The following is a 72,089-nucleotide window of genomic DNA, read 5'->3' as shown; positions in this document are numbered from 1 at the left end:
ATGTGCTGACCCGTTTTCGGGCTGCAACGTTTCATGTTGCAGACTTTTCAGACGATGAGTAAGGTGCCTTAGGTCGTGGTCTTATACTCATTGATGCCGCTGGAGTTGATGGACTCACTTATCTTCCAAGTCTTCCGCTGTTATCGTTTTTAGATGGCCTTAAGCCATATTTATCATACTTATTCTCTTTGGAGATATTCGTTGTAATAAGTGTGTGATTGCTACTCTGTTATAAATCCTCCATTTGTACTGTGCGTGTCAGCATTACTGATCCAGGGATGACACTGGTGCACAGCAGCACAGACTATTTGAGGTCTGGTCGCTACAAAGATGGTATCAGAGCACACGCTGACTATAGGACACGACCACTAAGCTTAAGCCCTAGAACACTTCTCTCTTCTCATTTCTGACCCCTCTCCACTTTCTACTCTTCTAGGAATGGCGGATACAAGGAGCAAGTTCATGCAACCAGATGAAGACACGCCTTTTGGTCGACACTTGAAGGAAGTCACCAAGTACTTGAACATAGGAATACCAAGCATCACCGGAACCTACAACGCCACATTACCCGAAGAGGAGAGCTGGAAGATTCAAGTTCACATTCCAGGAAGGACGTTTGTGCCAGTTACTGAACCCATAAGATTGGTTTTCGAAGCACCAACCTGGAGTTTAGGGAAGAGCATGGCAGCCCACATCGCTATGGGACGCATTGGAGAAGTCTACCACAGGGAGCTTAAAGATACAATTTATCATATTTGTGGACGCCGAGACGCGCAATGGGAGATGATCAGAACCAAGAAGGATGGATCAATTGCAGCTTTCATCCAGGAGCAAAACCAACATATCCGTCGCCAGGAGAACCGGATGTGCACGGACAAGGAAGAACTGAAGAAGGCATTGACGAAGATCAAGGAACTGGAGGAAGAACTCAAGGCTACACGCGAGGATTATTTGGAGGAAATTGTCGCACTAGTAGGGAAGAATGACGACCTGGAGAAGAAGATTGGAGTATTCATGGGAAATCCAGTGCCAAAAGCAAAGGATGACGAATGCACTTGTCCGGATAACTACATCATCATCGACGACACCGACTCGGAACCAAGAGAAGATGACTTTGTTGATGAAGCTGGAGCAGACATCATGGAGTCTTCAACTGATCAGAATTTCTAAGTAGACCACCATATCAGTAGTAGTTTTCCCCCATTTAATAGTATAGTTCAAGCACTTTGTAACGCTAGTTAGATTGATTGTTATGCCTTGTTTGAATTGATTGAGTGATATTGATTGTATTTGTCTCATGAGCATATGGGTAGTGTTTTCCTCTAGACCTCATTCTATTCTTAACTCTCATCTTTTCTAACCCATCAGATGCCTCCGAGACGCGACCCCGGATTTGTTTTCCCACCAGAGATCACCCAGTTGATTCAGCAACAGAATGCCCTGATGCAAGTGTTAGTGCAGAACCAAGGCAACAACAACAACAACAACCCACCGCCACCACCACCTGTTGATCACTTAGCCCGTTTCTTAAGGCTAAACCCGTCGGTGTTTTCCAGTAGCACCGAGCCGATTGTTGCAGATGATTGGCTCCGCAAAGTTGGAAGGGAGTTGACCACTGCAGGATGCACAGATGCTGAAAGAGTGCGTTTTGCCGCACATCAGCTTGATGGACCCGCAGCATCATGGTGGGAGAATTATACCGCCACACACCCTATTGACACTGTCACATGGGACCAGTTTCAGCAAGCTTTCCGTATCGCTCATGTTTCAGCAGGAGCTATGGCTATGAAGAAGCGTGAGTTTCGCAACCTACGCCAAGGAGGACGCACCGTAGGCCAGTATGTGGAGGATTTCAGTAAGTTAGCACGTTATGCACCAGATGACGTTGCTACAGATGCAGCCAAGCAGGAGAAATTTTTGGAAGGACTGAATGATGAACTGAGTATGCAGTTGATGGTAGCAACCTTCAACAACTACCAGGAGTTGGTAGATAGAGCTCTCATGATTGAAGGGAAGCAACAGCAGATTGAAAACCGTAAGAGGAAGTATGGACAAGGGAAGTATAACTCTGGAGCTCAACAGAAACCACGTTTTGCCCCGAAGCCGAGAGGACAGTTTCAGCATACCCATGGAGGAGGTAGTTCGCACAACCATAATGGCTCTAAAAATGGTAATGGGAATGGAGGAAGCAACGGACAGAACCACACCAACCCATCTACCCCAGCCAAGAGGGACCTGAGCCAAGTCACTTGCTTTAAGTGCCAGAAGACTGGACATTATGCCAATGAATGTCCTGAAGCCCAAAATGGAAATGGCAATGGAACCTCTGGGACGAAGCCGAACCCGTTCAACAAAGGACACGTGAACCACGTGAGCGTGGAGGAGGTTGAAGCACAGCCTGATGCAGTAATAGGTAAGTTTTTGGTGAAGTCATTTACTGCAACCGTTCTTTTAGATACTGGTGCATCACATTCATACATATCAAGGGGATTTGTGAATAAGTTTAAGCTGTCCACCAAAGTTCTCAGAACCCCTATGTTAGTAACCTCGCCAGGAGCAGAGTATATGGCAAGCCAAGGATGTTTTCAGATGCCATTGGCCATTGGTAGGCATGTTTTCCCCTCAGACCTAATAGTTTTGGAGTCGCAAGGTTTGGATGTGATTTTGGGAATGGATTGGCTATTGTTGTATGGAGGAAACATCGATTGTGCCAGCAAGACGATTTTGCTTACCACCCCAGAAGGAAAAAGGATCAAGTATGTATCCTGGCATATGCCGAAGAGGACTCAAGTGAATTACTTATCAGGAGTTGTACAGGAGGAAGTACCAGTGGTGAAGGATTATCAGGATGTATTTCCAGAAGAGTTGCCAGGCATGCCACCGGATAGAGACATTGAGTTCTTGATTGAACTTTTGCCAGGCACAGGGCCAATATCTAAGAGACCGTACAGGATGCCCGCAAAAGATTTGGAGGAAATTAAGAAGCAGATCAAGGAGTTACTGGATAAAGGCTATATTCGCCCAAGTTCGTCACCTTGGGGATCACCAGTACTTCTAGTGGAGAAGAAAGATGGATCGCTGAGGATGGTTGTTGATTACCGTGGATTGAATGAAGTGACCATCAAAAACAAGTACCCACTGCCGAAGATCAATGATTTGTTTGACCGCCTACAAGGAGCTAAAGTATTTTCCAAGATCGATCTACGATCAGGATACCATCAGTTAAAGATTCGAGAGCAGGATATACCTAAGACGGCTTTTACCACCAGATATGGATTATATGAGTATACCGTTATGTCATTTGGTCTGACTAACGCACCTGCCTATTTTATGAACCTGATGAACAAAGTGTTTATGGAGTTTTTGGATAAGTTCGTCGTGGTGTTCATTGACGATATTTTAGTCTTTTCCAAGAATGAGGAAGAGCATGAGGAGCATTTGCGATTGGTACTTGAGAAGCTTAGAGAACATCAGTTATATGCCAAGTTCAGCAAATGTGAATTTTGGCTGAAGGAAGTTGGATTCCTTGGACATGTTATTTCTGGAGAAGGAATAGCAGTAGACCCTGCCAAGGTTGACACAGTGACAAGTTGGAAATCACCCACGACAGTTGGAGAAATCCGGAGTTTTCTTGGACTTGCAGGATACTACCGGAGATTCATCGAGAATTTCTCGAAGATTGCTAAGCCCATGACTGAGCTATTGAAAAAGGACACCAAATTCAATTGGACTGAGGATTGTGAAGCTAGTTTCCAAGAGTTGAAGAAACGATTGGTTACATCACCAGTGTTGATTCTGCCAGATCAACGCAAGGATTATGAAGTTTATTGCGACGCTTCTCGTCGAGGACTTGGAGCAGTGCTTATGCAGGAAGGAAGAGTTGTGTCATATGCTTCACGACAACTTAAACCCCATGAGAGGAATTATGCGACACATGATTTGGAGTTAGCAGCCGTGGTGCATGCGTTGAAGACATGGAGACATTTTCTCATCGGAAACCATTGTGAGGTATATACGGATCACAAGAGTTTGAAGTATATTTTCACACAGAAGGAGTTAAATCTCAGACAGAGGAGATGGTTGGAGCTCATTAAGGATTATGATATGAGATTGCATTATCACCCAGGAAAGGCTAACGTAGTAGCAGACGCGTTGAGCCGCAAGAGTCATGTCAACACCCTCATGACAGGAGAGTTACCTCAGGAGTTAGCCGAGGACCTTCGCGAACTATGTTTGGAGATAGTCCCAAGAGGCTATTTAGCGACACTGGAGATTCGGTCTACCTTGATGGAAAGGATCAGAGAAGCTTAGAAGACAGACAAGGAGATTGAAGAGATAAAGGAGAAGATGAGCAAAGGAAAATCCAAGGGATTTCGTGAGGATGAGCACGATACCTTATGGTTTGAGGACCGCGTTTATGTGCCAAAAGATCCGGAGATCAAGAAGTTGATTTTGCAAGAAGCCCATGATTCACCGTACTCGATTCACCCAGGAAATACCAAGATGTATTTGGATCTGAAGAATACTTTCTGGTGGACCGGAATGAAGAAGGATATTCCAGAGTATGTAGCAGTTTGTGATGTATGTCAGAGAGTGAAGGCAGAGCATCAGAAGCCAGCAGGATTGCTACAACCATTGCCGATACCCGAATGGAAGTGGGATAAAATAGGCATGGATTTTATCACGGGATTACCCAGGACTCGTTCAGGCTATGACTCAATATGGGTTGTAGTCGACCGTTTGACGAAAGTGGCTCATTTCATTCCAGTGAAGACCACTTACACCAGTGCTAAGTTGGTAAAGATATACATGACCAGGATCGTATGTTTGCATGGTGTTCCGAGGACCGTTGTATCAGACAGAGGAACCCAATTTACCTCGAAGTTTTGGAAGCAGTTACATGAAACTTTGGGAACCAGGCTAGAATTTAGTACAGCTTTTCACCCACAGACAGATGGACAGACCGAGAGAGTCAACCAGATTTTGGAGGACATGTTGAGAGCTTGTGCACTAGATTATGGATCTAGTTGGGACGACAATTTACCATATGCAGAGTTTTCGTATAACAACAGTTATCAAACCAGTTTGAAGATGGCCCCTTTCGAAGCTTTGTACGGAAGGAGGTGTAGAACACCGTTGTTATGGGACGAAGTTGGAGACCGTCAGTTGTTTGGACCAGATTTAATTAAGGAGTCTGAACAGAAAGTGAGGTTGATTCACGATAGGCTCAAGGTAGCCCAGTCCAGGCAGAAGAGTTATGCTGATTCTAAACGAAAGGAGACAGTTCATGAAGTTGGAGACAGAGTTTATCTTCGAGTATCACCACTTCGAGGAGTGAAGCGCTTTGGAGTTAAGGGAAAGTTAGCGCCCCGTTTTATCGGACCATATAGAGTTTTGGAACGTATGGGAGAAGTTGCCTACAAGCTGGAATTGCCCGAAGGATTGTCTGGAGTTCATGATGTATTTCACGTTTCCCAGTTGAAGAAGTGCCACGCAGAGATGGCTGAGATACCACTGAGAGATACTGTGCCGCTGGAAGCGATTCAGCTGGAAAGTGATTTGACCTATGAGGAGAAACCAGTTAAGATTCTTGAGTATGCCAGCCGAGTTACCCGCAGTAAGGTTATCAAGTTTTGCAAAGTCCAGTGGAGTCACCACACGGAAGATGAAGCCACCTGGGAGCGAGAGGAAGATCTACGGAAGGACCACTCCCACCTGTTTTCTAGCCAACCCGAATCTCGAGGGCGAGATTCATCTTAAGGGGGGTAGGTTTGTAACATCCCAAATTTTCAATTTGGTATGTTATACATAGATCATCATTGCATATCATATTTTATTGCATTTCGACAAATCCTCGATAAATCCTAAGCAACTCAAGGACCCTCGGAGAGAGTTGGGGATTTTCTCGAATTTTCATATTTGATTTTCATCAAATAATAAAACGAGGATTTTAGTTTTAATTATTTTTCTCTCCGGAAAAATATTTCATTAAATATAAATGAGAGGAGAAAATATGACTTCTCCAAAACAATTGAAATATTGGAGGAAAAATGTTAAAATCATTTATTGGATTTTATTCGGATTTTATTTGCAATTTTAATTGCATTAAAAAAATATTGCATGTTTTCATAAATTTATTTTTGTGTCAAAAAATGTTCACCCTGTTCTAAATATTCTAACTAGACGGGGGAAATTTGTTTTATCTTTTTTGGATTTTTATTTATTTTTCTACGAATTTTTCGGCGGAACGTTTAAAAAAAATCACGCCGCGCCCGACCGGGCCGAGGCCCAGCCGAGCCGCCGGCCCATCTCCGCGTTCTCCTCCGCGAGCACGCCGGGCGCCGCCGCCGTGTCTGCCACGGACACCCCGCCGCCGCGCCTTGCCCCCTCCTCCAAGCACCCCTCCCCCCCTCTTTATAAACCCCGCCGCCGCCCCTCCCTCTCACCCCGCCGCCGCCCCGCACCCGACCCGCACCCCGCCGCCTGAGCCGGAGCCCGAAGGCCGCCGCCGCTCGCCGAACCCCGCCGCCGGAGCCGCCCCTCGCCACCCCCCGAGCCCCCTGAGCCCCGCCGCACCCCGCCGCACCCCGCCGCCCTCGCCGGAGCCAGCCGGAGCCCCGCCGGAGCCCTGCCCCGACGAGGTATACCTCGCCGTCGTTGCCGGTTTTGTTTAAAAAAACCGTTTGTTTAAAAAAAACCCCTAGATCGGTTTATTTCTTTGGTTTTGTTATTTTGTGAACGTTCACCGACCCGTTCGTTTTAACGAACGCGTTCATCGGATTTTCTCTGTTAACGAAGGTCCGTTCTTTAACCGTTCGTCCGTTTTTCTTTTTCATCGGATTTTTCCGCGATTATCTCAGATCTCGATTTCATATCGAATCTTCGTTTCTGCTTAACTTTTCGCTCGTTTATCGGAATCAGGCAATTCAAGCGCCTAGAGTTTCGTCTCGAAATTCTCTTTCCGGTTAACGTACTCAAACAAGTTTTTGCTACTGTAAAATTTGACCTAGATCCAGATTAGTAAACGAAGTTTGTTTCTTTCGCCGTTTGACTTTCGTTGCTTCGTTCGAGTTGATTCTTTTTGGCAAACCGAAGTTCTTAAGTTGAACTTTCTGGTTGGATCTTTCATTCGAGTTTTACCTGTGCATTAGATGAGTACTTATTGTTTGCTTGTTTGTTTGCGATAGAGTACCCGGAGTGTGCCGCTTGTTATTTCGAATCGCTAGGTTTCGCGGATCATCAGCAAGGCAAGTAACACTTTGATCATATACCTTCCATACCCAGTTTTTATTGCATTAGATCTATTCCTCAAACATTGCATGATTAGGATCTAATTAAATTGTGGGTATTGGGAAGTAGTTGAGGTAGTACCTATTACCTGTTCTTTTATCAAACCCTTGGGAGTTACTTCTACGTTTGCTATTATATTGCCATGCTATGCTCGTAGACGTGGATTGGGTTTGAGTGATATTCGTGACAGATGTGAGATTGCTAATAATGGTTTACTTAAGGTGGCAACTAAAACTCACATCTGGTGGATTGAGGTACCTGGGTATTCCAGGATTGCCTGTTTTTCTTTTGGACCGCCACCCAGGTTCAAAGGGATCATGAGATTATTCATGCTAGAAACTTCCGTGTGCAGCCACAAGCTATTATGGGCTCTAGCATAGTTGACTAAGTTGTGTGAACTCTTAGAGTGGTAGCCTAGTAGATGTAGGGGAAAGTAGGTGTAACTGTCTACCCATACGTAAGGTGCAAACACTTCTGAAAGACTGTGTCTCGGTCATCCGTTACTCAAACACGAGGTAGTGCGAGTAATCCAACGGAGGAGATCGAGTCTTGTGGGGAAAAGTGCGCAAACCTCTGCAGAGTGTACAAACTAATCATGGTTAGCCGTGTCCCCGGTTATGGACATCTTGAGTATCTAGTACTTGGATTATCATGTGAATCTCATCACCATGTTACTTTTAATTAATTTTGTTGGGTTATTGATGACACTTAATTGGGATTGAGATGCTGTCAACCATCTCAATGTTCAACAACCACCATGATAGTTAAATAAAATTTATTCCTTTGCATTAGGGAAAAATTGGCTTTCCGCAAAAACTTTAACCATAGAGCTTTCCACCAGCCATATATGCATGTAGTATAGTATTATTACTGTTCATTATTCTCTATGTGTTACATTGCCAGCATATTCCATGTGCTGACCCGTTTTCGGGCTGCAACGTTTCATGTTGCAGACTTTTCAGGCGACGAGTAAGGTGCCTTAGGTCGTGGTCTTATACTCAGTGATGCCGCTGGAGTTGATGGACTCACTTATCTTCCAAGTCTTCCGCTGTTATCGTTTTTAGATGGCCTTAAGCCATATTTATCATACTTATTCTCTTTGGAGATATTCGTTGTAATAAGTGTGTGATTGCTACTCTGTTATAAATCCTCCATTTGTACTGTGCGTGTCAGCATTACTGATCCAGAGATGACACTGGTGCACAGCAGCACAGACTATTTGAGGTCTGGTCGCTACACAAGGGATTTGGAAAGTTGCTGGTAATGATAAAGAATATGCTTCCAAAGGACAACGAATTGCCCGAGAGTACGTACGAAGCAAAGAAGGCTGTCTGCCCTCTAGGGTTAGAGGTGCAGAAGATACATGCATGCCCTAATGACTGCATCCTCTACCGCGGTGAGTACGAGGATTTGAACGCTTGCCCGGTATGGGGTGCATTGCGCTAGAAGATCAGGCGTGATGTCCCTGGTGATGTCGAGGGTGAGCGCCCCAGGAAGAAGATTCCTGCCAAGGTGATGTGGTATGCTCCTATAATACCATGGTTGAAACGTTTGTTCCAAAACAAAGAGCATGCCAAGGCGATGCGATGGCACAGAGAAGACCGTAAGAAAGACGAAAAGTTGAGAGTACCCGCTGACGGGTCGTAGTGGAGAAAAATCAAGAGAAAGTACGGGAAGGAGTTTGCAGATGACGCAAGGAACGTATGGTTTGGTCTAAGTGCAGATGGCATTAATCCTTTTGGGGAGCAGAGCAGCAACCATAGCACCTAGCCTGTGACTCTATGTTTGTATAACCTTCCTCCTTGGTTGTGCGTGAAGCGGAAGTTCATTATGATGGCAGTGCTCATCCATGGCCCTAAGCAACCCGGCAACGACATTGATGTGTACCTAAGGCCATTAGTTGAAGAACTCTTACAGCTGTGGAATGGAACAGGTGTACGTGCGTGGGATGAGCACATGGGGGAAGAATTTGACCTAAAGGCCTTGCTGTTCGTGACCATCAATGATTGGCCTGCTCTCAGTAACCTTTCAGGACAGACAAACAAGGGATACGGCACATGCACGCACTGTTTGGATGATACGACAGTATATATTTGGACAATTGTAGGAAGAATGTGTACCTGGGACATCGTCGATTTCTTCCAAGCAGGCATCCCGTAAGAAAGAAAGGCAAGCATTTCAAAGGTGAGGCGGATCACCGGACGAAGCCTCGCCACCGTACTGGTGCTGATGTACATGATACGGTCAAGGATTTGATGGTAGTCTTTGGAAAGGGTCCTGGCGGACAACCTGTTCCGAATGACGCTGACGGACACGCACCCATGTGGAAGAAGAAATCTATATTTTGGGACCTGCCCTATTGGAAAGACCTAGAGGTCCGCTCTGCAATCGACGTGATGCACGTGACGAAGAATCTTTGTGTGACCCTGCTTGGCTTCTTGGGCGTGTATGGGAAGACAAAAGATACACCTGAGGCACGGGAGGACCAGCAACGTATGCATGGAAAATACGGCATACATCAGGGTCATGCCAGCTACGCTCTTACCAAAGAAGAGAAGGAAATCTTCTTTGAATGGCTGCTCAGTATTAAGGTACCGTCTGGCTTCTCGTCGAATATAAAGGGAATAATAAACATGGCAGAGAAAAAGTTCCAGAACCTAAAGTCTCATGACTGCGACGTGATTATGACGCAACTGCTTCCGGTTGCATTAAGGGGGCTTCTACCGGATAACGTTCGATTAGTCATTGTGAAGCTATTTGCATTCCTCAATGCAATCTCTCAGAAGGTAATCGATCCAGAAATCATACCAAGGTTAGAGAATGATTTGGTGCAATGTCTTGTCAGTTTCGAGTTGGTGTTCCCACCATCCTTCTTCAACATCATGATGCACGTCCTAGTTCACCTATGCGAAGAGATTAATGTTTTGGGTCCTGTATTTCTACACAATATGTTCCCCTTTGAGAGGTTCATGGGAGTCTTAAAGAAATATGTTCATAACCGTGCTAGGCCAGAAGGAAGCATCTCCAAGGGCCATGAAAATGAGGAGGTCATTGAGTTTTGTATTGACTTTATTCCTGACCTTAAGCCGATTGGTGTTCCTGAATCGCGGCATAAGGGCAGACTGGATGGAAAAGGCACGCTAGGAGGGAATCCAAAAATACGTATGGACGGATATTCTCTCAGTGAAGCACACTACACAGTTCTACATAATTCCGCCTTGGTGGCTCCGTATATGGACGAACACAAGAATTTTCGACGCTCCAAACACCCGGAGCGGTCTGATGACTGGATTACACGTGAACAAACCAGGAGTTTCGCCGGCTGGTTGCAGACACGTACCATGCATGACGCCTCTATTGAAGATGACATGTACTCGCTGTCCCAGTTACCATCTTTGAATATAATGACTTTCAAAGGGTACGAGATAAATGGTAATACATTTTACACGATCGCCCAAGATAAGAAGAGGACCAACCAAAACAGTGGTGTCCGCTTTGATGCACAACCAAGACGGGAAAGGAAACATATTATAGTTACATAGAGGAGATATGGGAACTTGACTATGGACGTGGTTTGAAGTCCCTTTGTTTCGGTGCAAATGGATCAATATGACACGAGACGGGGTAACGGAAGACCCACAGTATGGAATGACAACAGTGGATCTCAACAATCTTGCGTATGCAGACGAACCATTCGTCCTAGCTAATGATGTGGCACAGGTTTTCTATGTGAAGGATATGTCTACCAAGCCGAGAAAATGAAAAGATAAGGAAGCGAATGCATCATACGATGAGCCAAAGCGCCACATAGTTCTTTCTGGGAAGAGAAACATCATGGGAGTGGATGACAAGACAGACATGTCAGAAGATTATGAAAAGTTTGATGAAATTGCTCCATTCACAGTGAATATTGACCCGAGCATCTAGTTAAATGATGAAGATTTTCCATGGCTACGGCGCAAAGGGACACACGCAAGAAAAAGTTTCACACCCAAAGATCTGGGATGTGATCGGCTTCACTATCATCACTTTCTTCTGTGTTTCACACCCAGGAGGGAATCTCTGTAATAGTTAGGGGAGTTATGTGTTTTGGCATTTGAAACGCGAAGAAATTTTATGTGCAAAACAAATTCTTTCATGCATTTACTGATTTTTTCAGCTAAATGACCCTGAATTGAAAAGCATTTCAAATGAACTCAGAAAAGGTTGAAAGTTGGCATGGTATCATAATTTCACCCACATAGCATGTGCAAAAAAGTAGAGAGGGTTATCGCAAAAACTGGATGCACTTTGTGTACAAAATGGACAATCTCTTTCGAAGTATCAGGATTTCGGATGAAAACTCATCCGTTACAAAGGCATTTCATTTTTTAAATAACCTAAGCATTACCAAATTGAATATAATGATAAAACACACTAATATTAAAACATAAGAAAAAAGAATCATTGAAAAATCTATTTTCAATGTTAAGTTATTCACAAACTAGTGATTCACACAAATTTCAAATAATTCAAAATGTAAACTATTCAAATTCGTAAACTACCGACACTAATAGAAAGTTTGTAATTTTTTGTACCTAAAGCAAAAATATTCACAAAGAAACTCTAAATACATCAAAAAACAACTCAAAAATAAATAAAGCAAAAATAATAAGAAAATAAAACCTGTTGTTGGGCCAGGATGCAGGCCCGCAAAGGCCCAGTAGGCCCACAGGACAGCACAGAACATTTAGGCCCAGTAGGCCTGCTTTGGAGAGGAGCTCGAGAGAGCTACCGCACTGGGGCTTATAAACCAATGCGGATGCCCCTCGGCTAGCGAGGTGGGACTAAACATGACGCACCGCACCTGCGCTAGCGCACCACCTTTAGTACCGGGTGGTGGCTCAAACCGGTATTAAAGGGAGGGTCTTTAGTACCGGTTGGAGCCACCACCCGGTACTAAAGGTGGGCACTTCCCGCCGCTTGGCCTGGCCAAAATTGACCTTTAGGCCCATCCTATAAAAGAAAACACTTCAAAAAATTCAGTTTCTCATCTGCTTCTTCTCCTCTGCCCCGTCGCCCGCCGCCCCCCGTCGCCGCCCCCGTCGCCACCCCTCGTCGACGCCCCCATCGCCGCCCCGTCCTCGTCGTCGCCGCCCCGGCCGTCCCCGTCGCCGCCCGCCCCGTCCCCGTCGTCGCCGCGCCCCGCCCCGTCGTCCCGTCGTCCCGGCCCGTCCCCGTCCCCGTCGTCACCGCCCCGTCCCCATCCCTGTCGTCGCCGCCCGTCGCCGCCCCTCGTCGCCTCGCCTCGCCGGTGAGCTCCTGCCCCGGCCGCCATGTCCACACACACACACACATATAGTTTTTTAGGTTTTTAGTTATAGAATTTTTTCTGTTTTTTAGTTATAGAAATATTAGAAATGTTAGTTATATAGAAATGTTATAAATTTTTCTGTTTTTAAGTTATAGAAATATTTATAGAAATGTTAGCAATTTTTCTGTTTTTTAGTTATAGAAATATTAGAAATGTTATAGAAATGTTAGTTATATATATAGAAATGTTAGAAATTTTAGAATTAGTTTTAGTTAGATGAATTAGATTAGTGTCAAATTGTTAGAATTTGCATATAGAATTTTAGTTATCACAATCCAATCATTTAAAAGATGTTACTTTTTGCGGGCATATAGTATTTGTTCTCGACGATGCCCGGCCCGCATCCTCGCCGTCGACCCGTTCGCGACGACGTCCGGCTGACCCATGTCCGGGATTGGGCTCCGCCGGGCTGGCAGTGGGAGGTGCTACCTGGAGGGGGGCGCCGCTTGGTGTGGAACCCGGCCTCGGGTCCCGTCGTCGACCCTGATCTCCTTTGGTGGCGTTCGCGAGGGCCACATTCGGTGCAGAGGGAGCCGGCCGCGCCGGAGGTGGTGCGTCGTCGTGTCAAGGAGGAGGACGAGCACGCCCATCGCTACATGGCTGCTATGGACGTCAGGTTCTTCAATACCTGGCAGGTTCTTTGGGTAGATGATCGGAGATATGATCCTGTGATGGTTCCTTGTCTTTGGGTGTCCACCGCCCGCGCCCCAGGAACCGCGAGTGGCCTAGATTCTTCTATAGTATTCGATCTTTATTAGCTACCTAGCCAATGATGTATTCAAGATTATATATTATTCGAGACGATGTATTCGAGATTATATATTATTCGAGACGATGCATATTATGTACTATATGATTTAGTTTTTCCTTATTGATTGCATCCATGCATTTTAATTTGAATACTAAATTGTTTTATATTTCTTCTGTATTAGTTAAATAAAAGCTATGGCGGACAATACCGGCAGAGAGGGAGAAGAGGCCCTGTTCGAGATCATACGCAGCCCTAACAGGCGAGATGATCTGAATGAAGCAAATGACGGCTCCCAATATCTGAACAATACCGGGGAGGGTGATGATAAGATATTCGATCTCGACGACCGAGCTGATGAAGTCATGAACTATGATTATGATTATGATGACACGGACAATGATTATAATGACGAATATAATGTTGATCTTGAAATAACAAAGACTACCGGCGAGGTATATTTATATAAGCAGGCATCTAGTGATCATCACATGTTTTTTTATTTGAAGATATATTAACGAATCGATCTTTCTTCTTTAAGCCCTCCGGATCGAGCAAATCTGCTTCTACAGCCAGCAGGACAAAGCGCGGCCCGGGAAAAAAGCTGAAGGAGGGTGTAAAGTACAACATCGATTCCATCAAAGCTAGTGGCGAACCCCTCACGCCTAAGAACATTGCGAACAAGTTCGTTCGTCAGTGTGGAGTTCTTGTGAAGGACCAACTCCCTATCTCCATTCAAGAATGGAAAGAGCCAAAAACTAAACGCCCAGATGTTACTTGGGTCGAGGATAGAGCAAAACAAAAGCTTTGGGAATCTCTGATGGAACATTTCACCCTACCAGATTATTTCACTGATGCGGATGTGCAGAAAGTCAAGGACGCTGCTCTTAAGAAGATGGCAATTGCATTCAACACCCACAAGAAAACTGTGTGGGCCAACTACCTCGCTGCAGAAAGGAAGACTCCAGAATTCAAGAGAACACTGGAGAAGCAAAGAGAACACTGGCCCGCTTTCGTGAAATTCAAGGAATCAGAATTATCTAAGGAACGGTCGAGAAAAAACAAGGCCAATGCCGCAAAAAAGACGCAGTTCCATAGGCTGGGTCCAGGTGGCTACGCGGTGACAATGCCTAAGTGGGATAAGTCTGAGCAAGAGAAGGAGGATGCAGGGGTCACTCCGGTTACTAGGAGCTGGCCTCCCAGGTGCAGAACTTGGTTCTATCCGCATGGGGGGCGTTGGACCCGAAGACAGGCCTGGTTTCGAAGAAGGCAAGTCTAAAAGGAGCAGAACAAAAGTTACTTGACGCAATAGAAGATGCTCGAAAGGGGGTGTTCACGCCCAACAGAGAGAACGACGAGCTTACGCGCGCCCTGGGAAATCCTGAACACCCGGGAAGAACACGAGGCAAGGGACGTTATTCCCTGGTATGAGGGCTTTTCAGAATGGAACGACGACTACAGGACCCGTGCAAGAAAGAAGATGGAGGAGGAGAAGAAGAGGAAGCTGGAGGAGGAGCAGAGGAAGCAGGACGCAGAACGCCTTCAAGGCCTAGAAGCAAGGCACACGGACTTGGCACTCAAATTCCAGAAGCAGCAGCAGCAGATCGACTCACTTAGCCAGGAAAGGGGGTCTCAGCAGCGGCAGCAGCAAGCGGATGATCATCCAGCATTGGATAGCACCGTCCCATCCATGCCGAGAAGCAGTGTTGGTTCCGCCCCGGGCGACGCACTGCTGGATACATACCCTGTGGATGACATCATAGAGAACACTAACTGTGAGCTACACTTCAAAATGAAGAACATATCCATGAAGGTGGCGGACGTCGTTGCTTTTACAATTACCCCCGAAGCAACCTTCCATTGTGCCCCGATTCCAGCGGGCTATGCTCGTGTCTTGGTTGATGAGGTGGTGGACCCATATTCGGGGCTAGAGCTTGACATTCCTGGAGGTGACGATGAGCACACACTGGGAGAGACCATACATCGTATCATCCTATGGAGAAAGGATTGCATCATCTTTCGAAGTCCACCGACACCGCGTCTGCCAACTCCTCCTCGAAGTCCGCCACCGTGTCAGCAGACTCCCGCTCCTCCAAGTCCACGAACGTGTGAGCAGACTCCTGCTTCAAGTCCGGCACAGCGTCAGGCCACTCCTCCTGTTTCAAGTCCGACACCGTGTCAGGCCACACCTCCTGCTTCAAGTCCGGAACAGCGTCAGGCCACACCTCCTGCTTCAAGTCCGACACCGTGTCAGGCCACACCTCCTGCTTCAAGTCCGAGACAGCGTCAGGCCACTCCTCCTGCTCCAACTAAGCCACGTCAGTTGTCTCCGGCGCCTAAGTAATCGCAGAAGAGACACGCCGTAGCTATGGTGCGTAGCGGTACGAGTCGAGGTAGTACATTAAGTACAGGCAGAGAAAGCGATATAAATATGGTCCAAGCAGCCTCGCTCCTCTTCCTCAGAGGCCTTACGACAGGACCGGGGAGCAAAACGATGCAATAGTGCAGGCCGAAGTGGACGCTCATTTTGGACCGAAACCGGCAACGCCGCCGAGGGAGAAAGTGCCTGAGGAAAAGATTGACCACTTCATTCGTGTGGCTAGACCACCAGCTCCCAAGCCTGTTGACTCAGACTATGAGCGCCAAATCAGGAAGGCACATCAAGCACGACTACAGAAAGAAGCGAGCTCGAGCTCGAGCCAACAAGCAGCTGTCAAAAAATGCGGGAAAACCGTTCCCAGCTGGGAAAACAGGCGGCGCAGTCGACCCCCCCCCCCCCTCGCTTGTTGTGCCAACAACACATGAGAATACACGCGCCCAATATTATTGTGGGCAAACCGTTTACGTCCCGAGCTGGGCGATGTGGTAATAACCGAGGAGCATATAATGCAGGCTGAAATGCTCAAGATCACTGTTGGACAACTCCTCGATATCGAGCCCATGTCGCCGCTTAGAGAGGAGGAAATAAAACGGAAATATGTCCGGGGCCAACCTTTGGTCGAGCCCGAGGAGGTCAAGAACCTCCCAACGAGAATGTATGAATTGCATGATTAGTACATGAAAATTACCAAGATTTCCAATCGAGAGTCCCTCATGGTGCAAGTCGAGGAAGATCATTACTTCAATAAGAAAGCTCTGTCCGTTGAGTATTCAGAACTATTTCAGTTATTCAATCAAGATGCACTCGACAAATCTATCGTCAGTTGCTACTGTCTGTAAGTGATTTCTTTCTGTAATTTAAGTCTCAAGCTAGCTCTAGTGCTCATTGATTGATCATTAATTACCTGTAATTATATATCCTCACTATATATTCTTTTCTGTGGTATTATGCAGGATGAAGATGTATGAAATAAAAAAAGCTGGACGCTATGGCATTGGGTTCATTGACCCAAATACCGTTAATGAATACACATGGAAATTGGAATGGTGTAGACAAGATGTAGAGAAAAACATGATAGAGTTCTTGAAGCGCCTCAATAGCAATGAAGATATACTACTTCCTTACAACTTCGAGTGAGTCACACTGTCTTGTACTACAAATTCTGTTTTTGCTTACTAGCTAGATGTTAATAAGTGTATATGGTTTAGGGTTATAGTTGATTAGTGTTATGCACATGCCCGCTTAATTTATACATGCAAACGTATGCGCATGCAGCTTCCACCGGATCTTTTTAGACATTAAAGTTGACGAAGGAAAAGTTGAAGTATTGGACTCACTACTTAAAAAAGATAGTGACTACAGCATCGTGAAGGGGATAGTCGACAGGTTATTTCAATCATTATTAACTATATCTCGGCCTATTTAGTTCGTCATTTCCTGATATGAACTATTTTTAATAACCCCTTTATTAATTTTCTTTGCCGGCGGGCAGGGCTTGGGCAAAGTATATCAAGGTGACTCCAAGAAAATGGCGACAAAAGCTATGTTGGTATTGACCCAAGGTAAGTAATTAAGTAGTACTAGCTAGCTAGCTACCATCTCTTTAATTCTTGTTTCAATACCATTAATTAATTAACATGCTTGATTAATTATTATCTGATTAAATTCTATTCTCGTAAAGGCCCTGAAGCAGGCGCCGGGGACTGAAGTGTGTGCATACTATGTTTGCGAGAACATTCGCATGATGGCGTCCGAAAGAAGCAGATCTGATAGACAGGACTGGGTACGTTTGCCAGAACACTATTCACAAATCTTACATGATTGTCGATATCTAGTCACACAACTAATACACATGCATATTGATCTCCTTCTTAACGGTTCAAAGAGGTGCGGGACCAGCTCCTACCAGAGGAGCGCATACGAGCACTTCAAGAGAAAATAGCGGGATTTTTGCTCGACCAGGTCATAGATCCCAAAGGAGAATACTATTACCCGCTACCGCCCCCATGAACCACTTGTCATCGTGCTCCGAAGGCACAAGGCAACATGTAGGAGAAATTGTATATATATACATGTGTGTGTGTGAATAATTAATGGTGGTTGTGAGACATTCGATTATATATATATATATATGATCGGTTCTACGAGAAAATCTATTTATATATATGCATAACGTGTACAATATGTAGTATCGTAAAATACCAGCAAACAAAAAAGAATTAAATGGAAAACACAAAATTAATGGAAAAATAAAAATTAAAACCAAACCCCCCCAAACATTTAGTACCGGTTGGTGCTACCAACCGGTACTAATGGTCTACCAGCACCCGAGCCTGGCTCGTGCCACGTGGTGTCACTTTAGCGCCGGTTCGTTCCAAACCGGTAGTAAAGGGGGGGCTTTAGTCTCCACTCTTTAGTGCCGGTTGCAGAACCGGCACTAAAGGCCCTTACGAACCGGCGCTAAAGCCCGGTTTTGCACCAGTGCTTCCTCCTCTCGCTGGCGCTCATGGTCGCCGTGTCTAGGTGAGGAGGCTGGGGGCGGCGCGAGGGGGAGTAGCAGCGACGGGAGAGGATGAGGGAGGCGGCGCGAGGGGGAGCAGCAGCGACGGGAGAGAATGGGGGAGGCGGCGCGAGGGGGGGAAGGGAGGGGGTGGAGGCTAGGGTTCTCACCCAATCGGCGCCTTCCTTGCCTCATCCGACCACGGGCCAACCAGCGCCCAACACGCACGAAGAGGCAGGACGTGAAAAGACGAGATTGCCCTCGGCGGGGCGCGTGATTTACGTGCGGTGGCACGAGATCTTTTACAACGGGAGGTAACTATATATTCATTCCTACAGGAGCTCATGTTCGATCCGACGGCCCAGCTCCTTCTACTCTCGATCCAACGTCCAGAATCGCATCAAGCAAACCGATCCGATGGCCGAGAGTCCCTAATCGCTGTGAGAGCTCGGTGAGACACTCTTCTCTTATTTCTGGATGTGAGGTTCCTGAGGGTCAAGGACAGTGCTCCAGTGAGTGAGCGCCCTATCATTCAATCTCATTGCCACCACCCGTGCGACCTTTCAATGGCTGTATTTCACTATTTATGCCCCTTCACTATCATTTCCCTGAAATAATTTAGGCTCTGTCCTCTTTTGACAACTTGAAAATGACTAGATCTTTCCTGCAAAAGAAGAAAAGGAAATGACTAGTTCTGAAATCTTTAGGGTTTTGCAAAGAGCCGGAAATGGCTGCTAAACAGAGTCATGGGCACTTATATGAAAACCGATTTATTTTTAATAATGACCTTCGGTAGTTTTGAGTATTTCCAATATTGTTTTGCAACTTGCAAAGTAATTTGAGTGGTAAATTTATTTTCCAGGTTTCTAGACACATATAGTATTTATTTGCTTTGTATCTGTACAAGCGCACGAACTCTCTTTCTAGTTGGTACAAAGTAGCAACAATATCAAAATGCAAAAACAAGCAAAACACAAGTCGGGATAAACATTTCAACAGCTAGTACTATTTTTAGGTAGAAGGCTGAAAAGGTCTTGCTTTCCATAGAAAACAAGCCGAACAGCTGGGAACGGCGGCCAACATTTCCTTACATGATCCCAAAGAAGTTCACAGAAGTTACAATAGCATATGATAACTGGAAAAGGAAAAGAGAAGCGCTGCCAAGAAAGATATTATTGGGAGTAGAGTACGTAGTAATACAATACACGGTAAAGTAATGAAAGGAGATCATCGAATCTGTGTGTACGTATGCTCAATCATTCATTCTTAGCTCCATTGGATGTGCTGGCCTGGATCTTGAAGAAGTCAAGCACGGCCTCCCTGTTGCCCAAAGTGGCCTCGTACGCCTCCGTGAACTCACTGTATGTGAAGTCCCTGTACTTGGGAGGGTTCGTCTCCTCGTCGACCATCACCGGTACTTGACCGATCCTGCAGTCCACCCTGGGCCTGACGAGTGACGACACCGACATCCTCGCCTTAGCAGAGTTGGTCACCACCCGGTGCTCCACACTTGCAAGCAGCCCGTTGGTTATAATCTACATCAAACATCAAAACATATTTTGTTAGTTAGTTGCCCCACGCATACTATCCATAATCCATAGGATTAATATAATTGGTGCGATATGACCTCCATCTGGAGCCCAAAGTTGATAACGAAGGCGTTGTGTATCGATTTGACACCGATCCAGCACCCCCCTATTTTGGCCTGTAAGCCGCCGACGTCGATCGCCTTGTGACAGGACGGTGATGATATAGCGGTCGGAATGTGGACGAGCGCCCATTGTCAGGCTCGGGTCAGGGCAGGGTGGGTAGTAGTGCACATTCATCAGTGTCTCGCCACCGGCGAGGTCGCCCTTGAAGAAATTGCGGTCATCCAGGCCGAGCTCCTCGGCGATCAGCCCGAGGAGCCTCCACGCCAGCTCCTGCACCGCTACCGAGTAGTTGGTAAGACGCTCCCTGCATGCATGCGTATGCATTCTAACAAATTAACCCATAATAAAGTAGAGACAAACCAATGGTTGCCAAATAGATTTTTTTTTTCGTTTTCTTCTGGTACGTACGATGGTGATATTGTTTTTGTGAGGGTTACATGGTCATATTTTAGGAGCACACAAACATTATTTCATAGTGATAACTAGAAGTGATAATCCATTGTATAATATATTTATTTGCCTCATGAATGCCATGAAATATTCTATAGAAAGAGACTATTTTATCAATCGTTGTATATATATGCCCTCAGAGCGTTAGACCATCATGTACGTAATTGTACTGACTGGACCATCCTCTTGACTTTCTTTTCTTCAAATCGGGAACAAAGAACACCCTAGACTGTTAAAAATTCCTCGCAAAAAATAAATAATATGTGGCTCTTATTTTTGAGTTGTTTCTTCCCATCTCGTGGATTTGCATCAAAGGGCCTTCGTTTTTTGACAAATCAAAGTGCCTTCGCTTTGTGTCATGATGTGTTGCAAATATGTGGTTCTTAAATAAACAAGGGTCCTGATAACGCCCGCACGTGTGGCATACTAGACATCCGTTCACATACCGTGTGTGGCGTGAGCAGGAGGCAGCCCATATGGATTGTGTATGGGCGAGCATTACAATTGCACACACGTGTTGGCGCAGCTACTTCGTGCCACACGCCCAACAAGTATTACTCATCCTCACCTCGCGCGTGTGGCACGAAGCAAATATGCCCACACGTCCTGGCGCATCTACGTTAGGTACCCGCGGGATGACGATTTAGTTGCCATTCGGGATGGCAGATGTAGTTATCCCGGATGGCAAATGTAGCTGTAAAAGCATGACAACTCTCTCTGTTTTGGTAACTATAGTTGTCATGTCTAATTTATGGTAGTTGCCGCGTGTAATCAAACCATAGTTGCCGTGTGTGATTAACTATTTGCCACATATGGTCAAACAATAGTTGCCATATGTGTTTACCTAGTTGCTACGTGTGGTCCAACATAGTTGCCATTATGGTTAATCACAGTTGTCATGTGTGTTTATCTAGTTGTCACGTACGCGCAACTGCAGTTGTCGTCTAGCAACGAATCATAGTTGCCATGTGTGTTTACCTAGTTGCCACGTACGCGCAACTGCAGTTGCCATCCAACAACGTACGAGTGTCGTGTGGGCGAAAAGCATTTTGCCCACACGCGCGTGGACTAGGTGATGGCTATGTGGGCAGAAACTAGTTCGCCCACACAGCGCAGCTGGCAAAACGCGTGCTGGGGGCGTGTGGGCAAACTCTCCAACGCCCACACACACATATGATGCCCACGCGGCACTCAGATCCTAACATATTTCGCCAATTTTTTTTAAATAATACATTTTTTATTAAATTACACAAATATTACGCCGAAAAAATATTTTTCACAAATAATACACCGTCGGCCCTCAGCCGGCCGACTGGACCTAATCGGCCCACAGCAGGCCGATCGGCTTGCTGCTGGCCGACTGCTGGCCCGCCTGGCACGCGTCGGCCTCGGATTGGGCTGGCCACGTCGCGAGGGGGAGGGAGGGAGCTGTCGGCGCGGGCGTGCCCCTGTCGGCCTACCGCGGGCCGATCGGCCAGCTGCTGGCCGACAGGGTGCGGCCCCACCTCGCACGCGGCTGGCCGGCTGCTCCCTGCGGCCTTATCCTTCCCTTCCTCCCTTCTTCTTCTGTTCTTCTTTCTTCTGTTCTTACCTTCTCCTCTCTCTACACAAAAATGCCACCAATTTATACACCTAAATGAGCAAGTTTTTCGCGATTTTGGCACCGTGAATGGATTCAACTCAGTTAGGGCAGCCAACAGAGGTCTCGATCTACTGATGGGGTAGCTCGTGGTGGTCGTGGTGAGCATTTTGGTGGAGGTGGTGGTGGTGAAGTTGGGGCAGTGTGGTGGTGGTGAAGTTGGGGCAGTGTGGTGGAGGTGAAGCTGTCGTTCGTCGTTCTTCGTTGGAGACGGAGCACCGGCAGTTTGGTGGCCGCCGTTCGTCGTTCTTCGTTCGCACGCACGCTTCAAGGGTATATTTCAGCAAACATTTTATTTTTCGTAGGTGCTCCGGTAGTATTTGTTAATATGTTTCAATGTGAAATAAATTAGGTGTGCGATTATTGTTATTTGCCCCGGTAGTATACGTAAATATATTTAGATGTCAACTAATTAGTTGTGTAAAAATGTGTAGTTGCTCCGGTAATATTCCGTACTATATGTGGATGTCAAGTATTTAGGAGTGTCAGTATTTGTAGTAGTTCTGAAAAAAGGTCCGTAATATAGGCAGTCCAGTCAAATATATTAATCTGTCAATATTTGTAGTTGCTACGGCAAATATTCGTAATATACTTGTAGGTGTGTGAATTGTATTAGTTGCTCCGAAAATATTCTGTAATATATAGCTAGGTAATATATAGACATGTCTAATATTTGTTAGTGGGGATATTAAGTTGTTGCTTAATACTTGTATTTCGTTGTTGAAAAAAAAAAGGTGAGTCGAGATGTCCGATGTAGTGAAGTTCAGATTTTACTACGGTCCTGGTACTGTCCAAACAACTGAGATGGGAGCAGATCTGAGAGAATTTACTCACATAGAGGTGCCAATGAGCGCACCACAAACATGGTCTGTCAGTCAGTTGAAAGAATGGATTGCGGCAAGTTTAGGTCTTGATACTGAAACACACACCGTCGGTGTTCATGCATTGTGGACACGGTCAAGTTCAATAATTTACTTTTATTTGAGGCCAATAGAGGGAGACTCCGATTGGGTGCGGTGGTTACAAGGTTGTGAACGAAGGGGATGCAATCATGTTGCTTTAGTGCTTCCCGTCGTTAAGGAGGTCACTGCACATGAAGGCGAGGGTGGCTACGAAGGACAGAGCAGTCAGGTAGAAGGAGGAAATGCTTATGGTTACGAACAAGGACAGAGCAGTCAGGTAGAAGGAGGAAATGCTTATGGTTATGAACCAGGGCAGAGTAGTCAGGTAGAAGGAGGAAATGCCGATGGTGATTACAATGGCGAGGTGGACGCTGACGAGGTAGATGGGCACATGCAGAACCAGATGGAAGAAGACACCGATGTTGAAAGGGGCCATGCCGATGATTCTGACGAGTCAGATGAAGAAGAAAATGCAGAGGAGGTCCCGAATCCTGCATGGTGGAATCATGACTTCACATCTGCAATGACCGTGACTGATGGACATGATTCAGCCTGGCAATATCACCAGAACAATATTGCGATGGGTGCTATGTATCCGAACAAGCAAGCCCTGAAGGATGCAATAATTAATTGGGCAATGTCCACGCAAAGGGTTTTCACAGCTCAGGTGTCCAGTCAGAAATTCCTGACAATGGTATGCAAGAACGCAGATTGTCCCGCCAGGGTGCACGGATTTCTCCCTAAGTATGGCACAAGTTGGGTGATAAGTGACTTAGTTAATCACACTTGTCTTATTCCCTGCATCCCTCAAGATCATGCCAACCTTTCATCCATGCTTATTGCTCGATTGTTTTACGATGAGATAGTGCAGGGCAAAGCTATGGAAGTGAAGGCAGTCCAGACAAAAGTCTTCGCCAGGTTCAAGTACAAAATTTCTTATGGCAAGGCTTGGAGGGCTAAGCATGCGGCGCTTGAGAGGAGATTTGGTTCTTATTTTGATGCATATGACTCTATTGTCCACCTCCTCCACACCCTGCAGCAGCGGAATCCAGGCATCTATATCGATATCCAAGACATGTTCATGCCAGAGTTCCCAACTGTGAGGGTGTTGCATCGTCTCTTCTTCTCTTTCGGTGTATGCATCGAAGCTTTCAAGCATTGCCGACCGGTGATATGTGTTGACGGTACTTTTCTCACAGGCAAGTACAAGGGTCAGATCCTGACATCCATAGGTCAAGACGGCCAAAATCAAGTCGTCCCACTGGCATTTGCTTTTGTGGAGAGTGAGAACATTGAAAGTTGGACATGGTTCTTCAGGCAGTTGAAAATATCAGTTGTGAAGGAGAAGCCCAATGTGTGCATCCTTCATGACAGGCATGTAGGTATACTCAGTGCGATAAGGACACTGACAAACCCAGGCCCTGAGGAACAAGTTCCATGGCAGGACTTGCAGAGCCGTTGGTGCATGCGCCATCTGGGGGCTAATTTCTTCTCGCAGTTTAGAAATAAGAACCTGATGAATCTGTTCAAAAAACTCTGCAAGTAGAACCAGTTATGGAAGTACAATTTGATACGCGACAGACTTAATGTGTGCACGCAGAGACACGTGAGGGACAGGAAAGCTGCAAGAGATGCAGCGGTGAGGGCACATGTTGAAGCAGTAGCTGCACAGTTGGCAACAGGAACAACGGCCGTGGAGGAGGAGCCTGTTGGGCTATGTGACCTGCCAGGCTTTGACCCACCTGGTACTAGGAGAAGGCTCGGGAGGTTGATTAAAACCTTCGAGCAGTGGATAGAGCATGAGCCTCTGGAGAGGTGGTCTTTGCTACATGACACACATGGAGCAAGGTGGAACCATTGAAGAAGACATCAAGAAGATTTATTGATTGATAATATGTCTTACAATAGTTGCCGGATGTGATACACGATCACAAGGTGTGGCTAACTAGGATGACTACAATGATGGTGGTGGAGATGGCTATGGTGATGGAGATGGAAAATGGTGGTGGCTAGCGTTGCTGTTGATGACAAAGAGGAAGGTCCCGACGATATTCTGTCGTCGTTCTAGTCCTAGCCCATTTATAAAACTTGTTGGGGTGGATGAAAAGGCACCGCTGGCACTTCATATGAGCGCTCATACCAGATCGTGCACTCGTATGAGACGCCGTCTTGCGCTCTGGTGGCTTCCCGCACCTCCCACTTTGGCTCTCCTTATCTCATCTTTAGTCCTTTCCATATATGTTCTTGATTTTGTCCATGTTTAGTCCCATTTTCAATGGAAACGAATTAAAGATAGGATTTTGTAATCTTTTGTATTCATTAGTCATTAGCAGCAATATCGGAGCGGATATCTCGGTTTTTATAAAATAATCAGGCTTAAACTCAGGTGTGATGAGGGACAAAATAACACTCAACTCTCCCAAGCTTAATCTTGATCGTCCTTGAGCAACATAGACAGAAATCCAAACCGTAAGGAACTTAGTTGTTTAAACCGAAATAACAAGAAGGTTTTAGTTCACTTACGATCAGTATGCCTAGATAGCCCTCCGCCTCTTGACCTGAAAACTTGGTATAGCTGTAGCGGTGGCATGGTTATTTTGCAAGTGTAAGTGAAGCAAAGATAATCAACATAAAGCTCTTTCTCAACTAGACAAAATAACAAACTAGCTCTTGTTCTATTTACTCTAGTTAGCACTTGCTTGCCAGGAACGCACGGAAGAGATTTTCATTCTTGAGCAATGAAAACATTGATTAGGGAGTGAAAGGTATGTAAAGACAACATGATTCTAGAGTAACTCGCTAATAGACCCTTGAGTGTCTCATCATCAAGGCTCTCAAGCACTTTATTTCAATCATTGCTTGCTGAAACTTTTGTTTTCTGGTGACGGAGTTATGCGAAAGAAATGATTATGCATAAGGTTTCCCGGTGGCTTAAGTTTGAGTGCTATGGACCAATATGTCGTCTCTTTCGAGCTCTTCTGGTCAGTACTCAGTTATTACCACATACACACCTATTCAAGAGAAAGCTGTATAATATTCGATTTAGTGTTCTCACTACGTACGGTAACAAACACATAGCCGAAATCCGAGCTAAAAATCTAGTGGATCGTTCATTGGCCAGTGGAATTTACAGCATAACATCCAGAAAGGTGACGAAGCCATATTTACACACGTGAACACATATAGAGTTACAAGGCCATGACACCAGCGAGAAGCTGGAGCACCATGTAAAAATGCAACACAAATTTTGGCATAATCTCATCACCTATCAACTAAGTTCCTCTGGACAACTTTATCCACAAGGGCTATTGAGTGTATTAAGATTAACACTATGGGGTTGAGTATCTTTAACATCATCTTCTCTACAATTTTTCTCAACACCCAAGTCTTTTGATAATTCTATTATGCACGATTATTCTTTGTTAACATCACTTTTAAGAAAAAAAACTGTCTCACGGCAAGTCTTGCTTATCTAGATTAAATTGAACAAAGGTTACTAAAGTATTTTAGCTACTAGAACGAAATCTTTGTTTTAACTATCAAGACTTACTCCCACCTGAATACATCACACATACTACTGCTACAACTCTTCTAGGTAATTCAAGTGCAAAAGATGGAAGTTGTAGGACATACTTTCACGATCATGAATTCCCACACTTCTCTTCCTTAAGATTGCATTCCACATTGTCCGGCATCGATAAACTCCTCTGAAATATAAACAAGAATGCAAATGAGATCCAAGGGCAAAAAAAAGGAGCAAAGCAAAACTTATTCTATTTTTGGTTTTTGCGTTTTGAAAGCTAACCTTGCAAACAAAAGATTGCAACCGGCGAGAAGAAAAATGAAAAACAAAGGCGAACCAAATGAAAAGCAAAGTGTTGGAACAAACAAACACGAGTGTTTGAAGTTCAGCGAGCTAAAGTACAACCTCTTTACAACTTACTTAAAATAACACCACCACATCTTGATGGAGACATGGTAGTGACCTCCCCCAAGCTTTCACTTTTGCAAGCCCAAACCGGTGAGATCATTGTGGTGGCGTGATACATATCCAACGTACCTATAATTTTGATTGTTCCATGTTGTATTATCAATCTTGGATGTTTTATATTCATTTACAAGCCATTTTATATCATTTTTGGGACTAACCTATTAACTCAGAGCCCGGTGCCAGTTGATGTTTTCTGCTTGTTTTTTACTATGCAGAAAATCAATATCAAATGAAGTCCAAATGCGCCGAAACTTTTCGTAGATTTTTTTTCTGCTGGAAAGAGACCCTGGAAGCTCCTGAGAGGTCCGAGGAGATGCTCATGGGGCCCACTAGGCACTAGGGCGCGCCAGAGGCCCCTGGCGCGCCCTGGTGGGTAGTGGGGCCCACGGGAACCGCCATAGCCTCCCCCTGCCTCTATAAATACTCTAAAATCCCAAAAACCCTTGGGGAGTCGAGAAACACTTTTCGAGCAGCCGCAAGTTACAAAACCATGTGATCCAATCTATAGGCCTTTTTCGGCACTCTTCTGGAGGGGGAAACGATCATGGAGGGGTTCTTGATCATCCTTCCTGCCCCTCCGATGATGCGTGAGTAGTTTACCACAGACCTGCGGGTCCATAGCTAGTAGCTAGATGGCTTGTTCTCTCTCTTTGATCTTCAATACAATGTTCTCCTTGATGTTCTTGGAGATCTATTCAAAGTAATGAATTTTTGCGGTGTGCTTCTTGGGATTCGATGAATTGTGAGTTAGTGATTAGATCTATCCATGGAAGTATTTGAGTTTCTTTGATATCCTTTATGCATGATTATTATAGCATCATATTTCTTCTTTGATTTATTGGTTTAGTTTGGCCAACTAGATTGATTTATCTTGCAACGGGAAGGGGTGCTTTGTAATGGGTTCGATCTTGCGGTGCTCAATCTCAGTGACAGAAGGAGATAAAACACGCTTGTATCGTTGCTATTAAGGGTAACAAGATGGGATTTATTCATATGTGAGTTTATCTAGTCTACATCATGTCATCGTTCTTAAGGCATTACTCCGTTCTTTTATGAACTCAATACACTAGATGCATGCTGGATAGCGGTCGATGTGTGGATTAATAGTATTAGATGCAGGCAGGAGTCGGTCTACTAATCTTGGACGTGATGCCTATATACATGATCATTGTCTTGGATATAATCATATTTATTTGCTTTCCTATCAATTGCCTAACAGTGATTTGTTTACCCACCGTATGTTATCTTCAAGAGAGAAGCCTCTAGTGAAAACTATGGCCCCCGGGTCTATTTTTAAGATATTGCTTTCAGATCTACCTTATCATTTTCTTTTCCAATCAAGATTACTTTTTTTGCATTAGATCTATACATCCAAAACCCCAAAAATATTTTATCTTTATTTTGCATCTACCGATCTATCTTTTATCTGTCACCATACCATTTAATCTCGCACGTAAACGTCGAGGGATTGACAACCCCTTGTAGCGTTGGGTTGCGAGGATTTGTTATTTGTGTGCAGGTGTTATTTACATAGTGTTGCTTGGTTCTCCTACTGTATTGATAACCTTGGTTCCATAACTAAGGGAATTACTTACCTCGTGTGTACTGCATCATCCTCTCCTCTTCGGGGAAATAAGCAACGCAGATCACAAGTAGCATGGCGGTTGGTACAGAGCCCATCCTTGGCTCCACTCGGAGAAGCTGCTATTCATGTACATTGACGTGTGTCGAAGGGACTCGGTGAGGTTGCTGATGTCTACTACGCAACTTTATTCTTGTAGACTCGTGTTAGGCCTCCAAGCGTAGAGTTTTGTAGGACAGTAGCAATTTTCCCTCAAGTGGATGACCTAAGGTTTATCAATCCGTGGGAGGTGTAGGATGAAGATGGTCTCTCTCAAACAACCCTGCAACCAAATAATACAAGAAATCTCTTGTGTCCCCAACACACCCAATACAATGGCAAATTGTATAGGTGCACTAGTTCGGCGAAGAGATGGTGATAAAAGTGTAATATGGATGGTAGAAATATATTTTTATAATCTGAATAAATAAAAATGGCAAGGTAGCGAACGATAAAAGTGAGCACAAACGGTATTTCAATGCTTGAAAATGAGGCCTAGGGTCCGTACTTTTGCTAGTGCAATCTCTCAACAATGCTAATATAATTGGATCATATAACCATCCCTCAAAGTGCGATGAAGAAATCACTCCAAAGTTCCTATCTAGCGGAGAACATAAGACGGATTTGTTTGTAGGGTACGAAACCACCTCAAAGCTATTCTTTCCGATCAATCTATCCTAGAGTTCGTACTAAAATAACACCAAGCTATTCTTTCCGATCGATCTAACCAAGAGTTCATACTAAAATAACACCAAAGCAAATTCAGATTCGTAATATTCAATCCAACACAAAGAACTTCAAAGAGTGCCCCAAGATTTCTACCGGAGAAACAAAGACAAGAACGTGCATCAACCCCTATGCATAGATTACCCCAATGTCACCTTGGGAATCCGCGAGTTGAGTGCCAAAACATATATCAAGTTAATCAATATGATACCCCATTGTCACCACGAGTATTCATATGCAAGACATATATCAAGTGCTCTCAAATCCATAAAAGTATCCAATCCGATAAAACGAAATCTCAAAGGGAAAACTCAATTCATCACAACAACATAGAGAGGGAAAAACACCATATGATCCAACTATATTAACAAAGCCCGTCATACATCAAGATCGTGACATCTCAAGAACACGAGAGAGAGAGAGAGAGAGACTAAACACATTGCTACTGGTACAAACCCTCAGCCCCGAGGGTGGACTACTCCCTCCTCATCATGGTGGCCACCGGGATGATGAAGATGGCCACCGGTGATGATCTCCCCCTCTGGCAGGGTGCCGGAACAGGGTCTAGATTGGTTTTCGTGGATACAGAGGCTTACGTCGGTGGAACCTCTGATCTAGGGTTACCCCGAGGGTTTTTGGAATATTTGGGGATTTATAGGGCGAAGAGGCGGTGCGGGAGGCCACCGAGGTGGGCACAACCCACCTGGGCGCGCCTGGGTCCCCAGGCGCGCCCTGGTGGGTTGTGCCCCCCTCGGGGCACCCCCAGGTCCTTCTCTGGCCCACTGGATGTCTTCTGGTTCACAAAAAGTTTCGCGGTGTTTGGATTCCGTTTGATATTGATTTCCTGCGATGTAATAAACAAGCAAAAGACAACAACTGGCATTGGGTCAATAGGTTAGTCCCAAAAGAATGATATAAAGCTGCTATTGAATGATTGTAAAACATCCAAGAATGATAATATAACAACATGAATACTTCATAAATTATAGATACATTGGAGACGTATCAGTTGCTCATGTCATTGATGGAGCCCTGAAGACTGTAGATGTTTGGGTAGGTGATGTAGGCCTATTCTGCTGGTGCTTCTTCTTGGGGCTGCTCCTCTTCCTCGTCGATGTTGAATTCTTCTTCATCAACTTGTTTAGGTTGAGGGGCCTCTCGGTCGAACGCTGCATCTCCTTCCTGTGGCACATAATGCAAAATTATTTCCTCTAATGAGAAATGGTTAGGCATAGGAGTGGGTAGGAAGTGATCCACTCCAGGAATACGAATGCAATGATTTCCATGGCGAACCACTACCATTCAACACTAGTAAGAACACTTGTATTGACAAGGGTGTTACTGGTAATTGGAGGAAGATGGTTAAAGTTGAGGCCAAGGGAGTTGGCCAACATGGTGATTACTTTGCGACGCACGATGTCTCCTTGTGCACAATTTTATTGGTGTGCAAGGTGGAACAAAAGTATTGCCCCTAAGTTGGGTGAATTACCGATGTCAAGGTTTGCTGCTTTCCCTAGAATTAGCATATTCTCTTCATTCACCTTTGAAACATTTCCTTGTACCTGCAATGAGTTAGTGATAACATAATAGAAATATCGAATAGCGGTACAATCAATGGAACTGGCTCTATGCTTGTAGCAATGGTAACTCATTTGGTTAAACGAATGCCTCAGATGCGGTTTAATAAATTCATAGAAATATTGAATATCATCATCATTGTTGGTGAAGCCAAAGTACACTATAAAAAAAAGACACATCTGTGACATTTTGGGCCGAACGAAAATCTTTTCTGTCATACTTATGACACTTCTATGACGATAATTGTGACAAAACCCGGTATCATCATAGATGTGGTGGGGTCCTACTTCTATGACAAAAAAACATGACAGAAAATGGGCTTTTCGTTCTGGGCGGGCCGGAGACGCAGCTGCATGACATTCTTTGGGTCATCCATGACGGAAAAAACCGTGGTAGAAGCGACGACGCGGAAAATATCGGGGAGTCCCCGGTTACGGTGGGTGGTCGGGGCCGAGCGATGCGCGTTTCTCTCGTACGTACGCGCGTGTGTGCAAGGCGTTTGGCTCTAACTGAACCCGAGCGATGCGTTGGGCTCTAACTGAACCCGAGCGATTGCACTGCAGGCTACGCGTTACTGAACCCGAGCGATCGATCGATGGCTGTTAACTGAACCCGATCGAGCGATTCCTTCGCTACTACTGCTAACTGAAGCCGATCGATGCTGCCTCTGGATGAACAGTGAGTGTTGCGGGGGGGTTTGGATGAACAGTTCCCTGTGGGGGTGGATGAACAGGACCCCATGGCGTTGCCTCTGGATGAACAGTGAGCATTGTTGTGGGGTTTGGATGAACAGTTCTCGGTGGGGGTGGATGAACAGGACCCTGATCGTTTGAGCCGGTTGGGGCTGGATGAACAGGACCCCATGGAGGGCAGGATGAACAGGACCACCCCGTGGACGGCAGGATGAACAGTAGACGGTGGAGGGCTGGATGAACAGTAGCCCGTGGAGGGGTGGTTGAACAGGAGCCCGTGGAGAGGGCTGGTTGAACAGTAGCCCGTGGAGTAGCGCACGGTGGAGGCTGGATGAACAGGAGCCCGTGGATGAATAGTCGCAGGTGGAGGCTGGAGGAGGTCGATGGTGGATGAACAGTAGCCCGTGGAGGCTGGAGGGGATCGATGGTGGAGATGAACAGTATCCCGTGGAGTCCCGTTTTGCGGTACGCTACACCCCTCCCGATGAACAGGACCCCCGTTTCGACCGTAGCGCTCCAACACAAGTCTGTTTCCTACGTTTTGCGGTACGCCACACCCCTCCCGATCAACAGGACCCCCGTTTCGACCGTAGGAGGTCTGTTTCCTCCGTTTTGTGGTACGACAGACCCCTCCCGATGAACAGGATCCCATTTCGAACATGGTCGGTCGAACACAAGGCCGTTTCCTCCGTTCTGCGGTACGCCAGGCCTCATTTCCATCGGCTGTTCCGTCCAAGCCCTCCCGATGAACACGACGACGCATTCCGTTCCGACCCAGCCGGTTGGCTCCCCATGAACACGGCGACGACGCTGTTTCTCCGTTCCGACCCAGCCATGTACACGAGCCCTGGCCGTACATACGCGTGAGTAGGCGTTCGAGACCCCGCCCGTATATACGTACGTGGCCGTATTTACTTTCTTGCACCCTGGCCGCTGTATGTACGTGTACATGCTATGTGCGCGCCTCTACTACGACACGTGCGCGCCTCTACATCGACTAGTATGTATGTACATGTTCGCGACCAGAATGACAACCCTACGTACGCTTCGACCAGGTGGGTCCCGACTGTCAGGCACTTCCTTGCGTGCGAAGCTGTAGCTGGTGGGTCCCAGCAGTCACGGGGCGAATCGTTTTTTTTGCCCGGACGCACTTCCTTGCGTGCGAAGTGTAGCTGGTGGGTCCCAACAGCCAGGGGAAACGTTTTTTTCGCGAAATACGGTGGTCTGTCCGGTGGGTCCCAGCTGTCAGGTGGAGGAATAATTATTTTGCGTGTAATAAGGAGGCACTTCCTTGTTGTGGCTGTGGACCCAGCTGTCAGCCTCTCCACGTACAGTCCATGTCCGATGGAAGCCGTTCCTTGACCATGTTGACCACGCCGCGCCGAGAGCACCAGGGCGGTGGACGACGGCGAGGCCGTGGAAGGGGACGACGCAGAGCCGGGGAAGACGCGGCAGTGGAAGCCCGCGCGGAGAGGAGTACGAGGGTTCACTGGTTCGGCTGCGCTGTGAGGCTGCCGTCGCCGCAGGGCCTGGCCAGCGGTGGGAATACTAGGGGCGGTGAGGCCTCCGCGGCAGCACAGCCGGCCACGGGAGGCAGGAGCATGCGGCACGACCGGCGCTGCTTTGGGCGGCTAGAGCAACAAGACCAGAGGTTGAAGAAGCACTACGGCCGTTGGATGGACATCGTACGGTCACTGGAGCTACAATCGTGCATATTGACTAAGTTGACAAAGCCCTCCATCCCCGTCAACTTAGTAGGCCCACAAGTCAGCCTCCCACCATGGTGGGTCCCAACTAGCTGGGGAGTATTCATTTTTTTGTGCGTAATAAGGAGGCACCTCCGGTGGGTCCGAGCTGACAGCGGGGAGAACGTTTTTTTTCTGCGAAATACGTTGGCCCGTCCGGTGGGTCCCAGCAGTCAGGGGGGCAACTTTTTTTTGGCAAATACGGTGGCCCGTCCGGTGGGTCCCTGCTGTCAGGTGGAGGAATAATTATTTTCCGCGTAATAAGGAGGCACTTCCTTGCGGCTGCCGTGGACCCAGCTGTCAGCCTCTCCACGTACAGTACTCTTCCGATGGAAGTCGTTCCTTGACCACGTTGACCACGCCGCGCCGAGAGCACCAGGGCGGTGGACGACGGCGAGGCGTTGGAAGGGAACGACATGGAGGCAGGGAAGACTCGGCAGTTGTTTCCCACGCGGAGGGGAGTACGACTGTATGAGGGTTTACTGGTTCGTCTGCCGTCGCCGGAGAATAACAGCAGGTGTGGGTGAGTAGAGGGATGGCTAGGCCAGCGATGGGAGTACGGTGGGGCGGTCCTGCGCGGCAGCACAGCCGGCCGCGGGGAGGAGGGAGCAGGCAGTCCCGCCGACGTTTGTTTGAGCGGCTGGAGCAGGAAGAGCAGAGATTGAAGAAGCACGACGGCCGTTGGATGGACATGCAACGGTCATTGCTTGTGCGTCAACCTTTTTTTTAGAAAAGCCTCAAATATGTGGAAAACAGCATACAGCCCATCTGCCATTATTTCTAATAATGTACAGCCCATTTGCTAATTCTTAAGGTTTTTTTTGGAGCCCATATTCTTTTTGTTAGCATTACAGCTATTGTGGCCACGGTTAAAAAATTATACAAAATTTTGCATATTTCGGTGCGGTCCGAACTGTTTTTAATCCCGAAATTTCGAGTCACATTCAAACTGATTTTAAAAATAAATGTATATCAATATAAAAATCCAACAAATTGTCCACACATAAAAATTAATGCAATTTAAAATCTCGAAATAAAAAAAGAAATTTGAAACTAATTGCCAGTTTGATGTGTTTTAAAAATGTACAGCCCATTTCTCATTACTGATAGGCCATTTTCTCGGCCAGCCGAATGAAGCTTTCCTCGTCTTGAAAGATTTGCAGCCCAACAGGCCTGACAAAGCGACTTACTTGGCAAATCACAAAAAGACTGGGCTGTGGCCGTGGACCCAGCTGTCAGCCTCTCCACGTACAGTACTCTTCCGATAGAAGTCGGTCATTGACCACATTGACCACGCCGCACCGAGAGCACCAAGGCGGTGGACGACGGCGAGGCCTAGGAAGGGGACGACGCAGAGCCGGGGAAGACGCGGCAGTGGATGCCCAGGCGGAGAGGAGTACGAGGGTTCACTAGTTCGGCTGCGGTGTGAGGCTGTCGTCGCCGCAGAATAACAGGGGGTGTGGGTGAGTAGAGGGATGGCCTGTTGAGCGGTGGGAGTATTAGGGGCGGTGTGGCCTCCGCGGCATCACAGCCGGCCACGGGAGGCAGGAGCACGCGGCACGACCGGCGCTGGTTTGGGCGGCTGGAGCAAGAAGACCAGAGGTTGAAGAAGCACTACTGCCGTTGGATGAACATCGTACGGTAACTGGAGCTAGAATCGTTCATATTGACTAAGTTGACAAAGCCCTCCGTCCCCGTCAACTTGGTAGGCCCACAAGTCAGCCTCCCACGATGCTGGGTTCCAGCTGGCAGGGGGGTATTCATTTTTTTGTGCGTAATAAGGAGGCACTTCCTTGCGTGCGAAGATACCTGGTGGGTCCGACCTGTCAGCGGGGGGCATGTTTTTTTCGCGAAATACAAAGACCCTTCCGGTGGGTCCCAGATGTCAGGTGGAGGAATCAAAGACTTGAGAAGGCGTACAGAAGAAGCTAGTGTACCAGTAAAGAGACGTTGCTGAGTTTTAGAAAAAAGAGAGACCTGCTCCTGTAGCTGGTTCGAATCCAAACCTAGACTATGACTATATATGGTGCTATGCTACTCTGCAAGTAATGAATCTGACATATCCAACGTTCGCTTCTCCTCTTCTCTACTTACTCTGCCTAGCATCAGAAGCTCTGGCCGCAGCAACCATGTCCGCTGGCTGCTCGTCCACCTGGTCTTCAGCAGGCAACAACCAAATATGTGCCAGGTCGCCACCCGTACCATTGCCTGTGGTTCTCATCACACCCCCACCGGCACGCGCACCGCAGCCGGTTGCTCATCGCAACCCGCTGCCGTTGGTGTGGTGCCACTGCTGCAAATCACGCAGAGTCATCCGTCGCGTCTCAACCACAATCCTCAACCCTGGCCGAGTCTTCTACAAATGCCCGAATCATGGGGTAATAATATGTTTAAGTGTTGTTCTGCTGCTTTCAGTTGCTGATTTTTTTAATAGTTTGGTTGATGATCTTCCAATTTGATTCGTGCAGAAAAGGGAAGATTCGTGTGATTTGTATTTCTGGGAAGTTGCTGATGTGGGGGAGTGCAACTACGCTGATTATTTGGTTAGCCGAGGAATCCCAATACCAGCAGGTTGGGGTGTTGGACAAGTAACTGAAGGAACGGCAGAAGAGGAAGATGCAGAGCAGAAGGTTAAAGATGCAGTTCCTCTGATCATGGCCAAGCAACAACTACTGAACGGCCTTGACAGCAATGAGGAGATGAAAGAGCTTGTGAAGATAATGGACAAAATCGATGTGCTCTGTAGGATGATTGTCTCTTTATTTGCAGTGTATGTAGCACTCGTGATGTATTCAGTGCCTATGACATGCTGAAACTAGTAATGAATGAAACCTGTGTAGCAGGTTGGGCGTAGTGTTGTGAACATCTAATGATTTCTATTAACCGAAATCAGGGGGTATCCCCTTTTGCTCATAAATAAATAAATAGCACAGGCCCTTTTGGTAGTAAATAAATAAATTAGCAGAGGACCTGTGGGTTCAGCTTTGTTCTCATTCGAAGACGTCGAGCAAATTGCAGTCCAACAACAAACTATGTCATTAAATTCAAGTTTCACAGCCAAATATGAGTACAACTAAACAACAATGTCATCATGTTTTAGTCATCATACAATCACCAAACACAAATCAGCATACATAACAAGTGATGTTCTCACAGGAAAATACTAAACAACATGTTCATCAGGTTTCAGTTGTCATAGCAAACACAATTTCACATAGTAGATAAAAAACGTCTTCTGACAGGCAAATACGAAAAAAGCAATGTAATCATCATCCGCAACAGCAGCGTCAACATCTTCGCCATGTGTATCAGTCTGAATCATAATTCCCCATGGTGTCATCTTCTTCTTCGTCCTCAATGTCCTCGAACGTTGGCTTCTTCTTGATCAACTCTTGTATGTCCACAGCACGACAGGCAATCTTTTCGCCGGCGTCATTGACGTGATGGTTCTCAAAGATATTAGGGACATATGTGTTATCTTGTACATCAGGAGCAGTGTAAGCATCATCTTGTTGTGCAACCTCATTAAACGAATTCCTCTGCTCAAACCTTTGCACTACTCTCCAGTCATCGCTATGTGCAAATGTGTCTTCCAAGAAAAATATCTGTGTTGCTTGATTTGCCAAAATAAAAGGCTTGTTGGTCTGGTACACCGCCTTGACATTGATGGATTTGAAAGAATCATCAGCTCTGGGTTTTGCGCTCCTGGAAAACAAGTTATACCAACGAGAGCACAACAGAACCACACACCGATGATCCTCGAAACTGGAGACATACTACAACTGAACAATGTCTGTTATGTTAGCATACATTTCAGTTGTCTCTTTGTCATACGTATCCGTGCTCATGATGGCACTGTTTTGTGTCTTCCTGCCTTCGTCTCGTGCAAGGGTGTTGTAGCGCACATCTCCAACAACGCAAGATTCATAATGTCTTACCCGAGTATCAGGACCCATTGCTAGTGCGTAAAGGGCATCATCAACTGCCTGCCCATCCTCCCGCATCTTCTTAACCTATGGTTAGAAAATAGACAAGCTGATCATCTTATGTACTCAATATATTTTAAAAATTGACAGTGCAATTCAAAAGCTTACATGGCTCTTGAACCATTTCGCAAATCCTGCCATAACCAGTTTGTCAATGTTTCTTGGATTTTGCAGCAGTAACTCCTTTTTTTAGATGCTGCACAACATAGTGATCGCGTCAAACATCTAAATATATAAGAATGTGCTGCAAGTTTAGTAGATTACGATGTATAAGCTGCAGTACTTAGCACTTACTTGATATAAGGTAGTATTTTAGGATAGTTATTCAACACATACCAAACCATTTTGTCCAAATCTTTAGGTTTGTCCTCTTGTCGACTCTTCCCTGTAACTCGAACAGAATAATCGAAAACATTGAGCCCGGGATTGTCTTCATCCACGTCTTTGCTAAGCTGATCAGCTGTTTCAATGTATTTTGAGCAGAATGTCAACACTTCTGTAGCAATGTAGGCCTCTGCAATGGAACCCTCGGGTATAGCTCTGTTCCTAACATAGCCCTTGAAAGTGCCTAGCCGCCTTTCAATAGGGTACATCCAGCCATACTGTACTGGACCTCTAAGTAGTCCTCATCAGGTAGATGAACAGCCAAATGCACCATCACATCAAAGAAGGTTGGAGGATATATCTTCTCAATGTCGCATAGGATAGTTGGTATCTTGTCTCTAAGACGCTCCAAAGCATCTATCCTGATATTTCTACTGCAGAGTTCCCTGAAGAATTGTCCCAACTCTGCAACTGCTCTGTATAAGTCAGGGCGGCCCAATCCTCTAAGGATAACAGGTAAAACCCTTTGAAGTAGGACGTGGCAGTCATGAGTTTTCAACCCTTGTACCTTGTCTCCATCTGCACTGACTCTCCTTTTAGGGTTGGAAGCAAATCCATGTGGGAATCTCACACGTGACAGGACCTTCCAGAATTCTTTTCTTTTTACCTTGTCCAAGACGTACACAGCTGGTGCCATATCTCGTGGTTTACCTTCATCTTGCACCTGCAAATCCTTTCTGATACCCAGGTGTGTCAAATCAATCCTAGATTTTAAGGTATCTTTCGTCTTTCCTTCAATATTAAGAAGTGTGCCGATAATGTTGTCACATATATTTTTCTCGATGTGCATCACATTAAGATTATGCCGCAGATCCAAATCTTTCCAATACTCCAAGTCCCACAAAGTGGGCCTGCGGGTAAACAATAATCTCTCTTCTGCCCTGCCATGCTTCCTTTTCCCGCTACCATTATCAGGATGGTTTCCTGGTGTAATATGCCTAACCTTCTCTAATTCCACTTGCAACTCATCGGTGGCAGAGATGTCTGACCAGAGTGATAGTCAGAACAGGTCTGAGCAACAAGTGCAGATGAGTGAGGGTTCAGATCCCTCTAGCAGCTATGATGAAGGCAGCAGGAGCACACCAAGCAATTTGCCAAAGGCTGCCACAAGGACAAGGAAGAAGAGGAATTCTGACTCTGAAGATGAAGATTATGTGGCTGTTGAAGATGAAGCCACTTCGAAGAAGAAAGTGCTGAAGAAAGAGTATGGCTCAGCTGCTGCAACTAAGCAAGGTCTAAAAACAAAGATGCCAGCAAGAAGACAGCCCATGTCTAAGCCAAGAAAAGTTGCCACAGGAGAGACAATGGAGTTCACTCTTGAACCCAAGGAAACTGGAGATGGCAAGAAGAGAAAAGAAAGGGTCAAGAAGACCATTGCCAGAGTTATTGGGAAGCCATCAATGATGAGAGATTCAGAAGAAGAGGAAGAGGAAGAGGATGTTGCACCAGCACCCAAAGCACAAAAGCTTATGGGAGATGCAATCAAATCAGGGGCTGCTCCATCAAAGCCCAAAGCTGCTCCCAAGTCTGCTGCTCCAGCTCCAAAGCCAAAAGCCAAAAGGAGCACTAGGAACATACCTGCTGAAGAGAAGAACAAGGCCCAAGTGCCTCAAGCTGTTGAAGAAGAAGATGATGATTCTGTTGTGTTGAGGAAGCTGAAGCCCAAGATCCCTGACCACACTGATGCACACCCAGTTGCAGAGAATATGAAAATCAGGAAGGATGCAGGATTGAGACTATGGAGAGAGTCTGATCCCTATGCTATCAGGAGAAGGACTGATGTGGACTACAGATTCCACACTAAGGAACAGCAGGACTTCTATGAGACTGTTTTGCTTGACAAGAAGCCCATTGTGTGTGATATGAGATGGGTTGACTGGGAATTCATCAAGGAGAATGAGGATCACTTCCCTGGAGTGCTTGACAGCTTTAAGGCATGTGGAGTCGATACTTTTGTTGCCCAGAAGCTCACCAAGTGGAATGATGAGCTCATCATGCAGTTTTACTCCACTGCCCACTTCTATCCAGATGGAAGGATTGTATGGATGTCTGAGGGTACTAGGTACCAATCTACAGTTGATGAGTGGGCCAAGCTTAGAAATGCTCCTGAGGAACATGAGGATGACTTGGACATTTATGCAGAGAAGAAGAAGGACCACAACAGTATGGCCAACATGTACAAGGAGATCCCAGATGCTGCTTTGAATACACATAAGTTTGGATCAGTTCACTACCTGTTGTCTGGTCTACCAACTATTAACTGGATCTTAAGGCACACACTGCTACCCAAGTCAGGTGACCATAAGATGATCAGAGGACATGCTAAACTTGCTGCACATATTTGATGTCCCATAGAAGTTCAAAGTCATGAGCCTGATTGTTGAAACAATCAAGAGGAATGCAGTTGATCAGAAGAGAAGTTGTGGGTATGCCCCACACATTCAGGAGCTAATCAACTCAAAGATGGGCAAAGGCAAGTACATCTTGGATAAGGAGCACCTGCCCATCTATCCTAAATTTGAAGATAACACAGTTGTGATGAATGAGGATGAACCATCTTCAGCTCAAGCACATGAAAAGAGAGAGAAGGCTGCAAAGATGCCAACAGCAGAGGAGGCATCTCAGGTATTCTTGAAGATCAAGCAAGATCAGCTTGGATATCTGATCCAATCACCCTGAGGATTGAAAAGGGCTTGGCCACCCTGACCAAGAACCAGGAGAGCTTGGAAAGGATTATTGAGACAAAATTCTATGACCTTGATGTCAAGGTGACAGAGATCCAAACTGCAGTTGAGCAACTTCAGGAGGAAGCAGAGGAGAAGAAGGGAAAGTCTACCACAGATGCTTTTGCCAGAGTGCCCAGAGGACAGAGATCTGCTGCAGTGCCAGTGACAGACACTAGAGCCACAGCATCAGCACCAGCAGCTACAGCTCCAGTTCCACCTCCAGCAGCTACTCCACCAGCTCCAGCTACTTCATCAGAAGCCTTCATCCTTGGAGTTCTCTCAACACCACCTCCCGAAGATCAAGCCTGAGAGTCGTTTAGCATTATGCATTTTCAAACTTTTTGGTAACTTGTTGCCAAAGGGGGAGAAAAATGTATAGATCATAGGCTTCGAGAGAGAGAGTGTTGGTTTTTATCTCTCTTTGCACTTATTTGGTTTGATTTGAAACTTTATTGCGTGCTTGTGTGAGATACTTGTTTGATCTTGTGTTTGATCATATGCTACCCTTAATGCTTGTTGGATGATATATCTCTTATATCCTAGATGATCATTCACTTGTTTTGGTGATGAGTTCTTGCTTTAACTTCTATCATTTTGAGCGCTCCACCAAGATGTATGTGACATGGAAGAGTAACCCATGATCCTAATCGATTGTGCATTTGCATTCAAAAGCAAATTTTAAATAATGCACAAATTTAGGGGGAGCTCTTGCTTATCACATACTTCTCAAAGAGACGATATTTTTCAATACTATTTATCATTTGTCGAAGCTTTGATCTATATGTTGTCATCAGTTACCAAAAAGGGGGAGATTGAAGGTGCAACAATCCCTGGGTGGTTTTGGTAATTCCTAACAACATATAGCTCATTGAGCTAATGCTATCTCAAGATAAATATTTCAGGAAAGCTCAATGATTGGCATGGCATGGATTAGAAAGTGGACCCTTCAAAATGCTAAGGACAAAAGATTGGCTTAAGCTCAAAGCACAAGACTCTACATTTTCTATTTTAGTGATCCAAGATCACATTGAGTCTATAGGAAAAGCCAATACTATTAAGAAGGGATGAGGTGTTGCTTAATGAGGTGCTTGCTCAAAATGCTTAGTGATATGCTCCAAAACCCTCCACTACTTTCTCATATCCACATATGTCCCAAACCAAAAGTCAATCTCGGCCCCACCGATTCTTTCTATCCAGCGCCACCGAGTTCAGTTGACATAGCCACTGCCAGAAACCCTAGTCTTTTCGGTCTCATCGATAGGGATATCGGTCTCACCGAGATGGGATTGTAATCTCTCTATTTCCCTTCGTAACGTTTCGGTCCAACCGAGATGAGCGATCGGTCCCACCGAGATTGCAATGCAAACACTCTGTTTCCTTTCGTAACGTTTCGGTCCAACCGAGATGAGCGAATCGGTCCCACCGAGTTTGCCTGACCAACTCTCTGTTTGACTATTACCGAAATCGGTCCCACCGAGTTTGTGTAATCGGTCTCACCGAGATTACGTTATGCCCTAACCCTAATGATATCGGTCCCACTGAGTTGACGTATCGGTCCCACCGAAACACCTAACGGTCACATTATGAACCAAATTGGTCTGACCGAGTTCTCTGAATCGGTCTCACCGAGTTTGGTGATTTGTGTGTAACGGTTAGATTTTGTGTGGAGGCTATATATACCCCTCCACCCACTCTTCATTCGTGGAGAGAGCCATCAGAACATGCCTACACTTCCAATACATATTTTCTGAGAGAGAACCACCTACACTCGTGTTGAGGTCAAGATATTCCATTCCAACCACATAAATCTTGATCTCTAGCCTTCCCCAAGTTGCTTTCCACTCAAATCTTCTTTCTACCAAATCCAATCCTATGAGAGAGAGTTGAGTGTTGGGGAGACTATCATTTGAAGCACAAGAGCAAGGAGTTCATCATCAACACACCATTTGTTGCTTCTTGGAGAGTGGTGTCTCCTAGATTGGCTAGGTGTCACTTGGGAGCCTCCAACAAGATTGTGGAGTTGAACCAAGGAGTTTATAAGGGCAAGGAGATCGCCTACTTCGTGAAGATCTACCCTAGTGAGGCAAATCCTTCGTGGGCGACGGCCATGGTGGGATAGACAAGGTTGCTTCTTCGTGGACCCTTCGTGGGTGGAGCCCTCCGTAGACTCGCGCAACCGTTACCCTTCGTGGGTTGAAGTCTCCATCAACGTGGATGTACGATAGCACCACCTATCGGAACCACGGATAAAAAATCTACGTGTCAACATTGTGTTTGCTCCCTCAAACTCCTCCCTTTACCTTCATATGCAATTGTTTTACATTCCGCTGCTATACTCTTAGAATTGCATGTGTAGGTTGATTGCTTGACTTGTGCTAAGTTGTTAAAATCTGCCAAGAACTAAAATTGGGAAAAGGCTAGATTTTTATTTGGTCAAGTAGTCTAATCACCCCCCCTCTAGACATACTTTTGATCCTACACTTGCAATGGGAGAAGTGCTTAGCTTTGGGTTCAATCATGCGGTGCTCGATCCCAGTGACAGTAGGGGAAACGACACGTATTGTATTGTTGCCATCGAGGATAAAAAGATGGGGTTTATATCATATTGCATGAGTTTATCCCTCTACATCATGTCATCCTGCTTAAAGCGTTACTCCGTTCTTATGAACTTAATACTCTAGATGCATGCTGGATAGCGGTCGATGTGTGGAGTAATATTAGTAGATGCAGGCAGGAGTTGGTCTACTTGTCACGGACGTGATGCCTATATACACGATCATACCTAGATATTCTCATAACTATGCTCAATTCTATCAATTGCTCGACAGTAATTTTTATGTTGGGTCATGTGACCCATGCTTGTAATATCATGTTATGTAAAGCTCTCTAGAGCCACTTAAATAAGTACTTTGAGTTGTAGAGTTATATTGTGATGCCATGTTGTATCTACACATATCGTGCATATTGTGTGTGTGTTTTAAATGCATTGGTTTGTGTGGGATTCGACACCTATTCATGTGCCTTTGGTAGCCTCTCCTACTGTGAAATGCCTCCTAGTTCTTCCACTGAGCCTTGGTAGTTCGCTACTGCTCCGAAACAAATGGATTGACCGGCATGTATCCTTCTTTGCTCCTGTGTCTGTCCCTACGAGGAAATGTCACGTGGTGTTTACCGAAGTCCTTGTAGCATGCTACGACTTGGTTACACTCGCTGCTGGCCGACACGTGCATTGCTGGGTTATGTATGCATGTCGCTGTACATTTGTGCCACCTTGGTTTATGACTAGTCATGTCGACCCGGGTTCTCTGTCATGTGGATGCTAGCGACATAATTATATACGTGAGACAATAAACGCAAACGGTCTCGGCCACGGTAAGGCTACAGTCGTGTGTTACCTTGCGTGAGGCCGCAAAGTGATATGATGTGTTACATGCTAGATCTGTGTGACTTAGGATCGGGGTCCTGACAAGAACATTCCTTTTTCTTGTTGTTTTCATCAGTGAACTTCGTAATTATATATAATGAACTTCAAAATTTGTGAGATTTCACTTTGGGAAAAAATTCTCAACCTTTTCGGCAGTTGGATCTCACACGTAGAATCTTCGTCCCAATAAAACAAAGCACTTGAACTGCTTTGAACATGGTTGCGAACTTCTACAAACATGTTACTGAACTTCCAGGCGTCGCCCATGGTTTCGTCAGGGAGGGACTTCCACGCCAGCCGTATCCGGTCCGCTGGGCCGGTGATCTCCCACACCGGGTGGGAGAGCTTCTGCAATGGTGCGATGCGGCGGCAGAGGAACTCCTCGACGACTATGCCCGCCGTAAGCTTAGCCTTGCGCAGCTTCTTCTGCCTCATCAGGATTGGCTTTAGCGCGGCGTTGTCGGTGTCAAAACCAGCGGATCTCGGGTAGGGGGTCCCGAACTGTGTGTCTAAGGTCAATGGTAGCAGGAGACGGGGGACACGATGTTTACCCAGGTTCGGGCCCTCTCTATGGAGGTAATACCCTACTTCCTGCTTGATTGATCGTGATGAATATGAGTATTACAAGAGTTGATCTACCACGAAATCGTAATGGCTAAACCCTAGAGGCCTAGCCTGTATGCCTAGGGTAATGAGTATATGCTTTCCGGACTAACTTCTCCGGTTTATATAGACACCGGGAGGATCTAGGGTTTACATAGAGTCGGTTACATAAGAAGGAATCTTCATAGTCGGTCGCCAAGCTTGCCTTCCACGCCAAGGAGAGTCCAATCCGGACACGGGTACAGTCTTCGGCCTTCATGTCTTCACAGCCCATCAGTCCGGCCCATGGATAACAGGTCGGACGCCCGAGGACCCCTTACTCCAGGACTCCCTCAGTAGCCCCCGAACCAGTCTTCAATAGTGAGGTGTTCGGCACACAAATTGTCTTCGGCATTGCAAGGCGGGTTCCTCCTTTAGTTATCTCCAAGTAATGTATTCGACCATTGATCCAATGTCGCTCCCCTCGGCTTCTGCGCGTTAAATAACTTCGTCTTCCACGTGTCGAGCGAAGGTGGAAAGTCAGGGTATTTTTGCAGATAACACCCCATCCATGCAAGGAAGAGCGCCTATTAAAGAGATTGGATCCTAGATCCATTCGGCGCCACGTAGAGAAAAATCCCCGAAGACTGCTTACGAGAAACCATTCCAGCATGGCTAGCGTCCCCAGCTCCTCCACCCGTTCCAGCCCAGAGAAAGGCGAGTGGGAGAGGTGTTCAGTGTCCCACTGTCAACTGACGAAGTTGCAGACGCAGGGATTTCTTCCCCCTGCAGATCTAGTCCATGTTCGAGCGGGGCTAGAATCCTTCAATGGTGAGACTCGGGCAGAGGACTTTCCCAATCCATCCGGGGGAGAGCGAGTATGTTTCATCCCCTACCTGCTAAGAGGCGTTGGATTTCCCATCCATCCGTTCCTCAGAGGGCTTCTGGAATACTATTGACTCCAGCTGCATAACTTCACCCCTGCCTCCATTCTACACATTGCGGGTTATGTTGCTTTATGTGAATTATTCCTGGGCATCGAGGCCCATTTTGAGCTGTGGAGGAAGTTGTTCTGCCTTGTCCCGCGTAATCATGAGGGGTCAATATTTGAAGTGGGTGGAGCCGAAGTATGGCGCATTGCCGATACCGGATATCTGTCCGGCACACCAAGGAAGGTGTCTGACGAATGGCCATCCGAATGGTTCTATATTGAGGACGTCGCACTTCCTGACCCAGTTCGAAAGGGTCTTCCTGAATTCGCGAGTGTTCCGCTGAAGAAACGCCACAGTTGGCGTCCCTGGAGTCATGAAGAGGATGACAGTGCAGAAGTTCGTCAGCTCATTGAGCAAGATAAAGACGCTCGCTCAGTCCGGACTCACAATAATCGAGGTAATGGCGACCTCCATAGTGCGAGGGGTTCAGCTGCTACAATACAGAGGGCTGCCAATGTGGCACTATAATGGAGAGGATGACGCCTCCCGCTGTGGCCGGAAAGGTCCGGATACCCCCGCCGCTATGGCCAAGATATTGGCCGAGCTGTTTAAAGGGGAGGAAGAGGAATTTCTTCGCATTAAGCGCAGAGATGGGTATTCTATGTATGATCCTCCCAGTTGGGTAAGCCTCCACCCCTCTGTTTCACTCCTTCCCTTGCCGGATTACTTTTGATAAATTTCAAATCCGTTTGTTATGACAGCACTGGCGAAAGGTCACCGAATGTAACAGCCTGGATTTTGGCCCTTTTCTTTTTCTTTTGATTTAATTGGTTTTTGCTCTGTTTTTCTTTTTTGGAGTGGTTCTGTGGCCTTGTCACCTGGGAAATCATCTTCATTTCCTCTCCCAAGTGACTCATGATTCTCAAAACCTTGCCAAGATCATTTCACTCCACTCCTTGACCAAACCCTAATTTCTTTTTCTCAGGAATATTCCTTTTTCTATTAAAGGAATAATCCTATCTGCCCTAGGTTGTGAAGCAACCTATATTTCTGTCACTCCCAAAAATCTCAATTAATTCTCATAATTCCTTTGGGTCATATATTGCTCAAATATGCCCAAACTTTCCGGTCCTAGACCAAGAATAATCCCCCAATAATTAATCTTCATTTCTGTCTAGTGTGCCTTTCTGTGAAGGAAGTGCCACCTATCCAATCTTGTTTGCTCCCAAACTTGTTGGGAATTCTTTTATGTCCAAATAATTGCCTCATGCCAAAATTCAACTTTATTTGCCTAGCCAATCTTCCTCAGCAATTTTTCAAATTTTCTGTCAGTCAGAAGGCATTGTGAATGAAGTGCTAGCTAGGGTTATCAAAATGAGTTGAAATTTTGCATGCCTCTTCATGTGCTCATATAATTAGCCTCCTCCAAATTTCAGCTCCATCCCTTGATCTATGTGAGCACAGGACCAAATCTTTTATTCTGGCAATATTTTCAGGTTGTGAAGCAAGTGCATTTTATATTGCTTCATTAATTCTGAGAAAATACCAGATTGTTCTACTACCCAAATAACATCTCTCCACCAAATTTGGCACCATTTCATTGAGCCATTATTTCTCTAGAATTCTTGCAAGTTTCTGGTCAGTGAAGATAGCTGTGAAGGAAGTACCATTTTGGTGAATCTAATTGGTATGAAATTTTTACAGCTTCTTACTATGACCAAATAACTAAGCCTTGCCAAATTTGAGCTCAAGTTGATGCTTCATGTGAGTGCATCATCCAAATCTCTAATTCTGGCCATTATAGTGGTTTCTACAGCAACCCTCATCTAAACTCCTCCTCTTAGTCTGAGTTTTTGTGATCAAAATCACCTTAGTGTGTGATCATCTCGAGACAAACTATTTACCACGTTACCAAGCTGGTTTAACCCCAGCAATTTACAAACACCTTCTTACTGATTTACTTTGGAGCTAAGTGCAAATCTCTTCTTTGCCCCTGGACCGATTTATTTCCTTGTTTTGACTGAGTACATGACGGTCTATCTACTGGACATGGTCGGCCACGCCAAAGCGCGCCTCTTGCACCAGTGGGCGTGGTGATCATGCTTGCGTTATAGCTGAACGCGTGCTCTGGCTTGTTCCGGCCACTGTGCTCGTCTCCTCCCTCCTTGTCCCGAGCTCAAACGCTGTCCAGGAGCTCGCCCGTGCTTGACTTCTTCTCCCTGCATCGATGCCTCGTCGTGGTTCGCCATCAATGCGCCGCTAGAACAGAAGTGGCCATCACCGCCGACTACCCTGGCCTTCTTCCCGTTTCGCGCTAAGTAATCAAGAGACACCTCCTTTTAAAAGAGTGCTCTTATTCTACCTTACCCATCGTACTGTCTTGTGCTCCAAAGAGGAGGCGTTCGGCGATTCTGAGGAGATCGGCTCCCACACCGGGCCAGCCTTCAAAGAGGAAGGCCGGCGAGGACACAGCCAGGCTTTCATCGAAGAGGTATGGATCCATAAATATGTTTTTCAGCGGCCGCACTCGACTGTGACTTTGTGCGTTTGTCTAGTTCCAGGAAAAGGGTCCATCAGACTATGTCCGGGGGCCCGGCCGGCCGTGTTCCTGACAACCGGGGTTCAGGTCCTGCCGGAGAGGCGGGGGCCGGTATGAGAACAACACCAGAATGTCCTTCAACCGAGGGTTCGGAAGACATGTCCGTCACCAACTCGGAAGTAGAGAGCGCCATGAATCATAGGCGCTGCAGGGCTGTCTTGCGAGACCCCAAGTTCTCGGAAGAGGCATTCAATGCCTTCAGCTCGAGTGATGCATACATCCGAGCTGCTCGAGATGGACTTAGAGAAGCCACGAAGCAATATTTGACAGATGTGCAGGTAAGTATTTTTGTCCAAAAGAGATTGACCGTATGCCCGTAGCCCCCGAGACTGAAAGTAGTTGGTAAACCTGATTTAAGGATCGTTGTATGACTAGGCCTTTACCGAGAAGAATGGCCTGCTAGCCCAAGAGCTGGAGCAGTGTCAGGCGCAGCTAAATGCTGCTACCGCCGAACTGGAAAACTTCAAGAAGGCGTCTTCCGGTAACGTTCCCCTCCATCGAGGAACAACAATTTTATATCAACTGTGCTAATACTGTTGCTGATCGCATAATAGGATCGCCTGATCAACTTGAAGAGAAGTTGAAGATCACCCAAGAGGGAGAAAGAGAGGCAAAAAGGCTACACGCCACAGGCGAGCGTGTGCTGACCCGCATCAGGGACGAGAAAAACAAGCTACAGGATTCCAACACTACATTGGGTGAAGAGTTGAAAGATGTGCGGGCCCAGCGAGCCGACTTCGTGAAGGAGAACAAGAAGCTACGGGGCGGCATATTCAGTATGTATCCAAACTATTTTTAGAGTAGTTCGGAGATAAATGGGACTGATATAGTTACGATTGCAGGTATATTGACGGGCCGTCCTGAAGAGGAGGTGTCCGGATCATCAAGTGATCTGCTGCAAAGACTGTCGCAAGTGCACGAGCATGCTCGGCTGGCCATGCAGAGTGTTGCCAAGGCCTTATGGCCATCCGCCTCCCCTCCAGGAACTATGGAGGAGCTTGTAGAGCTGTTCAAGGGAGTGCGGCGGCGTATCCGACTATGGAAGATATCGGCCTACCGAGAGGGTGCGCGAGAGGCCTGGGCCATGGTGAAAACGCGATATACCAAGCTGGATCCTAATCACATGCCCCGGGTTGGACCGCTAGGGTCAAATGGGGAAGAAATTCCCGTTAGTTTAGTATATGACCAAGTAGAGGTGGCCGCCAAATATTCCCAACAGGATTGTAAGTTAGACTGTCTGTTGGATGGTGTAGAGGAGGAACTGTTCGAGTCTAAGTGACTATGTACTTTCCTCGTCATGTGGGACTCTAGCAGAATTGTATATCATTTGTCATGGCAGACCTTTTTTCTTCAACCTCCGGACCCGAAGGTGCGGGGTGTTTCCGAATACCGTCGCGGCCGAATAGGCTGGGGTATGCATGGAAGACTAGGCGTAGGGGTCATAGTTGCTTGAACAGACAAGTTGTATCCGGCTAGCTATGTTATATTACATTGATATTGTAAGAAACATCTTCCAGAGAGAATAGTTTCGTTAAGGGTTCCTTTCCCTGGGTATGCATGCATTTAATGTACATGTCCGAATTGTGATGGGAAAATCACAATGTATGTAACTTTTGGGGGTTCGTAATGGAATAAAAAACGTCTTTAATTCACCGACCGAATATTCCCTTAAGAACGCTAGCTTTCGGCTTCACCCAGTCAGAGGTACACATCCGGATGACCCGGCGGTAACAATCGCAGAGGTGCTCCCTTTATGCCCTAGCCGAACTAACGGGAATGTAGGGCATAAGCACAGGAGCCAGGCAACCCAGCTTGGCCAAAACTTAAGTCATATCGATGCATATAATGGCGAAGAAAAGTTGCATATGGAAGAAAACGCATATGCAAAGAGCTTGATGTTGGAGATCGTTGTAGAAATTAAAAAAAATTCTACGCATCACCAAGAACAATCTATGGAGTCTTCTAGCAACGAGAGGGAAAAGAGTGCATCTACATACCCTTGTAGATCGCGAGCGGAAGCGTTCAAGTGAACGGGGTTGATGGAGTCGTACTCGTCGTGATCCAAATCACGGATGACCGAGCGCCGAACGGACGGCACCTCCGCGTTCAACACACGTACGGTTGGGGAAGACATCTCCTCCTTCTTGATCCAGCAAGGGGAGGGAGAGGTTGATGGAGATCCAGCAGCACGACGGCGTGGTGATGGAAGTAGCGGGGATCTCGGTAGGGCTTCGCCAAGCTCAGCGAGAGGGAGAGGTGTCACGGGAGGGAGAGGGAGGCGCCAGGGGCTTGGGTGCGGCTGCCCTCCCTCCTCCCCTCTTTATATAGACGTCTAGGGGGGCGCCGGCCCCCAGAGATCCCATCTCAAGGGGGGGCGGCGGCCAGGGGGGGACTTGCCCCCCAAGTCAAGTGGGGCGCCCCCCCCCAACCCTAGGGTTTCCAACCCTAGGCGCAGGGGAGGCCCAAGGGGGGCGCACCAGCCCACCAGGGGCTAGTTCCCTTCCCCACTTCAGCCCATGGGGCCCTCCGGGATAGGTGGCCCCACCCGGTGGACCCCCGGGACCCTTCCGGTGGTCCCAGTACAATACCGGTGACCCCCGAAACTTTCCCGGTGGCCGAAACTGGACTTCCTATATATAATTATTCACCTCCGGACCATTTTGGAACTCCTCGTGATGTCCGGGATCTCATCCGGGACTCCGAACAACTTTCGGGTTACTGCATACTAGTATCTCTACAACCCTAGCGTCACCGAACCTTAAGTGTGTAGACCATACGGGTTCGGGAGACATGCAGACATGACCGAGACGACTCTCCGGTCAATAACCAACAGCGGGATCTGGTACCCATGTTGGCTCCCACATGTTCCACGATGATCTCATCGGATGAACCACGATGTCGAGGATTCAATCAATCCCGTATACAATTCCCTTTGTCAATCGGTACGTTACTTGCCCGAGATTTGATCATCGGTATCCCAATACCTTGTTCAATCTTGTTACCGGCAAGTCACTTTACTCGTACCGTAATGCATGATCCCGTGACCAAACACTTGGTCACATTGAGCTCATTATGATGATGCATTACCGAGTGGGCCCAGAGATACCTCTCCGTCATACGGAGTGACAAATCCCAGTCTCGATTCGTGCCAACCCAACAGACACTTTTGGAGATACCCGTAGTGCACCTTTATAGCCACCCAGTTACGTTGTGATGTTTGGCACACCCAAAGCACTCCTATGGTATCCGGGAGTTGCACAATCTCATGGTCTAAGGAAATGATACTTGACATTTGGAAAAGCTCTAGCAAACGAACTACACGATCTTGTGCTATGCTTAGGATTGGGTCTTGTCCATCACATCATTCTCCTAATGATGTGATCCCGTTATCAATGACATCCAATGTCCATAGTCAGGAAACCATGACTATCTGTTAATCAACGAGCTAGTCAACTAGAGGCTCACTAGGGACATGTTGTGGTCTATGTATTCACACATGTATTACGATTTCCGGATAACACAATTATAGCATGAACAATAGACAATTATCATGAACAAGGAAATATAATAATAACCATTTTATTATTGCCTCTAGGGCATATTTCCAACAGTCTCCCACTTGCACTAGAGTCAATAATCTAGTTACATTGTGATGAATCGAACACCCATAGAGTTCTGGTGTTGATCATGTTTTGCTCTAGGGAGAGGTTTAGTCAATGGATCTGCTACATTCAGGTCCGTATGTACTTTACAAATATCTATGTCTCCATTTTGAACATTTTCATGAATGGAGTTGAAGCGACGCTTGATATGCCTGGTCTTCCTGTGAAACCTGGGCTCCTTGGCAAGGGCAATAGCTCCAGTATTGTCACAGAAGAGAGTCATCGGGCCCGACGCATTGGGAATAACTCCTAGGTCGGTAGTGAACTCCTTCACCCAGATTGCTTCTTGTGCTGCCTCTGAGGCCGCCATGTATTCCGCTTCACATGTAGATCCCGCCACAACGCTTTGCTTGCAACTGCACCAGCTTACTGCCCCACCATTCAAAATATACACATATCCGGTTTGTGACTTAGAGTCATCCAGATCTGTGTCGAAACTAGCATCGACGTAACCCTTTACGACGAGCTCTTCGTCACCTCCATAAACGAGAAACATATCCTTAGTCCTCTTCAGGTACTTCAGGATATTCTTGACCGCTGTCCAGTGTTCCATGCCGGGATTACTTTGGTACCTTCCTACCAAACTTACGGCAAGGTTTATATCAGGTCTGGTACATAGCATGGCATACATAATAGACCCTATGGCCGAGGCATAGGGGATGACACTCATCTTTTCTCTATCTTCTTCCGTGGTCGGGCATTGAGCCGTGCTCAATTACACACCTTGCAATACAGGCAAGAACCCCTTCTTGGACTGATCCATATTGAACTTCTTCAATATCTTGTCAAGGTACATACTTTGTGAAAGACCAATGAGGCGTCTTGATCTATCTCTATAGATCTTGATGCCTAATATATAAGCAGCTTCTCCAAGGTCCTTCATTGAAAAACACTTGTTCAAGTAGGCCTTTATGCTTCCCAAGAATTCTATATTATTTCCCATCAACAGTATGTCATCCACATATAATATGAGAAATGCTACAGAGCTCCCACTCACTTTCTTGTAAACACAGGCTTCTCCATAAGTCTGTGTAAACCCAAACGCTTTGATCATCTCATCAAATCGAATGTTCCAACTCCGAGATGCTTGCACCGGCCCATAGATGGAGCGCTGGAGCTTGCATACCTTGTTAGCATTCTTAGGATCGACAAAACCTTCCGGCTGAATCATATACAATTCTTCCTTAAGAAAGCCGTTAAGGAATGCCGTTTTGACGTCCATTTGCCATATCTCATAATCATAGAATGCGGAAATTGCTAACATGATTCGGACGGACTTCAGCTTTGCTACGGGTGAGAAAGTCTCATCGTAGTCAACCCCTTGAACTTGTCGATAACCCTTAGCGACAAGTCGAGCCTTATAGATGGCCACATTACCATCCGCGTCTGTCTTCTTCTTAAAGATCCATTTATTTTCTATGGCTCGCCGATCATCGGGCAAGTCAGTCAAAGTCCATACTTCGTTTTCATGCATGGATCCTATCTCGGATTTCACGGCTTCTAGCCATTTGTCAGAATCTGGGCCCGCCATTGCTTCTTCATAGTTTGAAGGTTCACCGTTGTCTAACAACATGATTTCCAGGACAGGGTTGCCATACCACTCTGGTGTGGAACGTGTCCTCGTGGACCTACGAAGTTCAGTAGTAACTTGATCCGAAGTACCTTGATCATCATCATTAGCTTCCTCTCTAGTCAATGCAGGCACCACAGGAACATCTTCCTGAGCTGCGCTACTTTCCGGTTCAAGAGGTAGTACTTCATCAAGTTCCACTTTCCTCCCACTTACTTCTTTCGAGAGAAACTCTTTCTCCAGAAAGGACCCGTTCTTGGCAACAAAGATCTTGCCTTCGAATCTGAGGTAGAAGGTATACCCAATGGTTTCCTTAGGGTATCCTATGAAGACGCATTTTTCCGACTTGGGTTCGAGCTTTTCAGGTTGAAGTTTCTTGACATAAGCATCGCATCCCCAAACTTTTAGAAACGACATCTTAGGTTTCTTCCCAAACCATAATTCATACGGTGTCGTCTCAACGGATTTTGATGGAGCCCTATTTAAAGTGAATGCGGCAGTCTCTAAAGCATAGCCCCAAAATGAGAGCGATAGATCGGTAAGAGACATCATAGATCGCACCATATCCAATAGAGTGCGATTACGATGTTCGGACACACCATTTCGCTGAGGTGTTCCAGGCGGCGTGAGTTGTGAAACTATTCCACATTTCCTTAAGTGTGTGCCAAATTCGTGACTCAAATATTCCCCTCCACGATCTAATCGTAAGAATTTTATTTTCCTGTCACGTTGATTCTCAACCTCACTCTGAAATTCCTTGAACTTTTCAAAGGTCTCAGACTTGTGTTTCATTAGGTAGACATACCCATATCTACTCAAGTCATCAGTGAGAGTGAGAACATAATGATAGCCACCGTGAGCCTCAACACTCATTGGACCGCACACATCAGTATGTATGATTTCCAATAAGTTGGTTGCTCGCTCCATTGTTCCGGAGAACGGAGTCTTGGTCATCTTACCCATGAGGCATGGTTCGCACGTGTCAAATGATTCGTAATCAAGAGACTCTAAAAGTCCATCAGCATGGAGCTTCTAAATGCGCTTGACACCAATGTGACCAAGACGGCAGTGCCACAAGTATGTGGGACTATCATTATCAACCTTACATCTTTTGGTACTCACACTATGAATATGTGTAACACTACGTTCGAGATTCATTAAGAATAAGCCATTAACCAGCGGGGCATAACCATAAAACATATCTCTCATATAAATAGAACAACCATTATTCTCGGATTTAAATGAGTAGCCATCTCGAATTAAACGAGATCCTGATACAATGTTCATGCTCAAAGCTGGAACTAAATAACAATTATTGAGGTTTAAAACTAATCCCGTAGGTAAATGTAGAGGTAGCGTGCCGACGGCGATCACATCGACCTTGGAACCATTCCCGACGCGCATCGTCACCTCGTCCTTTGCCAGTCTCCATTTATTCCGCAGCTCCTGCTTTGAGTTACAAATATGAGCAACCGCACTAGTATCAAATACCCAGGAGCTACTACGAGTGCTGGTAAGGTACACATCAATAACATGTATATCACATATACCTTTGGTGTTGCCGGCCTTCTTGTCCGCTAAGTACTTGGGGCAGTTCCGCTTCCAGTGACCACTTCCCTTGCAATAAAAGCACTCAGTCTCAGGCTTGGGTCCATTCTTTGGCTTCTTCCCGGCAACTGGCTTACCGGGCGCGGCAACTCCCTTGCCGTCCTTCTTGAAGTTCTTCTTACCCTTGCCTTTCTTGAACTTAGTGGTTTTATTCACCATCAACACTTGATGTTCCTTCTTGATCTCCACCTCCGCTGATTTCAGCATTGAATATACCTCAGGAATGGTCTTTTCCATCCCCTGCATATTGAAGTTCATCACAAAGCTCTTGTAGCTCGGTGGAAGCGACTGAAGGATTCTGTCAATGACCGCGTCATCCGGGAGATTAACTCCCAGCTGAGTCAAGCGGTTGTGTAACCCAGACATTTTGAGTATGTGCTCACTGACAGAACTATTTTCCTCCATCTTACAACTGAAGAACTTGTCGGAGACTTCATATCTCTCGACCTGGGCATGAGCTTGGAAAACCATTTTCAGCTCTTCGAACATCTCATATGCTCCGTGTTGCTCAAAACGCTTTTGGAGCCCCGGTTCTAAGCTGTAAAGCATGCCGCACTGAACGAGGGAGTAATCATCAGCACGCTACTGCCAAGCGTTCATAACGTCTTGGTTCTCTGGGATGGGTGCGTCACCTAGCGGTGCTTCTAGGACATAATCTTTCTTGGCAGCTATGAGGATGATCCTTAGGTTCCGGACCCAGTCCGTATAGTTGCTGCCATCATCTTTCAGTTTGGTTTTCTCTAGGAACGCGTTGAAGTTGAGGGCAACATTAGCGTGGGCCATTTGATCTACAAGACATATTGTAAAGATTTTAGACTAAGTTCATGATAATTAAGTTCATCTAATCAAATTATTCAATGAACTCCCACTCAGATAGACATCCCTCTAGTCATCTAAGTGAAACATGATCCGAGTCAACTAGGCCGTGTCCGATCATCACGTGAGACGGACTAGTCAACATCGGTGAACATCTTCATGTTGATCGTATCTTCTATACGACTCATGCTCGACCTTTCGGTCTTCCGTGTTCCGAGGCCATGTCTGTACATGCTAGGCTCGTCAAGTCAACCTAAGTGTATTGCGTGTGTAAATCTGGCTTACACCCGTTGTATTCGAACGTTAGAATCTATCACACCCGATCATCACGTGGTGCTTCGAAACAACGAACCTTCGCAACGGTGCACAGTTAGGGGGAACACTTTCTTGAAATTATTGCGAGGGATCATCTTATTTAAGCTACCGTCGTTCTAAGCAAATAAGATGTAAAACATGATAAACATCACATGCAATCAAATAGTGACACGATATGGCCAATATCATTTTGCTCCTTTTGATCTCCATCTTCGGGGCGCCATGATCATCGTCGTCACCGGCATGACACCATGATCTCCATCATCGTGTCTTCATGAAGTTGTCTCATCATTTATTACTTCTACTACTAAGGCTAACGGTTTAGCAATAAAGTAAAGTAATTTACATGACGTTATATGTTGACACGCAGGTCATAAATAAATTAAGACAACTCCTATGGCTCCTGCCGGTTGTCATGCTCATCAACATGCAAGTCGTGATTCCTATTACAAGAACATGATCAAACTCATACATCACATATATCATTCATCACATCCTTTTGGCCATATCACATCACACGGCATATGCTGCAAAAACAAGTTAGACGTCCTCTAATTGTTGTTGCAAGTTTTTACGTGGCTGCAATAGGTTTCTTAGCAAGAACGTTTCTTACCTACGCCAAAACCACAACGTGATATGCCAATTTCTATTTACCCTTCATAAGGACCCTTTTCATCGAATCCGATCCGACTAAAGTGGGAGAGACAGACACCCGCTAGCCACCTTATGCAACTAGTGCATGTCAGTCGGTGGAACCTGTCTCACGTAAGCGTACGTGTAAGGTCGGTCCGGGCCGCTTCATCCCACGATGCCGCCGAAACAAGATAAGACTAGTAGTGGCAAGAAATTGACAACATCTACGCCCACAACAAGTTTGTGTTCTACTCGTGCATAGAAACTACGCATAGACCTAGCTCATGATGCCACTGTTGGAGATCGTTGCAGAAATTAAAAAAAATTCTACGCATCACCAAGAATAATCTATGGAGTCTTCTAGCAACGAGAGGGAAAAGAGTGCATCTACATACCCTTGTATATCGCGAGCGGAAGCGTTCAAGTGAACGGGGTTGATGGAGTCGTACTCGTCATGATCCAAATCACCGATGACCGAGCGCCGAACGGACGGCACCTCCGCGTTCAACACACGTACGGTTGGGGAAGACGTCTCCTCCTTCTTGATCCAGCAAGGGGAGGGATAGGTTGATGGAGATCCAGCAGCACGACGGCGTGGTGGTGGAAGTAGCGGGATCTCGGCAGGGCTTCACCAAGCTCAGCGAGAGGGAGAGGTGTCACGGGAGGGAGAGGGAGGCGCCAGGGGCTTGGGTGCGGCTGCCCTACGTCCCCCCCTCTTTATATAGGGGTCCAGGGGGGCACCGGCCCCCAGAGATCCCATCTCAAGGGGGGGCGGTGGCCAAGGGGGGGGGGGACTTGCCCCCCAAGTCAAGTGGGGCGCCCCCCCACCCCTAGGGTTTCCAACCCTAGGCGCAGGGGAGGCCCAAGGGGGCGCACCAGCCCACCAGGGGCTGGTTCCCTTCCCCACTTCAGCCCATGGGGCCCTCCGGGATAGGTGGCCCCACCCGGTGGACCCCAGGGACCCTTCCGGTGGTCCCGGTACAATACCGGTGACCCCCGAAACTTTCCCGGTGGCCGAAACTGGATTTCCTATATATAATTCTTCACCTCCGGACCATTCTGGAACTCCTCGTGACGTCCGGGATCTCATCCGGGACTCCGAACAACTTTCGGGTTACCGCATACTAGTATCTCTACAACCCTAGCATCACCGAACCTTAAGTGTGTAGACCCTACGGGTTCGGGAGACATGCAGACATGACCGAGACGACTCTCCGGTCAATAACCAACAGCGGGATCTGGATACCCATGTTGGCTCCCACATGTTCCATGATGATCTCATCGGATGAACCACGATGTCGAGGATTCAATCAATCCCGTATACAATTCCCTTTGTCAATCGGTACGTTACTTGCCCGAGATTCGATCGTTGGTATCCCAATACCTTGTTCAATCTCGTTACCGGCAAGTCACTTTACTCATACCGTAATGCATGATCCCGTGACCAAACACTTGGTCACATTGAGCTCATTATGATGATGCATTACCGAGTGGGCCCAGAGATACCTCTCCGTCATATGGAGTGACAAATCCCAGTCTCGATTTGTGCCAACCCAACAGACACTTTCGGAGATACCCATAGTGCACCTTTTTAGGCACCTAGTTACGTTGTGATGTTTGGCACACCCAAAGCACTCCTATGGTATCCGGGAGTTGCACAATCTCATGGTCTAAGGAAATGATACTTGACATTTGGAAAAGCTCTAGCAAACGAACTACACGATCTTGTGCTATGCTTAGGATTGGGTCTTGTCCATCACATCATTCTCCTAATGATGTGATCCCGTTATCAATGACATCCAATGTCCATAGTCAGGAAACCATGACTATCTGTTGATCAACGAGCTAGTCAACTAGAGGCTCACTAGGGACATGTTGCTGTCTATGTATTCACACATGTATTACGATTTCCGGATAACACAATTATAGCATGAACAATAGACAATTATCATGAACAAGGAAATATAATAATAACCATTTTATTATTGCCTCTAGGGCATATTTCCAACACTTGATGCTCAAGGAATAATAAAAAAAGCTTATCCAAGAAGCCCCCAGGTATGGTGGGCGTACAAATTTGAAGATGTGTACGTCAGTGTTGTACGGTCGAGCCGTATGAGAGATTTAAAGCGAAAAAATAAAGTTGGAAAATTGAGAAAAAGTAATGGAAACTATAGAGGAGAAGGAGACGAACAAACAATTCGGCGCTAGGCATAGAACCTTCGGAGTCTGGCCGCGTTCCAGGGGTTCGGCTCTAGGCGATTGTCTGATGCATCACGAAGACGGTATGCTCCTCCGGTAAGAACTTCGTCAATTATGATGGGACCCTCCCATTTGGGCTTGAGTTTGTCCTTTTCTTCTCCGGCAAGCGTAGAACGAGTTCGCCAACGTTGTAAGTCTTGGCCCGTACTTCTCTGCTTTGATATCTTCGAGCCTGCTGTTGATAAAATGCTGAACGGGCTTTGGCGACGTCGCGCTCCTCCTCTAGGGCATCTAGGCTGTCCTGCCGATCCAACTCGGCCTCTTTCTCTTCGTACATACGCACTCGAGGTGAGTCATGTATAATATCACAGGGCAACACAGCCTCTGCACCATACACCATGAAGAAAGGTGTGTATCCGGTAGTACGGTTGGGCGTGGTCCGCAGCCCCCAGAGTACGGAGTCAAGCTCCTCAACCCAGTGCTTGTATGATTCTTTTAAAGACCGCACTAGTCTGGGTTTGATGCCGCTCATAATAAGACCATTGGCACGTTTGACTTGACCGTTGGTTTGCGGGTGGTAGACGGAGGCGTAATCGAGTTTAATGCCAAGATTAGTACACCAGGTTTTTACCTCATCGGCTGTGAAATTAGAGCCGTTGTCGGTGATGATGCTGTGTGGAACACCATAACGGTGCACCACACCGGATATGAATTCTATACCGGGCCGGACTCAGCCGTTTTGACTGGCTTAGCCTCTATCCACTTAGTGAATTTGTCCACCATGACCAGTAGATATTTTTTCTTATGGCTTCCCCCTTTAAGAGGTCCGACCATGTCTAGTCCCCATACCGCGAAAGGCCAAGTAATGGGGATAGTTTGTAAGGCAGTTGGGGGCATGTGGCTTTGGTTGGCGAAGAGTTGGCATCCGACGCAGCGTTGGACGAGGTCCTGTGCGTATGCTCGGGCTGTCAGCCAATAAAACCCAGTACGGAAGGCCTTGCTAACAAGGGCCCGAGCTGCGGCGTGGTGTCCACCGAGACCGGCGTGAATTTCCGCTAAAAGCTGCCGCCCCTCTTCTTCGGAGATACATCTTTGAAGTACTCCGGTAGTTATTTTCTTGTAGAGCTCTCCGTCGTGAACCTTGTAGGCCTTCGAACGCCGGACAATGCGGCGAGCCTCATTCTGGTCTTCGGGAAGCTCCTTCCTATTAAGGTAGTCCAAGAAAGGTTCGGTCCATGGGGCAGTGACTGCCATAATGAGATGGGCCGACGGTGTTACTTAGGTGGCTGAGCCCCCGATACTATCGGTGTGTTCGGGATTTGGAGTTGTATTCGGATCTAGACTATTGTTGCTGCCCTCCCCTTGCCAGACCACCGATGGCTTTAAAAGCCTTTCCAGGAAGATGTTAGGTGGGACGGGGTCGCGCTTAGCGCCGATGCGAGCAAGGACGTCCGCCGCTTGATTACTTTCTCGGGCGACGTGATGAAATTCAAGCCCCTCGAACCGAGCTGACATTTTTAATACGGCATTGCGATAAGCTGCCATCTTTGGATCTTTGGTGTCAAAGTCGCCGTTTATTTGAGATATGGTGAGGTTCGAGTCCCCGCGCACCTCTAGGCGTTGTATGCCCATGGATACGGCCATCCAAAGACCATGTAGTAGGGCCTCGTATTCGGCTGCGTTGTTGGAGCCTGTGTATAATATCTGGAGTACATACTGGACGACGTCTCCAGTGGGGGATGTTAGCACGACTCCCGCTCCTAGCCCTGCCAACATTTTGGATCCAGCAAAATACATAACCCAATTGGAATATGCGCCGTACTCTTTAGGGAGTTCGGCTTCTGTCCATTCGGTGACGAAGTCGGCCAGTACATGGGATTTGATGGCTCGACGTGGCTTGTATGTTATGTCAAATGGAAGTAGCTCTATGGCCCATTTGGCGATCCGTCACGTGGCATCGCGATTGTTTATTATGTCATTGAGTGGGACCTTAGAAGCCACCATGATTGAACACTCCTGGAAGTAGTGTCGTAGCTTGCGGGATGCCATGAAGACCGCGTATGCTATCTTTTGGTAGTGGGGTACCGGGATTTGCACGGCGTGAGGACAGTAGAGACGTAGTATACTGGTTTTTGAAGTGGGAATTTGTGTCCGTCCTGTTCTCGTTCGACGACGAGTACGGCGCTCACCACCTGATGTGTTGCTGATATGTATAGCAACATGGGTTCGCCGGCGTTTGGTGCGGCCAGGATTGGGTTGCTCGCTAGGAGGGTCTTTATTTCCTCCAGCCCGGCGGTCGCCGCGTATGTCCATTTGAAGTTATCGGTGCGCCATAAGAGGCGATAGAGTGGTAGCGCCTTTTCTTCTAATCTGGAGATAAAGCGACTTAACGCTGCCACGCAACCAGCTAGTTTCTGGACTTGTTTGAGGTCTGTTGGTGTAGCCAACTGTGACAGAGCTCGAATTTTAGCTGGGTTTGCTTCTATTCCTCTGTTGGAAACGATGAAGCCCAACAGCTTTCCAGCGGGGACGCCAAAGACACACTTTTCCAGGTTGAGTTTAATGTCATATGCGCGGAGGTTGTCGAATGTGAGACGTAAGTCGTCTATTAGTGTTTCGACGTGCCTAGTTTTGATGACGACGTCATCGACGTAGGCCTCTACTGTCTTGCCGATCTGCTTCTCCAGGCATGTTTGAATCATGCGTTGGTATGTCGCGCCGGCGTTCTTGAGCCCGAAGGGCATGGTGTTGAAGCAGAATGGCCCGTATGGGGTAATAAATGTTGTTGCAGCTTGATCGGACTCCTTCATTTTGATTTGATGGTATCCGGAATATGCATCGAGGAAACATAGTGAGTCGTGTCCTGCGGTGGCGTCAATGATTTGATCAATGCGGGGAAGGGGGAAGGGATCCTTGGGGCAAGCCTTGTTGAGGTCCTTGAAATCGACACACAGGCGCCAGGATTTATCCTTCTTTGGTACCATCACTAGGTTTGCCAGCCAGTCCGGATGTTTGATTTCTCTAATGAATCCGGCCTCGATAAGTTTGGCTAGCTCCTCCCCCATAGCTTGTCGCTTGGGTTCGGAAAAGCGCCGCAGTGTCTGCTTCACCAGTTTAAATCCCTTTAATATATTGAGGCTATGTTCGGCCAACTTACGTGGGATCCCTGGCATATCCGAAGGGTGCCAGGCAAATATGTCCCAGTTTTCACGCAGGAATTCTCGTAGTGTGGCGTCAACTGTTGAGTTCAATTGCGCTCCGATAGATGCTGTCTTCTTGGGGTCCATTGGGTGGACCTGGAATCTGACTATTTCTTCTGCTGGTTTGAAGGAGGTGGATTTGGGGCGTTTGTCGAGGATCATGTCGTCCCTGTCCACCGTGGAGCGTAGTGCGGTTAATTCTTCGGCCGCGAGGGCTTCGGATAGCGCCTCCAGGGCCAGGGATGCGGTTTCGTTTTCAGCGCGGAGTGCTATGTCCGGATCACTGACGAGAGTGATTATACCGTTTGGTCCGGACATTTTGAGCTTCATATACCCGTAATGGGGTATAGCTTGGAAGCGTGTAAAAGCATCCCGCCCCAATAGGGCGTGGTATCCACTGCTGAAAGGGGCCACTTGGAAAGTTATTTCTTCGGACTGATAGTTCTCCGGCGTGCCGAATACTACGTCAAGTGTGATTTTGCCCGCGCATCGCGCGTCCCGACTGGGAATAATTCCTCGGAAGGTTGTGCTACTTTTCTTGATGCGGCTCCTGTCTATTTCCATTTTATGGAGTGTGTCCTCATAAATGAGGTTTAGTCCGCTGCCGCCGTCCATGAGGACCTTTGTAAGTCGAAACCCGTCCACGATGGGACTGAGGACTAACGCGGCTGGCACTCGGACTATTCTGTACTTCGGTTCGTCACCGACATTAAATGTTATAGCTGTGTCGTTCCAAGGGTTTATTGCAGCGATTTGGCAGACTTCTGCGAGGTCGCGAAGTGCCCTTTTGCGCTTGTTGTTTGAAGCGAATGTCTCAAAGACCGTCAGTACTCTTGTGTCGTTGTCTTCTGGGGGATGCTGTTCTGGGGCGTCCTTGATAAGGATGTCCTCGCCGCTCTTGGTTACCTGCCGTAGTATCCAACATGCTCTAAGGCTGTGGGTTGCCACGGTATCTGGTGTTGTATGTATTTTGCATGGGCCATCGAGCCATCCCTCCAGAACGGTGTCGTGCCGCCTAGTGGTTTTATGTTTCTTGACTGTTGGACTGGGCGTGCCACGGGGGTGCGCCCTCTTCGCCTGTAGTGGGAGTTGAGTTGGGACCGACGGTTCCCAGCGAGCTGCCTGAGTTTTCCAGGCGCTCTCCATCGCGATGTACTTTTGTACGATGGTTGCTAAGTCAGCGAATTTCAGTATGCGGTGGCGATATATGGCTTTGAGGATTCCTTCGTCCGTGCAATTGTTGCAGAATGCCGATACTGTGTCCTCGTCACGGCAATCTTTTACCTTGTCCTTGACAAGGAGGAATCTGGCCCAGAAGTGGTGGACCGTTTCCTGAGACTGCTGTTTTATGCTCATGAGAGCGTCTATGTCCGGGTGGGTGGGTGGAGTTAAATCCGAACCCTGACCTGGCCGATTATCCGGAGTCTGGAGACCTTCCGGACTCAACAGTCCGGGCTCCTGAGTATCTTCTAATTGTTTAGGATCGCCGTCTGATTCTATGTTCGGAGGGCTGGTCGCACCCTTTCGTTGGAGGGTATCCGGTTCCTCCTGATCGGCGGTCCGGGCATAGTCCTTCTTCGGTATCGAAGAAGACTCATCGTCCTGCTCCTCGACCACCGCTATCTGGTGGGTGACCGGTGGAGTTTCGGTTTCTCCATGATCGGTTTTAGGCCTGATCTGATCGTAATCTGTGGCGATTCCCAAAGCAGCGATGCGATCTAGAAGCTTGTTTAAGGACGAAAACTCTGCCGGATCCATCTGCTTGGAGTATTCGGAGTTGATGCGAAGGGGGTTTTCGATGGCCCGAGAGGTCATCGTCGGCTTAACGGCCGAATGGGCGATCATGGTAAAGCCGCCCAACCGGAGGGTTTGGCCCGGGGCCAGGACTCCCCCGGAGGTGATGTTGTCTTTAAGGACAAGGCGAGTCATCGAACCTTTCGTCGATGTCATAGTGGAACTCTCAATGAAAGCACCAATGTCGGTGTCAAAACTGGCGGATCTCGGGTAGGGGGTCACGAACTGTGTGTCTAAGGTCGATGGTAGCAGGAGATGGGGGACACGATGTTTACCCAGGTTCGGGCCCTCTCTATGGAGGTAATACCCTACTTCCTGCTTGATTGATCTTGATGAATATGAGTATTACAAGAGTTGATCTACCACGAGATCGTAATGGCTAAACCCTAGAGGCCTAGCCTGTATGACTATGGTAATGAGTATATGCTTTCCGGACTAACTCCTCCAGTTTATATAGACACCGGGAGGAGGAATCTTCATAGTCGGTCGCCAAGCTTGCCTTCATGTCTTCACAGCCCATCAGTCCGGCCCATGGATAGCAGGCCGGACGCTCGAGGACCCCTTAGTCCAAGACTCCCTCAGGCGTCGCCTAACTTTTTATGCTCCAGCAGGGGGACTTCTCGGCCGGGTTGGTAGGGACCACCAGGAGTGGGCTAGCTCGCTGGGCGTCGACATAGACCCAGCGCGACTTGAAGTTCTCCACCTTCTTCAAGATCTTCATGTTGATAAGTAACTTGCCCATCTTGTGGTCAACACGGAAGGAGGCACCTCCGGCGCAGGGGCTCCTGGCGGAGGTCCGCAAGCAATAGCAGGTTCGAAAGAGCGCCACGGACGACACCACACCCAGGAAGGCCTCGTAGAGGTACATGAAGACCGCAAGGACAAGGACGGACCTGGGATAATGGTGGAGGAGACAAATCCCGTAATGGTTGAGGATGGCGTAGAGTAAAGTCTGAGAAGGGTGGCAGCAGCCCGGGGAAGAGCAAATGGAAGAAGACAAGGATTAGCAGGGGGCCAAGGTCGCGCCGTGGAGTGGTGCCCGGCCAGATCTGGGTAGCGCCCCTCTCGAAGTGCTCCGTGGCCAGCATGGGGCAAGCCCTGGCCAGTCCGCCCGCATTGACAGAGGACTGTAGCAAGGTCAGGCCACGCTGCGCCGGGGTGCTCTTGCTGGAGGAGGCTTCGGCGGCCGCAGTTTTCTTGCCTGGCGCCATGGCAGTGGCGAGATTAGAGGTGGAGTAGTAGTAGGGAAGCGGCTCACGCGAGGCGAAGGGAAAGATGGGAGGAGTAATGATGTGCTACTGTCGGAACAGTGGGAACCAGGGTACCACGACCCGTCTGCTTCCGGCCTAGAGGACAGCGCGTGAAGCGGCCCAGCAGAGCAGCCTCGCCTTGGTTGCTCTATAGGAAGCCGCCTCACGATGGGTGAGCCTCCTGAGGCCCCTCGTCATGAGTCCAGACCCTACCTCTGCAAGGCCCCCCTCGTGAGGCTCCCTCGTGGGTTCTTCTTGAGGAACGAGTCATGCGGAGCGAGCTGCAGGGCTCCGCGCCCGGCACATGGGTGGCGCCCCGCTATCAGGATAAGAGTTGTGGGGCGCGGTCGAGCCCAGCTCCCATTTTGGTTTTCCTCTTTGGTGATAGAAGATCAAAACGGATCAACGCACCAGGAGAGAGGCCTCTGCCAAGACCGTCTATGCGTCATGAGGAGCTCATTTAGCAGGCGGTGACCACCTTTAGTCAGGATAGGCGTGTGCTCTTATCCCCCTTCAAATTGCCACTCTGTGGCTACCCTTTCCCGCTCATATTTTGGGATTGAGGACTGAGGCACTACAAGAAGGGGAGGAGCACCTCCATGTAAAGGGATCGGCTCATTTGCCCACTCCCACATCTCTTGTACTCAGAGCTCTAGCTCTCCACAAGCAAATCCAACACAAGCAGAGTAGGGTATTGCACCACACGGTGGCCCGAACCTGGGTAGCTCGAGCGTCCCCTTCAAGTTTGGCGAGGGACAGAGCTCGAGGTGTCCCAGTCGTGTCGTAGGCTGCCCAACTAAGCCCCCCAGTTTTTGGACCTCTTGTTTTTGGAGAGATCTCTAGGACGCAAATCCACTACACCGATAGTAACCTGTTATTTTCCTTATTATCTTTCATTAATGAAATGGTTCATACCATAATTAAATATGGGTGTAAAATTACAACAACGAAAAAGGTAGAACTCATAAATGCGTCATGCAGATAGAGGGACGTCTTTGAGATAGAATATCAACACCGCATCACACATATCTTGAAGACATGAGATATATCATATCTATGGCATTTATTTTTCTTCAAGTCTCCTCGTCCATTGCTATAAGAGGTGGCATAGACCATTTGGATTTGCATCTTTTATGTGCTCTCTTACTTCCCTTCTGACAGTATATTACTTGAGACATGGGAACCCTCAATGTGAAAATCCTGCTATGTCTGCTACTCCTCATGCCACTCCATTTGGTTCCCGGTAAATATTTCGTAGAATAGTCACCCTCAAAAACAATGCACTCATTCAATGTATATATGGTCTATATGTTTGGTAGTCATATGTGCAATTTATACTCCTTCACATACATTCTTTTCTTTTTACACTACAGAGTATTGTAGGATATGAGTTTTCATGCACCATATTTTGATTGTTGTTTTGTAGGTTCCGGGGGCGCAACATGCAAAGAGCTCAGTAGGACATATACCAATCCACGATGTGATAACGATGAATGTGTTGAGGCCTGCCGCAAGGAGGGCTTTACCCGAGGGGCGTGTGGAGGTATTATCAAAAGGAAAAAAATTATGATACTTTGTTTTTGCAAAAAAGAGTGTTAAAGAAAAAAATGTGTTAAGGCTGTGGAGGATGTGTTGTAGCAGTTAATAAGATTGTGTATCAAGAAGAACTAATAATGATGAGTGTAAATTGTGTGACTCTACCAAGTTGTCCTTATTTTTGGCTCAAAACACACACATGAATATCTAACTCATGCAAATGTTCTAAAAAGACACATGCTGGAAATACTAGATCCATGTGACCATGAAACATAATTTATCTGCCTGGTAAAGTGTGTGTTGCAAAAATGATGTGTTCTTAGTGACTCGTTCGATATATATCTGCAACAAAAGGAATTTCTTAGATCATCAGACTTGCTACCTGATTTGCATAATTAACACCAAGTGAATAAAAAAGATGTGTGAGTTTAAGTAATGTGATTTTTATGTATGAATTATAGAGATATGTAAGAGGATGCTAAAAATGTGGCACACACCTATTATTTTCCAAAGATGAAATTGGAACATATATAGGTCTTGTGCGCTCCTTAATGACCGTGACCAAATGCAACATTGGGGAGAACATTGGTTTCGTAAACCCTTTAGAGTGTAAGCAGATAACAACAGATTAATCTCATACCATAGCCTTTACCATATTATTTTCTTGGATTCGGAGTGGAGAGTATATTGATGGGTTGTGGACTCGAATGCAAATATACCGGACCAATAATTCAAATCGGAAATATGGCACTTGGACCGGAAGAAAATATAGTCGAATCAACACTCTGTTAGGTAGATAATTATATTCCTAGCAACATTTGGGAAGGATTTAAACTTTTGGCCTTGCATGAATTATTTATTTAATAAAGATATGATTTAGGCTAAAATCCAAACTTTGCGAGAGGATATCAATACAAATTCAATAATTAAACCATCAACTCTACCAGTGATAAAATTTAGAGCTAGACATACTAGTCAAATGAAATTGATTACTCCATAATTAGTAACTCTATCATATTAGCCTTGGATTTTGTCAGGCCCATGGGACCGAGGGTACCCAGGCCCGTCTGCCTGCGGCCCATAGCGCGGCGTCTACCAGGGCCCAAGGATGGAGATATGGTGACCCTATGAGGTGCACCCGCAGGAGGCGTCAGGAGGTCGAGCAATGCATTCCCCCAAGGCCGCCTCATAGCAGCTCCCTCGCGGGGGCGGAGCGGGGCTGTGTGTCGTTGTATGACTTTGTATGTTGGGTCATGAGACCCATGCTTGTAATATCATGTTATGTAAAGCTCTCTGGAGCCACTTAAATAAGTACTTTGAGTTGTAGAGTTATGTTGTGATGCCATGTTGTATCTACACATATCGTGCATATTGTGTGTAGAGTTATGCAAGTTGGATGCACACCCACTTAGTTTATTTTATTGAGCTTTCATATATTTATAGCTCTAGTGCATCCGTTGCATGGCAATCCCTACTCCTTGCATTGACATCAATTGATGGGCATCTCCCTAGCCCGTTGATTAGCCGCGTCAATGTGAGACTTTTTCCTTTTTGTCTTCTCCACACAACCCTCATCATCATATTCTATTCCACACATAGTGCTATATCCATGGCTCACGCTCATGTATTGCGTGAAAGTTGAAAAAAGTTTGAGATTACTAAAGTATGAAACAATTGCTTGGCTTGTCATCGGGGATGTGCAAGATGAGAGCATCTTGTGTGACGAAAATGAAGCATGACCAAACTATATGATTTTGTAGGGATGAGCTTTCTTTGGCTATGATATTTTGAGAAGACATAATTGCTTGATTAGTATGCTTGAAGTATTATTATTTTTATGTCAATATTAAACTTTTATCTTGAATCTTTCGGATCTGAACATTCATGCCACAATAAAAAGAATTACATTGAAAAATATGCTAGGTAGCATTCCACATCAAAAATTCTGTTTTTATCATTTACCTACTCGAGGACGAGCAGGAATTAAGCTTGGGGATGCTTGATACGTCTCCAACGTATCTATAATTTTTTATTGTTCCATGCTATTATATATTCTATTTTGGATGTTTATTGGGCTTTATTATACACTTTTATATTATTTTGGGACTAATCTATTAACCGGAGGCCCAGCCCAAATTGTTATTTTTTTGCCTATTTCGGTGTTTCGCAGAAAAAGAATATCAAACGGAGTCCAAACGGAACGAAACCTTCGGGAACGTGATTTTCGGAACAAATGTGATCCAGAGGACTTGGAGTGGACGTTAAGCAACCAACAAGGAGGTCACGAGGCAGGGGGCGCGCCTACCCCCCTGGGCGCGCCCTCCACCCTCGTGGGCCCCTCGTGGCTCCACCGACCTACTTCTTCCTCCTATATATACCTACGTACGCCCAAACCATCAGCAGAGGAGCCAAAACCCTATTTCCACCGCCGCAACCTTCTGTACCCGTGAGATCCCATCTTGGGGCCTTTTCCGGTGCTCCGTCGGAGGGGGCATTGATCACGGAGGGCTTCTACATCAACACCATTGCCTCTCCGATGATGTGTGAGTAGTTTACCACAGACCTTCGGGTCCATAGTTATTAGCTAGATGGCTTCTTCTCTCTCTTTGGATCTCAATACAAAGTTCTCCTCGATCTTCTTGGAGATCTATTCGATGTAACTCTTTTGCAGTGTGTTTGTCGAGATCCGATGAATTGTGGGTTTATGATCAAGATTATCTATGAACAATATTTGAATCTTCTCTGAATTCTTTTATGTATGATTGGTTATCTTTGCAAGTCTCTTCGAATTATCAGTTTGGTTTGGCCTACTAGATTGATTTTTCTTGCAATGGGAGAAGTGCTTAGCTTTGGGTTCAATCATGTGGTGCTCAATCCCAGTGACATTAGGGGAAACAACACGTATTGTATTGTTGCCATCGAGGATAAAAAGATGGGGTTTATATCATATTGCATGAGTTTAAAGCGTTACTCCGTTCTTATGAACTTAATACTCTAGATGCATGCTGGATAGCGGTCGATGTGTGTGTCGGTGTCAAAACCGGCGGATCTCGGCCAGGGGGTCCCGAACTGTGGTCTAGGATCGATGGTAACAGGAGACAGGGGACACGATGTTTACCCAGGTTCGGGCCCTCTCTATGGAGGTAATACCCTACTTCCTGCTTGATTGATCTTGATGAATATGAGTATTACAAGAGTGGATCTACCATAAGATCGTAATGGCTAAACCCTAGAAGTATAGCATGTATGACTATGGTAATGAGTATATCCTTTCCGGACTAACCCCTCCGGTTTATATAGACACTGGGGGAATCTAGGGTTTACATGGAGTCGGTTACATCAGAAGGAATCTTCATAGTTGGTCGCCAAGCTTGCCTTCCACGCCAAGTAGAGTCCAATCCGGACACGGTGCAGTCTTCGGCCTTCATGTCTTCACAGCCCATCAGTCCGGCCCATGGATAACAGGCCGGACGCCCGAGGACCCCTTAGTCCAGGACTCCCTCAGTAGCCCCTGAACCTGGCTTTCAATGATGAGGATTCCAGCGCGCAGATTATCTTCGGCATTGCAAGGCGGGTTCCCCTTTTTCCGAACTACAAGATAGTCTTCGGATGCGATGATTGTATCCGGATCTGTTACACACCATACACAACCGCAGAGAGAATATAATATTCGCACTAATCTAATATGTTGACAGCTTCTTTTCAACGCGACATCGCGTCTGTCCGGTCATAATTTCGAACCGTTTTTCTTCTGCCATCCCACGTTTTGAGACGCGGTTGTTATTGGCATGTCTTGTCGAAACAGAGATCGTGTCCCCTTATTGCGGGATTCTCATCAATGCGGGCATGGGTAACTCAATCGTGCCGTTTATACAGCCCTTGGGAACAGGCGAATCCTAAGGTAAGTGAGGAGGCGTTTAACATTTGCTGCCTTTATAAGGGGATAAGGATTCCCCCTTCCTCTTCTCACACTCTCTCTCCGTCTCCGCCTTTCCGATCTCAAGCTCCAGCGCCCAAGTTCTCATCTCCTTTCCACTCAAGCAACCATGTCCGGATCCGGTGGTCAGGGCAAGTGGATGGTCTCCTCCGTCAAGGAGGAGGACATTACTGAGCTCCGGGCGGCCGGATATTTGGCGAAGGAGATCGCCCATCGTCTGTCGGCCGAGGGACAAGTCGTCCCCACGCCGGAGCCCACAGAGAGGGTAGTATTCATCCCCCATTTCTTCCGCGGGCTAGGGTTTCCACTCCACCCCTTCATCCGCGGGCTAATGTATTATTACGGGGTAGATTTCCATGATCTGTCCCCGAATTCCTTCCTCAACATCTTGGTGTTTATCGTCGTGTGCGAGGCCTTCGTCCGCATCCACCCCCACTTCGGGTTGTGGCTCAAAGTTTTCAACGTGAAGCCGAAGGTGGTAGACGGCCAGCACGCGGAGTGCGGAAGAGCCATGGTGAGCAAACTGCCCAATGTCTCCTGGCCGAAAGGTATTTTTGTGGAGACAGTGAAGGAGTGGCAGAGACAATGGTTCTACATCACAGAACCCCGTGGCACCACCTGGGCCGCGGCTGCCGAATTCTGCTCCGGTGCTCCCATGCGGCTCACCTCTTGGGTCGAGAAGAGTCCGGACTGGTGTTCGTCTGATGAGCTGATAGCATTGCAGACGTGCATTCAGAGCATGATAGCCAAGGATGTCAAGTTTGTCGATGTGATCCAGGTGATGCTAGTTCACCGGATTCTTCCATGCCAGTGCAGAGGACGGCCTCTGTGGGATTTCAACCCAAAGAAGCATCGAACCCTGGTGAGGCTCTTCGAGACCACCCACGAAGATGCCTGGAAGTTGCTCTTTAAGGGCAACGAGAAACCGCCGGCCATGGATTCAGACCGTGGTCACAACTGTAAACACCCCGCCAGCGAGGTATGTTACTTTTGACGTATCCCCAACTTAAATGTTTCAAGGGTGATGTCTGAGATTTTAGTATTGCTCCCTCAGGACTGGGTGGAGAGGGCGAAGCGGATCCAGTGTCTGGCTCCGCTGCCCGAAGAACCGGTTATCCCACGCCTGGCGAAGATGCTGGTGCCGGCGCCGGAGAAGAAGGCCAAGAAGAAGGCCAAGGGGGCCAAGAGTGGCCCTCGTCGCAAGGGCACTTCGGACGTGACGTCCGAAGACGACGAGGCCCATTCCTCTGTCCCTGAGGACAATGCCGAGGAAGAGGAGGAGGAGGAGGAAAACAACCCTCCTCCCGATGAGAAGAAGAAGAAGAGGGCGGCCTCGGTACATCCGAAGGCAAAAGCTTCCAAAAAGGGGAAGGGCGCCCCAGCGGTCAATACCGCGTGGGACGTTGACAGTAGTCCGGAACGACGCCCCCGCACTAAGCCCCAGGCCACGTCGTAAGTGACACGGCTTATTTATGCGCACATCCAGCCCTTTCTCTTTATTATTTTAACATGGTTAACTACACTATTGCAGTCCGGCCCGTGACCTTATCCAGCGATCCTCATCTGGAGGTTCATTGGCTCCATCGGAGATGGCGAGCATGTCGCCACCACCTGCTCACTCCCCTGGGGCCAGGGATGACACCAAAGTGCTGTCCCGGAGGACCGC

At 46.9% G+C, this 72,089-nt stretch overlaps 1 long non-coding RNA gene and 1 pseudogene across 1 annotated transcript; one reads left to right on the top strand and one right to left on the bottom strand.

Moving 5' to 3' along the window:
• Positions 1-19,527: 19,527 nt before the first annotated feature.
• On the bottom strand, positions 19,528-44,222 carry LOC123055625 (mugineic-acid 3-dioxygenase-like; annotated as a pseudogene).
• Positions 44,223-66,076: 21,854 nt separating this feature from the next.
• Positions 66,077-66,650, top strand: LOC123048634 (uncharacterized). Its single transcript, XR_006423342.1, has 2 exons — positions 66,077-66,193; positions 66,377-66,650. It is a non-coding gene; the product is annotated as an uncharacterized lncRNA (long non-coding RNA).
• Positions 66,651-72,089: the final 5,439 nt, after the last annotated feature.

Source organism: Triticum aestivum, chromosome 2D, assembly GCF_018294505.1.
Source record: "Triticum aestivum cultivar Chinese Spring chromosome 2D, IWGSC CS RefSeq v2.1, whole genome shotgun sequence".
Lineage (NCBI taxonomy): Eukaryota > Viridiplantae > Streptophyta > Magnoliopsida > Poales > Poaceae > Triticum > Triticum aestivum.
Note: the sequence above shows the minus strand (reverse complement) of the source record. Positions and strands in the feature narration are given on the sequence as shown.